The sequence below is a fragment of the Alnus glutinosa genome, chromosome 6 (genome assembly GCF_958979055.1).
Source record: "Alnus glutinosa chromosome 6, dhAlnGlut1.1, whole genome shotgun sequence".
Lineage (NCBI taxonomy): Eukaryota > Viridiplantae > Streptophyta > Magnoliopsida > Fagales > Betulaceae > Alnus > Alnus glutinosa.
This window is the reverse complement of record NC_084891.1, coordinates 6,337,610-6,409,698: the sequence shown is the minus strand read 5'-3', so window position 1 is coordinate 6,409,698 and position 72,089 is coordinate 6,337,610. Positions and strand designations below refer to the sequence as shown.

General features: G+C 35.5%; 2 protein-coding genes across 4 annotated transcripts; both read right to left on the bottom strand.

Annotated features, from left to right (window-relative positions):
- Positions 1 to 32,118: 32,118 nt before the first annotated feature.
- LOC133871107 (uncharacterized) lies at positions 32,119 to 40,817 on the bottom strand. Of its 3 annotated transcripts, none has more exons than XM_062308471.1 (11): positions 40,638 to 40,817; positions 40,383 to 40,449; positions 39,124 to 39,395; positions 38,055 to 38,715; positions 37,472 to 37,671; positions 37,136 to 37,380; positions 35,900 to 36,783; positions 35,519 to 35,738; positions 35,360 to 35,430; positions 34,373 to 34,570; positions 32,119 to 32,398 (listed from the first exon to the last, which is right to left on the bottom strand). In XM_062308471.1, exons 2-7 carry the CDS (start codon positions 40,401 to 40,403, stop codon positions 36,089 to 36,091), a joined length of 2,094 nt encoding a protein of 697 aa, XP_062164455.1. In that variant the 5' UTR covers positions 40,404 to 40,449; positions 40,638 to 40,817; the 3' UTR covers positions 32,119 to 32,398; positions 34,373 to 34,570; positions 35,360 to 35,430; positions 35,519 to 35,738; positions 35,900 to 36,088. The 3 variants fall into 3 exon arrangements, with proteins under 3 accessions (XP_062164455.1, XP_062164456.1, XP_062164457.1); XM_062308472.1 differs by having other exon boundaries at positions 34,373 to 34,566; XM_062308473.1 differs by lacking the exon at positions 34,373 to 34,570.
- Positions 40,818 to 53,514: 12,697 nt separating this feature from the next.
- Positions 53,515 to 55,422, bottom strand: LOC133871170 (molybdate transporter 1-like). The gene has a single exon (XM_062308553.1). The coding sequence runs from the start codon at positions 55,366 to 55,368 to the stop codon at positions 53,944 to 53,946; it is 1,425 nt and encodes a 474-aa protein (XP_062164537.1). The 5' UTR covers positions 55,369 to 55,422; the 3' UTR covers positions 53,515 to 53,943.
- Positions 55,423 to 72,089: the final 16,667 nt, after the last annotated feature.

Genomic DNA, 72,089 nt, shown 5'->3' with positions numbered 1-72,089 from the left:
GGAAAATTCGGATTACAAAGAAAATAAAAACCAAGAACAAAACCTAAGCTAAACTTGAAATTTAAAGAAGAAATATAAAGGAAATGAGCTCTTTAGATTTCGGCCCAGAGAGTTGCATCAAAGGAAACTAAAACGCAATAAAATTAACTAAGATACACCTGAGAAAATCAAAACCCCCAAAAGATGCATAATTAAATCTAAACACTAATCTCGTATATAAAGGCAAAGGGAAGACTGTTTGGTAACACATTAATGTTATGTATATATTCACTGCTAGCAAGTTATGTTGCTTCTTGGATATTGTGACATAACTCTAGGTACATAATGTTTTGTGGTGGTTAAGCATTGCTATGAGATATTGGACTTGTGAGGGATTAGAGATGCTTAATTTGATGCGATCAATTGGGTTGGGGCAAAATGAGACACACTAATAGGGATGTTCTATACTGGTCCTTACAAGATTTGGTATAGTGCTCCCAACCTTTCATGAGGGTGTGCTTGGTGGTCGCACTGTCTATTTGCTAGTATAAACACGATTGAAAACAAATAGAGAGATGCATGCATAGTTGTATTGTTGTGCCCACTATGTGCGAGTGGGAGATGTAGAAAATATTGGCACCTAAAGTGGATAGCCAAAACCGTTTTCCCTATAGGTGCATTATATTGTCTTAGGGAGTAATGCATTGTTTCCCACTTTCCCTACAGATGTGCTGTAATGAATCCTGATCTCTTATTTCGAGTATCCAATGCCCTTCTTTTGAGTTTTCAAGTTTAAAGCTGGTTACAAGTCCCCAACAAAATCCATCGACCAATAGTAATTAGTTACGTTGCTAGCCTTTATAGTTCCAAGAAGTTGAAAGGGGTATCATACATAAATAAGCGGGTAAAAACTATCTGCAACCAAATCTTAAAAGTTTATATAAATAATAATAAAAAATAAAAAATCTCTTCCACTTGTTTAACACGAGTTTTAAAGGAGTGGGTTGTCTGCATTAGCCTTTGCACCATAATGCCAGAAAAACAATATAATTAATTACGGGTTCACTAATTGATGATATAAGAAGAAAGAAGATAAAACTTGGATGATTTAAATAACTAATTGGTTGCAATTGAGAAAGCAAGCCCATTTGAATTAAAGCAGTAAACGAAAAAGAAAATGGGTTCAAGCAAGGTTCCTGCATTGCTTTTTATCACCATGATCGTTTTGCTGGCATCCTTGGAGCTTGGAGAAGCCTTTTCGAATGATACATAAATAGTAGTTGCACACCGAATATACCTGCAAATGAGTATGCAGCCTGCCTGAAGGACTGCAACAAGGCATGCACTTATTATTGTTTCTTCATATTCTGCTAAGTAAGGTCTCATGCATCAACGTGTATATATATATATATATATATATATATATATATATATATATATATATATATATATATATATATATATATATATATATATATATATATATATTCATGTGTTTTTAGCAATACAAGTATTCATCTAACTTTAATTTATAAAATACTAAAAATATATTATTTTAAGGTAAAGTGACAAAAAAGGCTAATGTGGCACTAACGGATCTCAACAATTTGGATGAAAAACTCACAGAATGATCCCTTTCAAATCCGTAAAAAAATTAAAGAGTGAAAGTTAATTTTTAAAAAGTGAGAAGAGTGATTTCAAATCACGCATTGACTCAGGGATTTATGAAACATTTACCCTAAAATTTATAAAAGCAAAAATAAGAAATTTGAATAAAAAAATGGTAAATGTATCATAAATCCCTAAGTCAGAGCGCGATTTAAAATCACTCCCTCACTTTTTAAAAATAAACTTTTGGTCCTTATTTTTTTACGGATTTGAAAAAGGGGTCCCAGCGTGAGTTTCTATCCAAATTTTTTACATCCGTTTTAGTGCCATATCAGCTTTTTTGACAGTACTTCATATTAAAATAATATATTTTAGTGTTTTATAAAGGGTCAATGGAGAGAGAGAGAGAGAGAGTAATCTACTCCTTTATCACGACTTTCGTCGCTTTCATCGCGATCCAGCATGGGAACAAAGCACTGATGTCATAAAGAACTTCATAGAACCATATTTAAAAATAGGGGTGTAAATCTGGGCCAGTTATAACCGGACCGGAACTGGATCCGGGCATTAACCGGGCTTGAAAAACCGGAAACATGGAAACCAGGTAGGTACCCGGTCCCGGGTTCTTGATTTCACAAGACCTGGTTATACCCGGGAACCCGGGACTGGGTCTTATACTTAATTAAATTAAAAAATAAATAAAAAATAAAAAATCCCTTTTGTTTCATCCTTGTGCCGTAAAACTAAAAATCCCTACCTTTTCCTTTTGTTTCTTTTCGACCTTACCCCTTGTAGTCCCTGTGCCGCTCTAGCATTCCTCTTTCTTCTTTGCTACCAGATCCTTCTTACCTTTCTCTTCCTTCTTTCTTTCATTTATCTTTCTTGCTTTCTTTTGTCCGACTGAGAAAGAGATCGAGAGTGACAGAGAGGAGATCAGGGAGGGAGATCGTGAACCCAAAAGTGAGACCTGATCATCCATAGGTCGCCAGTTACCGGAGCAGAAGACGCCGTGAAGCCGAAGAAGACCCATGACCCGTTGAACCTGAGAGGAACCAAAGTAGACCCGATTCTTCGGTGGGTCAAGCCAATCGGCGATGGATCGACTTCGGTGGAGCATGGGTTGTGACTTTTGGCGATTCATTCCGTGACCCGTTCAACACATTTTCTGGTGTATTTTCTGGGTAAATCCTCAAAATAGTAATCCTTGTAAAATAGTTGATTTGGTCTATTATTGTTGATTTATTTTGATAAAATCCCCTGTTTTTGGTTGGAGTGGCCGAATGGAGTTCATGTTGGGTGTTGTTGGAATTGTGGTGTGTTTTGGTTCTCATGGATATGTTAGCCGTGTCTCCCATGCCTTGGTTGAGATGGTTTTGAAGCTGAAATCATTTTCCTGTTTTGAAACGATCCTCTGTTCCGATTGTATTGTGTGTGTGGGTGTCGGTAGTGTAGTGTTGCCCGTGTTCCCCTATTTTGTGGAATTCATGGCAGTGTGAGGGTGGTTAAAATGGCCCAAAACATATTATTTCTTAAAAAAGTAGACACCCAGTTTAACCCCGGTTAATTAGGTACCCGGTTTCCCCGGTTACCCGGGTACTCGGAACCGGACCAGGTTCTGGAAACCCAGGAACCGGGCACCTCGGTTTAGGTAAAAAACCCGGAATCGAAACCGGAACCAGATTTACACCCCTATTTAAAAATCATTCTAGACATAGAAGTAAGTGCAAAAAATCTAAGAAACTCCAATAATTAATATGGGTAAGAAAGTCTTTAACAAACCTAATGGAGACCCAGTTGGCCATTCATTGTGTAGAAATTTACAAGGCAAATGTCTGGTGACATCGAGAGGAGCATGTTTTCCACATTTCTTGCTTTTGAATTTTTATGAATAATGGAATGGGAATCAGTGATTGATTTTTCGACCAACTCACCTTGAGAAATGGCAGATGTATAGAACCTTTCCTATACCAAGGCACATCATCCTCAACTACAGTTTTCCTCCATCACGGTAACCATGTTGGTAGAAACCTCCATGGTCTCGGCATAATTTTATTAGCATGAGCTGATCACTTAAACGGATATGAAGCCCTTTAAATGAATCATCCTAGACCTTATCACAATTCCATTTCGCCCTTCTATCAACTGTTTGATTTTTTTTTTTTTTTTTGGATGAAACAAAGCTTTTATAACCAAACACAAATAATTACATCACTCCAGAAACTGGATAAGAATCCCAGAACACCATACAACATTCAGCCAAAACTGGAAACAAGCTAGACCCAAACCATAACAAGTCTATAGCAACGACAATGCTGAAAGCTGAATGTCAAGAGGAGATCTCTTGGATTTTTGAGTCATCACCTTAGTCCTAATATCCCATTTGATCCGAGCAACCAAGGCTTCCTCCGTCAAGGGGTAATTGCCAAAACAAAGCTCATTTCTCAAACTCCAAATGTGGTAAACAACTGCAGCCAAACAAAGCTTGCAAATAGTGGTATGTAGCCCTTTACCCTTAAGATTACAAGACCACAACACAATATCATCCTAGCTAACACTAGGATTAGGAATTAAGCAATCCTCCATCAACTTTCTCCAAATTCGACGGCTGAAACCACAGTGGAAAAAAAGATGGTCGATCGATTCTTAGACATGTAAACAGAAACGATATAATGTGTGCCCCATAAAACCCCAACCACACATTCTCTCCTTGGTTGCAATGGCCTGCCTAAACACTAGCCACATAATAAACGCGTGACGAGGAATAGCCAGTGAGTGCCATACTGCCATCCACCAAGGGACCACAGGAAACTTAGGTCTAAGGAAATGCCAAGTTTCTCCACAAGAGTATACACCACTCTTGGACTTCCAAACAACAACATCCACTTCTCCAACTTTAATATCTGGAAGCCATGCTTGAATAGCAACTAGATCATCCGATCTGGTAGGGGGCCAATTCCAGGAGCCATTATGTAGAACATAAGAGACACGGTCATTCAGACCAATCCCAAAGTCGTAGACAGCCCAAAAACCATATATGTCAATCAGTCTTCCAGCCGGGTGCCATGCATCAAACCAAAGAGAGATGTGATGGTCCGTTCCCACTTTGAAGCTCAACAACTTCTTGGCAGCTTCCCTGAGATTAAGAAGTTTTTCCAACTCCAAGACCAGCTCTTAGGAATTGGAATCTGCCAAAAACTTCTGCCTATAAGCCAATTAGACTCAACCCATGCAACCCAAAAGGACCCGGCCTAAGCAAATAAACTCCAAATATGATGGAGCATTGCAGCACGGTTCCAAACTTCCAACCCTTTAAGCCCAAGCCCTCCTTCCTCCTTAGGACAACAAACTTTATCCCATGACACCTTAGCCTTAGCTTTGGAGTCATTACCACACCAAAGAAACCGGTTGAACTTTTGTTCAAGCAACCGGGTCACCTTTTTAGGTAGAATAAACACCTTAGACCAGTAAATCTGAAGGCTGAAAAGAATAGAGGAAACAAGTTACAACCTCCCAGCAAAAGAGAGATGCTTGACCAACCAAGAGTCAATCCTGCCAGCTACTTTAGCCACCAAAGCCTCACAATCCAGTCCAGAGAGTTTTTTTTTGTAATTAAAGGGACTCCAAGATACCTTACAGGCAAGGATCCTTCAGGCATTTGCAGAGTGTCCAGAAAGGCAGCTTTGTCATCCTTGTGAACCCCAGTATAAAAAAAAGAACTCTTAGCCGGATTAGCCTTGAGACCAGAAAGGGATTCGAACTCAGCTAAAACTTCCTTCACAGCCAAAATAGACCCCAAATCAACTTCAGCGAAGATAAGAAGATCATCCGCGAAGCAAAGATGTGTAAGCTTCAGCTTGCTATACATAGGGTGAAATCGAAACTTCTCCCTATCCATAGCTAACTCAGCCAAGAGCCTAGAAAGGACCTCCATAGCCAATACAAAAGGTGTGGTGAAATCGGATCACCCTGCCTTAGGCCTTTTCTCCCTTGGATAATCAATCGTTTGATTTCATTCCGTCTTTGTCTATTCATTGCATGTAGATGAGGTTTTAGGGTAACAGAAGTCCCAGTTTTGGGCGGGCAGATTTCATTCTTTGAATTATTATGGCTAGTTGAACTTTTTGGACCCTCGCTTAAGGTAGGCTCATATTTTAAAGCAGATCAGGAGGGTAGCTGATTCTTACTCTTTGCCTCAGGCTTCAAATATTCAATGGTTGAGTTGTTCTGTTGCTGCACAATTCATCCACAAATTCCTCTATTACCACTTCATTGGTTGGAATAACGAGGAGAGAGAGCCAGCCACCTCTGCATCTCTCTCTCTCTCCTACCATTGATCCTTTAAATTTTAATTTATAAAACACTAAAAATATATTATTTTAAGGTGCTGTGGCACAAACAGATGTAAAAAATTTAGACAGAAAACTCACGGAAAGACTCCTTTCAAACCCACGAAAAACTTAAGGAATAAAAGTTTATTTTTAAAAGTAAGGGAGTGATTTCAAATGGCGTGTTGACTCAATGATTTATGATACATTTACCCTAAAAAAAAATGCATAAGTTAAAACAGTAAATAAGGACAAAAAAGAAAACAGAATAACAGAACCAAATAAAATAAAGACAAACAAACGAAAAATGAAAATTACTAATATTATAGAAAATAGGTGTCTTTTATGTTTACTTTTCCCGTTGCAATGACACCTTGAAAGCCATTGTTGTCCTTCAATTAAGTACACAAAAAATGAAAAAAAAAAAAAAAAAAAAAACTCAATGAACAACAATGTAAGCTAAAAAATCGACATACCTCGTACCAAAAACTACAATAGGAAACTCTCTCTCATAATCATTTTTCTAAATTCAGTTTAAAATTTACAAAAGGTAAAAAGAAAAAAAAACTATTTAAATAAAAAATAATATATTAATTAGAAAAAAATAAAGACAAAAGGCGAAAACACAAGAACAAAACTACATAAAATAAAGACAAAAAAAATTAAAAATACTAATATAATAGAAAAGAACTACTTTATTTTTTTATTTTTTTATTTTTTATATACTTTTCCTGGTTCAATGCAACGTTGAGAATCAATGTCGTCCATCAATTAAGTAGATTAACGATTTGCATTACACACTGTGGTAGGCCAAAAAAGGTGAGAAGAAGAGTAGTTGATGAAAATGAGGTTGATGAAAGTGTTAAGGTCAATCGGAAAGCGTATGATGTAAGTTGTAAAAACTATGGTCAAGAAGGCAACAAGGCTAGGAGTTGCACCCAACTAGACAATCCAAATAAGAGGAAGTGGCCGAAGAGGGATAGAAAGCCAAAGCCAAACACTGAAGTTGACTTGTCATCAATACATTGAAATTGTTTTCTATGATGTCCATAATTTTGCAAATCAATATAGTTGTGTATGTTGATATGGTATGGTAGGGAGGAGCGTCACAATTAATGCAACCCACTTGCACAATTGACATTCCCCAACCATCAAGACAACCGAGCATACCAAGGAGACATACTAGGCAACAATCAAGGGTGAGTTCTTCAGTTTGGGTGTATTGGAAGTAATTGTCATCTTATTGTCAAATATATTATAGATCTTAAGAAAAATCTGATATCCATAGGCACATTGGATTCTTTAGGCTATGGTTTTTCAGCCAAAGATGGAAATATGGAAATAACTAAAAGTGATATGGTGATAATGAAGGGTAAGAAAATTGGCAATTTGTACAAGTTGCTTGGGAACACAACAAGTGTAGCTGTAATGTCCACTTCTGTAGAACCAGACAGTGATGGTATTGTTTTATGGCATATGTGACTTGGCCATTTAGGTGAGCTTAGTATGTTTGACGTTCACGAGTGGAATTTCTTGAAAGGTGTGAAGTCATCTAAATTGGATTTCTGCAAGTACTCTATATATGAGAAGCAACGAAGAGTCAGCTTTAAGGTGGCGTCTCATACAAGTAAAGGTGTTCTCGAAAAGGTATGGTTTTGTTGATATGGTTTCTTTTGCTCTGACAATTGGTAGTGGAGATCCATTGTCTGTTGAGGATGTGATGCAAGAGAAAATCGGCATTAGTTTTATTTTAATTATGCATGTGTGGTTTAGTTTTCCTTTTTAATAAGAATTGTCTTTTCCCTTTTCCATTAGGATTATGATTTCATTTTCCAATTAGGATTTGTTTTTTCTTTTCCTTGTTAAATTAGGAGGTACTAGCCTATATAAAGGCCTCTAATTTTTATTATTTGGCAATCTAGTTTTTAAGTATCAATTAAATTTTAAGTTTTTTAGAGTTATTTCTCTGTTTGTTTTTTTGGAGCAATTAGGGGTTTTCTCTTTCTTACTTGTTATTTTCTCTCTTCTTGAATTCTCTTTTCTATCTTCAATTCACAGTTTCTGCTGCTATCATACATTGTCAGAACAATCTTAGTTTTGCCTGGCATCAGGATGGTATGCCGAAGAGGAAAAGTCACTACAGATAAGTAAAGCTTGGGAATCGATAGAATTGCCCAAGGAAGAAAAAAAAAGAGAGGCTAAAATGTGGATCTACATGATGAAACAAACAACAAAGAAAGCTTTGTGGCCAATAGGATTGGTAGAGACGCTTGGACTTGAGTGACACTTGTGGATTGTGATTGCCTTTAGGGGCTGTGGTGGAGACATCCTGAAGGAAACTCGCATTGTTATACTTGATGGATTTCAAAGTTAAGGTAGAGATTGTTGACGTGAGTGTGACTTGAACATCAAGTCAGGGGCCCATATGTTTATTTATTGACTTGTGCATCTTTTGTAGCCGTGGGAAACTAGTTCTCCAAGTCCTTCTCTAAGTTGGATTGTGTGGGCCCCTTTAGGTTTACAATTTTTATTCGAATTGGTTTTGTATTTTGACCGACTTTAACACTTATAAAAGTTGTAGTTTTGGTCCTTTGAAGAAAAGCAAGGAAGAGCCGCACAACTTGTGGTTTTGTGGTAAGTAGGGATGTAATCGAGCCGAGTCGAGTCGATTTTGACATTTTCGAGACTGGCTCGTTTAAGAAGCCCTCTAATTGAGCCAAGCTTTAGAATCCTTGTCCGAGCTCAACTCGTTAGGTAATTACCTTGGCTCGAGCTCGCCAAGTAAACCTTATCGAGCCGAGCTGGGACTCGATAGGCTCGGTTCGGCTCGAGCTCGATATGTAGTTTAAATATTTAAAAGAGCCTAATTCGAGCCTGAGCTCGAGCCCGGGCCCGATTAGAAAGCAATTCGAGCCTTTAATGAGCAACTCAGCTCATTTAAGGCTCGTTTAGTATGTTTTGGAATATGATCTGTAAATATTAATAAATAAACTATTAAATACAAAATTTATTCTAAAAATACCAAATAACTTATTTCAAGCATTAGGCATTCACAATATTTACAAGCAACTTTGAAAAAATAAATCTTGAATTACAAGGGAAAAAAAAAAAACCAAAATACACAAAAATGAAGGGTTACAATTCTCAAATTACAACACAAATTACAGTTTAAATAATTTAATCTCAACTTTAAAGGGTTACAATTCTCACATATTGACACCACCAACTTAAACAAAATTCATGCAAAATCAAATAAAAATTACAGGACAAAATTCAACTCTAAAGGGTTGCACTTCCCACTAGCCACCCTGCATTCACTAAAAAAAGTTTGTTAGATATTTTTACTCCCTTGCATTGTTTACTCAAAGTTCTTCAACCTTAATAAACATGTTAAGGGAGCTTGATCACTTAAGATTTATTAGCATGCAAATGATCCTGATTAGTTCCTTGGAGACTAAAGATTCATAAGCAAGCCTTCAAATATAAGACAAACAAGAACATGTAAAACTAAAAGATTATATAAAAAAACTCAAGACCCAACTAAAAAGTGGTATCAGAAAAATGTGGCGCTTAAAGAAGCCAGCTTTGGATCTTGCCCAAAACAAAATTCTAGAGAATTATTATGCAGTGAAACTCGAAAGAAGAAGAGACAGTGCTAACATGCATCAATGATTATTGAGAGAGACAAAAACTAAACAACCATAGCTAAGCAGAAGAAAAAAAACATATCATGCAAAAAATAATTAATAAACCAATTAAGATTGAAATGTCAAATGGATTAAAAATTAGAACACAGTGAAAATACTTCAATTTCCTGGAAGATGCAGTCCAACGTGTATAGGCCAAACACAACCCCATTTAAAGTAGGCAGCTACAATGAAAGTTCCTTTTTGTAAGTTATTAAAACTTTTTATTTTAGGTATTTTCCTTTCTAGTGGAACTGAGGAAATTGCTTATCAAAATTTTCTCTCTTTCAGCTGGTCTTCTTTAACATTTTTTTATTTATTTATTTTCCAACCGCAGCACTCGAGCAATTCCTTCTTGAAATCACATTAATATGGGGGCACACTGCACACATATGTTCAAATAGAAAGGTTAAGGTCCCAAGTTAAATTTTTCTTCCATTGTTTATAGAAGCATTTCTTTGAATTCCTGTGTTACAGTTCTAAATATTTCACTAAATTTAACCCTTAGAACGTGCAAAGAAATTGATCAGAAATTTGATCAATCAAACATAATGTACCTCGTTTTCATGAAAAACGATATAAATGCATGCATGGTGATTGATAATGAAGAGATGAAAATGTTCATTGAGGGAGATTCTTATACTAATTGAAGTGGGATCCGATCTTGGCGTGGGTAGTGATGATTGGGTTGTAATGCATCTACTTGAAAATAGGTTTGAGAATCAAATGGTTATTGTTATGCAAATCAACTTCTTGCAATTTATATATAGACATTTCAACTATGATGAACATAACATCAACATTCAGTAGCTAAAAGAAATCTGAAGCTTTTTTTTTTTTTTTTGGGGGGGGGGGGGGGGGGGGGGGAGGGGTTTAGTAGATATGTATAACTTCTACAGTGAGAATCAGCACATCCACTTTTTTACAAACATCAAAATAGATTGCAAGGTTATACATAAAAGACAAACAAAAAACAGTAGTTGGCAATCTATTTTGATGTCACGAAAAAAAAAAAAACCTTGAATAATACAAAGATGTCAAAATACGAGAAGTTACATTAGTCTCCCATTTCATATTACAAGAAGAAATGAGAACCAAAAAGTCATCTAAGAAAAAAATTCAGTAATTAAACCACGTCAAACATGAAAAACCTTTTAAGGCGAGTAAGCTAGCATCTTAATTTTGTGCAACCTTGGTAAATTAGGGAACACTATATTGATCCCAAGCACTTGATATGTTTTTTTGGGTGATCAATATGTGTTGAGTTGAATGGAACAAAACTCAAATACAAAGGGAGGAGACCAGACTAGTCACGCAATCCCCTAAAAACTACAATCCAGAGAACAATGAAAGCACCACATACAAGCTAATTGAGCAACACTTTTGAGACTGTAAGGACCTGAATAAGACCAAATTTTCTAACTTTTTTGGCAGAGTGTTGCAAGCTAAATAGAAGTAGGTAAATTTTCAGAGGTACGTCCATCTTAATCAATCTTTTTATAAAACCAAGTTTCAAATGATAGAACCAATATAAGACTTAATATTCATGCAACACCTTCACAGTTTTGTAATGTAAAATAAATGGAACCTTCTCAGTTTTCACAGTGTCTGCATTGCTGGTCAAAGCTAGTGGCTGGGTTGCATCAACTTTTGACTTTTGTTCTCAAAGCTAGCCACCCTGCATTCACTAAAAAAAGTTTGTTAGATGTTTTTACTCCCTTGCATTGTTTACTCAAAGTTCTTCAACCTTGATAAACATGTCAAGAGAGCTTCATCACTTAAGATTTATTTAGAACATAGAATTTAATTACCATGACAAACATGAGTTACCATTACCATGTCAAGAGAGCTTCCATTCCCTCTGGACATAATCTCATTGCCATTCCAAGAACCGAACCAAAAATCTAAGTCATCCTAAGAGCTAAACCAAAATGGTTAGATATTTTTACTCCCTTGCATTTATTTATTCAAAGTTCCAAAAACCTTGATAAATATGTCAAGGGAGGTTTATAAATAAAATAACACATAAATTGTTTGAAAAGTATATGTAATGCCATCGCCCTATCATGCCCACAAAAGATCATAGAAGTATGAAACAACAGTTCAAAATACAACACCAAATTCAAAATGCAATACCAAATTCAAAATACATATATAGTCCCTACAACTTTGAACTTCTTGAATCATGGTGGCGTTGGTAAGTCTACTTCAACCACTTTCTACAAAAACAAACAGAAAAAAAGTTAATAACTTACTATAATGTCTTAAAACAAATAATTAACACGTAATAAAAATTTGCATTAAAGTCTCACTTACAGCTTCATCTTCATCTATTTCATAATTTTTTCTAAGTCCATGTAATGCCCTCACCCAATCATGCCCACATAAGATCATTTCTACTGTTTTGGTGGACAATCTCGCTCTGTGAGGATCAATTACTCTACCACCAGCGCTGAAGGATGATTCTGATGCTACTGTAGTGATTGGAACAGCTAAAATGTCACGTGCCATCTTAGACAAGATGCGATACTTCAAGGCATTAAATTTCCAGCCTGCCAAAGCCTCAAACTCAGCATCTATGTCTTCTCCATTGACATCATTTTCACATATGTAAACATCATCTTCAAGATATACATCCAAATTTGTTTTAGCGGGTCACACAACATCATTACATCTTACATGTTGCAAAAACCTTGATCGACCAATAGGAGCTTTGACTGCAGCAACTCTAGTAGAACCACTTGTAGAACGGGAATTTTCCTGAGCAATTTGTTGCAGTTGCATAACAGATGAATTATGAGATGTTACATATACCTCATATAACTTATGAAGAATGGAGTGGACATTATCAATGTTCATAGAAGCTTCAGGCTCTGGGTAAATTAGAGGGAAACAAAATTTTATCAACTTCATTTTGTATCTCGGATCCAGCACAGTTGCTAGTGCCATTAATAAATTGCAATTACCCCAATACTTCTCAAACTTGTTACTCATTTTATTCAGCATTGCCCTGATGTACTCATTATTATCCCTACACTTCAACAACAATACTTATTTAATCCTCCAAACCTCAGGTAGAAACAGATTTGAAGTTGGGTATTCACTGCCAGATACTATGTTGGTCACATCATTGAAAATTGACAAAATTTGGTTCACATTTTCAACCTTCTCCCATTCTTCAAGGCTTATTAACCACTAAAATGCTTGATCACTTTGATGGTATCTAGGAAATACTTCTTTGAATTGTACGGTTGTCGCCAACATCATGTAAGTGCTATTCCAACGTGTAGGGACATCTAAAATCAATTTCTTGCCAGGGAGTTGCAATCTTTTTGAAATATCACTAAATTTTCTCAACCGACCCTCAGAAGCCATTATGTACTTGATACCCTCTCTAACTGAATCAACTATGTCTCCAATTTTAGCAAGTCCTGCTTGCACCAACAAGTTAGTAATATGAGCACAATATCGCACATGAAATAATCGACCTTCAATAGGCAAGACTTCCCTTAACTCGAAATTATCTTTAAGAATTCTGATAGCACTATCATTTGCTTTAGCATTATCAACCGTTATTGTAAATACCTTGTCCTCAATGCCCCAATCACCAAAACACTTTCGCAGTTCTTCAGCAATAACAACACCACTATGTGGAGGTGGTACATTACAAAAATTCAACACTCTCTTTTGAAGGAACCAATCGGAGTCCACAAAGTGGCAAGTCACCACCATATATGACACTCTTTGTGCACTTGTCCACATATCCGTGGTGATGTTGACCTTGTCCCCCCCCTCCGAACAATGTTTTCAACTTCTTCTTCTCAATGTTATACATAGTAAAGCAATCTTTCCTAATAGTTGCACAACTAACCTTCTTCCAAAGAGGATTTAAGGACTTACAGAACTTGTTAAACATTTCATGCTCCATTATTTTAAAAGGATAATCATGGCAAAGAATCATGTGAGCAGCAAGTTCTCTAGATCTCTCAATCTTAAAAGTAAAATTTGACATAGATATATCTCTCATTGCATCAGGATCAAGGCCATTGCACTTTTGCCTACCAAGTGTAGAGGTAGAACTTGAGCTGGAAATGGCAAACAACTTTTTGTACCACTTACACTGCGATTTCTTGACACCACCAACTTCAACAATATCAAGTGTAGATCATGGTTGTTTCTAAACAAATAAATTAAACAAGGAACAACCATACTAACACTGTAACACAACATGGCAGAAAACAAAACTAAAACGAAACATGACAGATTTTTAAGTAGCATAGAACATGGTTGTTTCTAAATAAATAAATTAAACAAGGAATAACCATACTAAGTTACTAACATAACATGGCATAAAACAAAACTAAAACAAAGCATGGCAGATTTTTAACAAAACAAAACAAAAATAAAACATGGCAGATTTTTAGACTAAAACAAAACAAAACTTCTAACATGGTGGATTGTAACATGGCAGCTTTTTAAGTAGCAGATTTGTAACTTTTTTTGTTTTTTTTTTCTTGCTCTCTAGGTATTATACAAGAAAATCACTAGAACAAATTAAGAGAGGGATACCTTATTACCAATTGCACGCCCAAAGCCACATGGAACTGCTGCACCATCTACGTCACCGACATTAGCTTTAAGATTGTTTATAATCCTAAAATACACCACTTCAACTATCATAAATGAGAAAGTCACCAATGACAGGGCCTTAAATAAGATTAAAGAGAAAGAAGTATACACCTAAAAAAAGAAACAGAAAGACAAACTATATACATGCATTACATAGGAGCTTAACAACACATAGAAATTTAACCATATGTCCATTATTTTATATTGCATTTCAGGGCACAGATAAGAAGACCCATTATTTTATATAAAGCTCAAACTCAAGTGAAAATACACTCCAGAAAATCCGGATCAAAACTCTTGCTGAGGGACAAACCCCTTAAACAGGAACAAACAAAGAAAAGCTATACACAAATGGCTAAACTCAAAACAAAGCTATACACAAACAGCTAAACACAAAATAGAAAATACAAGTCTATAACAAATCCAACCTAAACTGTAAAACAGAGCAGCAATCAACAAAACACCAGAAACAAATGCTGCACTGCAAAAGAAAAGAGCAGCAGCTCAAGAGTATCAAAACAACAAATAGAACCCAACCTTAGTCAATCTTTTTTCTTTTTCTTTTTCTTTTTTTCTTTTTTTGATGAATAAGTGAACATTTTATTCCTAAACAAAATCGAAATACAAACAATGTTCTAGCAAGACCACCAAAAACAACAAAACCAGAGCAGATAAGATTTGTTTACACAAAAACAAATGAAAAGCACAACATGTTAAACCAGTACAGACCCATCTACCTCAGTCAATCGTTAGGAACTACAAACATTTTAAAACTCAAGTGAGATAAACACTTCAAAAAATAATCTGAAAAAGGGTCATAGATTCATGCCTTCACACTGCTACAGAGTCCAAATTGCAGATTTTGTAAAACACGGTAAACACCGAAACATCAAACATCAAACATATGAAATGCCCCCTAGCCCCATACTCTCAAGTATTTATGTTTTTTCTATGCAATAAGCATCAATATTGTTTTTTCTAAGCAATAACCAGAGGTCCAGAGCAGAATGCCAGACGCTGAAATGCATAAATATCAATATATCATATTATAAAAATGTAAACACATCAGGCAATCATGTAAAGGCAGGCAAAGCTCAATAATCGAGTGAGTCAGTGACGAGAAAAACTCAAACCGTTGGATCAAAATAATCAATAGGTGAAAGGCCAGACAAAACATTTAATGGCCGCTCCCTCTCCATCGAATCGTTGATGTTCTGTCTTCTCAAGCCTCTCTCCATGTTATCATCATTGTCATGCACTCACGCCTCACCATGAACGGATCAGATGATCGAAAAGAAGAAGAAGATCTTTATGCGCTGTTGGATTCTCCAGACACAAATCGCACATGGTAAGCTTCGCCAAAACTCAAAAGCTCTTCTCTAAAACAGCTACAAGAGGCACTCGAATGGTCTTGAAAGATTAGGAGAATGGGTGTCGTAGGGGGTACTGGGTAGTGGGTAGAGTTAGTCTGAGTTCCCCCGAATCCCCTCTTCTGCAGTTCATGTTCTGCTTCTAGCCTTCTAGTCTCTTCTTTTTGATTTATGGGTTTTTTTCACTTTTTAGGATCATTTTGTATTTTTGTTTATAATCGTTCGAAGAGATTGAGAGTTATTGTTTAGTCTATTTGATATCATCCGTTGGATGAAATGTGATTATGTGAGTGAGAGAATTGGTGAGTGATGGTAGTTGGGTGTGTTTAATGCTAGCATTAAATGCAAAGCATTTCAAATTTGAAATTTTCAATCGATTTGCCTTGACTCCTGGAATCTGGATGCTTCTTCTTTTTTTCTTTTTTGTTTTTTTGTCAATTTTTTAAACAACCAAATAACAATATTTTATTATAAAAAGATAAAACTAAAAAAATAAAAAATATATAAAAGAATAAAATCTAATAAAAATATAAATAAATAAAATAAAATTATTAGTTTTAAATTTTTTTTAAAAAAAATACAAAGGGTGGGCAGCCACCCCCCGGCCACCTGTGGTGGTGGCCGAATGATTTTAGGGGTGGCCCGAAGGCCAACCCCAGCCCCTGGGGGAGGCCACGGCCACCCCGGCAGGTGGACTGGGGTGGCCGCGCGCCACCCCCAAGTGCGCGGCCACCCCCAGGTGCTCGGCCACCCCCAAAGGGGTGGCTTCCCACCGGCAGCCAGCCCTTTGTATTTTTTTTATTTTATATTTTTTAAAATTAATATTTTTATTTTATTTATTTATATTTTTATTAGATTTTATATTTTTTATTGTAATAGACACCTATAACGTGTTGACTTCCTATTAGGTGTGACATGGCTGACTAACGAAATCAGTTAATTTTTCGATGAAAAATGTGTTCAGGGAGTGATTTGTAATTATTGTTTACCACGATGACCTCCCATGAACTTTTTGAATTACAAGGAGTGAAAAATAATTATGGACAACCCTAGAGACCAACAATGCAATTATCTTATTTTTTTAACCTAAAAAAAATATAATATTAATCAAAATATAAAGATATCATTATATCAAATTAAAACACAACCTATTATATGCAAAGTGCAGTGCCAATATATATTTATTATCTATATATAATACATAGTATGATTATGTAATTTAATATACTAATGTAACTATACTAATGTAATTTATTTATAACTATAATTTGTGTAAATATGAAAGTATTGTAATTAATACATAATGTAAATAAAATATAAGTTAGTATATAATTAAGTATTGACATTTGACCAACTAGTTAAAGTATTACTTTATTAACTAACTAGTAACTAGTTACCATAATAATATGGGTTAATAATATATGATATATACAAAATATTATGTAACCTAAATCCTAAATTCTAATTCCTTAACTATAAGTTAGTATATAATTAGGTATTGACATTTGACCAACTGGTTAAAGTGTTACTTTATTAACTAACTAGTAACTAGTTACTATAATAATATGGGTTATTAATATATGATATATTCAAAATATTATGTAACCTAAATCCTAAATTCTAATTCCTTAACTATGCATAGTTAGTTACTTCATTAGTTAATAACTAGTTAGTTACTTAATAAGATGCTAATACCTTCCTCAAAAAAAAAAGAAAAAAAAGAAAAAAAAAAGATGCTAATACCTTAACTATGTCTATACTTTATGAATCATATAATATTATATGAGATTATCTAGTTATTTAGTTACTTAGTATGATTATGTAATTTAATATACTAATGTAACTATACTAATGTAATTTATTTATTAACACACACATACATAATGTAACTATAATTTGTGTAAATATGAAAATATAGTAATTAATACATAATGTAAATATAAGTTAGTATATAAGACTCTAATAACTTAACTATACTTTATGAATCATATAATATTATATGAGATTATCTAGTTATTTAATAATACTCTATTTTCTTAACCATATCCTTATGTTGTGATTTATGAATCATATACGCTTAATTAATACATTATAACTAGTTGGTAAGTTAATACTAATATATATACAGACACAAAATTAAGTAACCTATATTTTTTCTTTATCAAAATTAACCTATAATTAACTATAAACATATTTTTAACTAACTTGTTACTAGTTAGTACGTTAATACTTAATGCTGATATATACATATAGATATTAATAGAAAATATTGAGTATTCTAACTATATCGACTAAGTCACTTATTTACTTAGTATATATTAATTAACTAGATAGTATGTTAGTTTGTTGACTAACTAGTTAGTCTGTTATACTAAAGTTAGCTCAATTACTAATATACATACTTAAATGTATACAACTCATTTAAATTAACATATTCAAATATATTAATATATATTTGTATGTATATATATATATATATATATACAAGGATGTATGAATCATGAATGAGTTAATGAGTTGAGTCGAACTTCATTACAACTCACAAGTATTTAATGATAATACTTAAATGAAATCATATGAGCTAAGTATTATTATATGATCACATAATTCATATGATTTTAAATCTTAGATCATGTGATCTAATGATTTATAAATGTATAATAATAATACTTAAATCATATGGTCATATTTATATGATAATGATTAAATGGGGTAATATAAATACAAACATTGAGTAACCTATATAATTTTATAAATATAATATATATATATATATATATATATATATATATATATAAAATCGAGCTAACGAGTCGGGTTGGGTCTAGTCGAGCTTTATACGAGCTACGCTTGCGAGCTCTAAACGAGTCGGGCGAGCGAATTGGTTCGAGTATTAAACGAGCTAGGCTCGCGAGCCCCTAAACGAGTCGGGCAAGCGGGTTGGGTCGAGCTTTAAACGAGCTAGGCTCGCGAGCCCCTATCGAGTTTTGTCGAGCGAGTCGGGTATGTATCACTTACTAATCGAGCAGGTTTGTACAGTGTCGAGCTCGAGTTCGGGTTGAGTTTAGCCAGGTGGGTATCGAGCGAGCTGTCGGACGGACTGGCTTATTTACATCCCTAGTGGTAGGGAAAAAAAGTGAGTCTTTCTTCTTGGTTTTTCATAAGGGCTCTATGTTGCTTCAAAGAGAAACAAGAGAGAGAGAAATACAGATACAAGCCGGCCACCATTTGTTTCCAGCAAAAGAAGAGTTAATATTTCTGTCTTTTGTATTTTTTTTAGGGAATAATTTCTAGGGATAATTGCACCGTTGGTCCTGGTGGTATGCCATAATTATTTTTCACTCCCTATGGTTTAAAAAGTTCATGGGAAGTCCTTGTGGTTAGCGATAATTACAAATTGATCCCTACAGTCAAATTCCGTTAAAAATTTTAACAGATTCCTGCAAATGCCACGTCAGCGCCACGTGTCGCCAATAAGATGGCGACACGTGTCCATCTAAATAAAAAAATATAAATAAAAAAATTATTTTTTTTAAAAAAAAACAAGAAAAAGAAGAAGAAAAAAAAAAGGCAGCAAAGGGGTGGCCCAGCCACCCCCAGCCAATGGGGGTGGCCGCGCGCCACCCCTAGAGGCCGCCGGGGGTGGCGCGCGGCCACCCCCAGTGGCCAGGGGTGGCCATTGAGCCACCCCTAGTATTTACTAGGGGTGGCCGTGCGCCACCCCCTTGCCCCATTTTTTCTTTCTTTTTTTTTTTTTTTTTTTTTTTTTTTTTTTTTTTTAAAAAAAAATAAGTTTATTTATTTATTTTTTAATAAATTTATATTATTTTATTAAGATGTGCATGTCAGCGCCACGTGTCGCCAATAAGATGGCGACATGTGGCGTTGATGTGGCATTTGACGGAATCTGTTAAAAATTTTAACAGAATTTGACTCCAGAGATCGATTTGTAATTATTGCATACCACAAGGACCTCTCATGCACTTTTTAAACCATAAGAAGTGAAAAATAATTATGGCATACCAAAGGGACCAATGGTGCAATTATCCCTAATTTCTATTATGATAGTACGATTTGGGTGTATTAGGGCTTGGGGTTCTGAGTGATTTTCTCTTTACTATTTTTATAATCCATCTTCATAGTGAATTTATTTGTGATTGCCTCGCCAACGGACGTACTTCATATTGAGGGAAACACTTAAATCTTGGTGCCTTTTTGAAAAATAGGATAAATTTCCTAAGAGTAATATTAACAATAATTAGGAATGACTAAGCCATCAATTACCTATACTATACAATAGCAATTGTTTATGACAAAACGAAATATTTTTCTGATTTGATTTTAAACCGTCAACTGGTGGGGATGCAGCTAAAGAAACTGGAATCTCATAAACATCATAATCATTGATATTTTACATTTACATGAAAGTTATACGAACATCTTCGTGTTCAATGATTCTTTTCTATTAGACATACACAATTTAATTACTTTGCACAATAAATGCTGCCCTACTCTGTAGTTTTCTACGTGCCAATAAAATTCAGCCAAGAGTGATTCCATTTTTTACTCAATCTATTTTTTCTATACTTCAATTCTTCATCACAAAACTCGAAGGCGCTTAGGGATAGGCCAGCAAATGAAAGATATAAAGTTCGTGACTCTCAAACCATAGTCACGAACTTCAGTTAATATGAAGTTCTTATCAAAAGCTTCAAATATGAAGTTCTTACAAGAATATCAAATATATGCAGTGCGAGAAATCTGTGTGGAAGAGAGAGATGAAGACCCTCATAGAGGAGGATCCGAACCTAGACAATGGAGGTGTGAGCATACGGCTGCGAGGTGCCAACAGTGTTGCCGTAGGGGCGGAGCTACGAAGTGCGGACGTTCCCCAAAAGTATTTTTTTAAAAAAAATAAAACAAATTTTTGCCACTAATTGTTTTTCAGGGTTTGTGTATAATGTTTACGATGTTTATGAATTTTTGAAACTTGTTGTTTATGTTGTTTAAATTTTATTTTATAGGTTAATTAAAAAAAATTGTTATACCGGATGGTCAGAATAACCAAATTTTTTAAAACCAGCAATTATCTTCGAACCAATTAACTTCCAGGAATTACACACCACGAACAAGTTTTCTGGCGTTTAATAGTTGCTTCTAAGCATTTAATTAACGCATGGAAGGGCCCTTTTTTTTCTTTTTCTTCTTTTTTTTTTTTTTTGTAGTGGGATTATGAAGACTTATACCTAGGAAACTGTTACAATCACGGCGAGTACGTAAAACTCTCATGGTAGTATTTTTCAAGTTGTTCATTGTGAAGAACGGCTTGAATTAATTCACAAATTTAAAAATATATAATTTCAAAGAAATTGTTGTGAATTCTCGCTTATTTCAAAGATCCAATGCCCTTATTTTGTCCAAAGCTGGTTACAAGTCCCCAACAAAATCCATCGACAAACAGTAATTAGTTGCGTTGCTGGCCTTTACAAGAAGTTGAAAGGGGTATGATATATAAGTGGGTGAAAACTATCTATAACCAAATCTTAATAGTTTATATAAACAAATAAAAAATCTCTTCTACTTGTTTAATTGACACGAGTTTTAAAGGAGTGGGTTGTCCGCATTAGCCTCTGCAACCACAAAACGCCAGAAAAACAATATAATTGATGATATAAAAAGAAGCTAAGGAAGATAAAACTACTTGGATGGTTTAAATAATTAACTTGGTTGCAATTGAGAAAGCAAGCCCATTTGAATTGAGGCAGCAAATGATCGAAAAAGAAAATGGGTTCAAGCAAGGTTGCTGCATTGCTTTTTATCACCGCGATGGTTTTGCTGGCATCCTTGGAGCTTGGAGAAGCCATAAAATGGAGTCGAAACGAGGCTTGCTACTTTGGTTGCCTATATAATTGCACACCGGGTACACCTGAAATTGAGTATGTCTGCCTGGACGTCTGCGACAATGAATGCACTTATATGGAATGCTTCTTTTGTGCTAAGTAACTCATAAGGATCTCAAATACATGCATTCTCCAAACCCACCTCACTGCGTAGAAGGATAATGGGATCAAACAATCTGCCCAATTGAATTTAGTTTATGCACTATAAACCTTACTATATATACATATATATATGCCGATAAGTAAATAAAACTCAATGTATTTTTCCTGTTTAGTATGAATCTTTCTTCTTCTTCCTTTTGTTTTTTTCATGTGTTGGCATGTATGTATATATATATATTGACCCCCCTAAACCAAAGTCTCGACTCCGCCACTACTTATCTGCATATATAGTAAGGTTTTTAATGCATAAATTCAATTCAATTGGGCAAATTGTTTGATCCCATAATCCTTTTACGCAGTGAGGTGGGTTTGGAGAATGCATTTGAGATCCTTATAAGTTACTTAGCACAGAAGAAGCATTCCGTATAAATGCATTCATTGTCGCAGACGTCCTTGCAGGCATACTCGATCATTTTCAGGTATACCCGGTGTGCAATTATATATATATATATATATATATATATATATTTCTTTTCCATGTGTTGGGCAATACAAGTATTCATCTAACTTGTTTAAGGTTTTTTTTTTTTTTTCCTCGTTGATCCGAAGTCAGCAATCTGTTAAGAGAAATGATATTTCTACACTTCCTGCACATCTTATTTTCAAATATACTAGTGAATTTTGGGGCTCACATTGGGAACCACAAATTTAATAGTACGTAGATTTAAAACTTAGTTGTATGAAAATGTATAAAATATATATAAGAGATGTATGTGTATCATTTCTCTTCCGTTAAACCTTCGTTCAGGAAAATAAATTCAAAAAGATGAACTTTAGTACCACTACATCGGCCATGTGACATAAATAGATTAGATTGAAAAATAGAAATAATAATAATAATAATAATAAAAAAGAGTAAACATTGCATGGAGTGCCTTTTTAGTGAGTTGGTTAGCTATTTTAGCTAAAAATTGTAAATGCATAAGTCCTTGGGAGTTCTCTAAGACTTGGCTCCATTTGTTACGATGAAAAATATTTATGTTTGTTAATTTATTTTGGGAGGTATTTTTTGAAATAAAAAAAGTATTCTAATGTGATAAAAAGGTAAAAATTGTTCTTGTGTTTCTAAGAATATTTTTACTTTGAGAATAGAAAACATAAAACAATAAATTTAAATTTAAACAAAAGAACTTCAAAACTCCAATTGATTATGAGTAATATTTCTAAATACTCATCACACATCTTACTCTCATACAATTCGGCAAATGCGGTAATAGCCAACAGCCATTGAATTTTTTTTATTTTTTTATTTTTTTATTTTTTAATAAATTAAGGTTGATCAAAGGGTTGATGGGAATTGCCACATCAACCTAGTGGTGTAGGAGTGTGATAAGATATGAATATGTAGCATTACAGATTGATTATATACTCAAAATGTAATTTACCAACCTACCACGTAGTAATTAATTATTGAGTTATATACCTTATTGGTCCATGTGGTTTGGACTTTTATCAAATGACTACATCAATTTTGAAAATTGTCATAAGTGGTACTTATAGTTGTCTCGTTAATTTTTTTAGACCCTCCGTCCATGTTTTGTTCAAAAAATTAACAGTCTATCACATCAATGCCTATCAGTGTCCGCGAAGTTCCCCCATTTAGCCACATCATCATTACTTAAAAATAAAAAAGAAGTTAAAAAAAATTAAAAAAATTAAAGGAATACCCTAAACGAATGAGATATCGGGCAACAACCTGCCACCCACTAGTGGGGGATCTCTCTCGTGGGTTGGATCTCGCTATGGGGAAATGGTGGAACCCACCCCACGATAGGCCACGAGGTGAGTTCTCACCCAATGACCACCCACTCTTAGGGAAGATCCCACCTCGCGGGTGGGTGGGCGCAAGAAGGAATCTCACCCCGCGATCCACTCATAGTTCATAGGTGGGACCCCACTCAATCCACTAGCGGGGTTGATCCCATGCCCGTAGGTGGGTTCCACCAATATCTTTCCCATGTGGAGTTCGCCCACCAATGGGTTGGTGGCTGCCACACACCATCTTCTTCATTCTGGGCTTTAATTTTTTTTTATTCTAATATTTTTCTTTTTAATTTTGTTTTTAATTATTATTATTGTTTTATCTCATTTTTTAGAAATGGTTATGTTAAAGACATATATAGCCCTAATCTAGATAGACGTTCAAACGATTGTTCTCAAGATAATGATAACTTTAAAGATAAGATTAGTTAGTCTAGTGATAAGATTAGTTGATAAAATTCAAATACTAGATAACTTATAGTTCAGATTTACTTCACAGTGTAACACTTAGATTAGAACTCTTAGTCTCTTCTCTTATTACATTGTAATCTCTTAGTTCTTTATAACTACTTCTCTATAAATACAAGAGCCTTAAACCAATATTTGGTGAGGCAGCACAAAGCATAAACACAAGTCTTTAGATTTTATATGGTATCAGAGCCACAACAGTGACTCACGTCTTTTTTTTTCTCCCAATTCGATCATGTCTACCTCAAACCTACCACCACAGCCACCACCCGACACTAACCCACCTCCTGCTATCATTTCCATCCACTATCAAACCCCTCTGTTGGTCACCTTCACCAATTTTAATCCTACCAAACTCACCAACACCAACTATCCGGTTTGGCTGCCTTTGATCGTTACGCACCTCAAGGGTGGCAACATATTTGGTTACGTTGATGGCTCCACACCCTGCCCCTTCTTCCATTGTGACTTCCACCAAAGATGGCATCACAACCACGTCTCCCAATCCGGCCTTCCTCCACTGGAGCATGCAAGATCAACTACTGCTCGAAGCTATCAACTCAGCTCTTTCCGAAAAGATGCTAACCCATGTCACTCAATGTGCTACCTCCCGAGATGCATGGATGACCTTGGAGACTCTCTTCACGTCTTAGACAAAGGTTCGCACCATGCAGGTGCACTATCAATTGGCGACTCTCAAAAAAGGCTCCTCCTCCGTCGCCGACTACTACCACACGTTTTAGACGCTGTGTGATGCCCTTGCTGTTGTTGGCCAACCTCTCAATGGCTTTGAGAAGATGTCCTTCCTCCTAGCAGGCCTAGGATCTGAATTTGATCCCTTTGTAACTTCTGTTACAACAAGAGCCGAACCCCTCTCTGTGGACAAAATCTACGGCCATCTCCTCTCCCATGAGATGCGCTTAGAGCAGCATCAAGCTTCTCTTGATCTCTCTGTTGCCGGTGCTAACTTTGCCACCCAAGGCAACTCTTCTCCACACTCCAACCGTGGCATGCCTGGTTCTCGCGGTCAGCACCCTTTTGGCCGTGGCTTCTCTTCTGGTAATTCCAGGCCATTTCGTGGTAGGGGCTGAGGACACCCATCTGGTCGTGGTTCCTCCTCCAACCGCCCATTATGCCAGGTATGCAACCGCTATGGACACGTTGCTCTGGACTGCTACAACAGGTTCAATGAGGCTTACACTCGGGAACAACCTTCTCAGGTTCAGGCCTATTTCTCTGCTCCATCCAGCAACACTGATCAAAATTGGTACCCCGACTCTAGAGCAACACACCACCTGACGTCTGATCTAGCCAACTTGAATATCAAGGCTGAAGACTACTTAGGCTTGGATCAAATCCGTATTGGCAATGGTAAGGGGCTCTCAATCAAACACATTGGTACAACTCGACTCTCTACTCTTATTTCCCATTTTGATCGCCTTGATATTCTACATGTCTCTCATATCACAAAAAATCTCATCTCTGTTCAGAAATTCACCAAGGACACTAGTACATTTTTTGAATTCCATCTATCCCATTTTTTCTTAAAGGACCGTCACACGAGGAAACTCCTCCTCCACGGGCCAAATAAGCATGGACTCTATCATTTTTTTCCTTCCGCAAATAAACATCCCCGTCATGCCATGGTGGGTGAGCGTGTTTATGCTTTTCAACGGCACTCACGGCTGGACCATCCCACCTTGAAGATTGTCTGTTGTGTGCTTTCCCGTTTTCAGCTTCCAGTTGCTTCTCCAAAAGACTCCACTGTTTGCACTACTTGCCTTGGGGCAAAGAGCGAACAACTACCCTTTTCTTCAACTACCGAATCTGCCAATTGTCCTCTTGACTTAATCTATACTAATGTATGGGGACCAGCCCCTGTTAGCTCTAGGTCCGGTGCAAAGTATTATGTTTCTTTTCTTGATGCTCATAGCAAATACACTTGGCTTTATCCAATGTCCTTAAAGAGTGATGTTCTTTCAGTTTTCTGCACCTTTAAGTCTTATGTTGAACGGTTCTTTAATACCAAAATTAAAGCAATTCAATCCGATTGGGGTGGTGAATGCTGCCCTATCAACAACCTCCTCAAGCAAATCGGCATTCAGCATCGTGTGTCTTGCCCACATACTCACCAACAAAACGATGCTATCGAATGGAAACATCGACACATTGTCGAAAACGGTCTAGCACTGCTCTCTCATGCTCATTTACCCTTAAAATTTTGGGATGATGCCTTTTCCACTTCATGCTATCTAATCAATCGCATGCCTACCACAGTTCTACAAAATCATTCTCCATTTGAAACACTTTTCAAATATTCTCCGGATTATACCTTCTTACGCTCTTTTGGTAGTCTTTGTTGGCCCAACTTACGTTCATATAATTCAAACAAGTTCAGCCACGATCTGTCCCTTGTCTATTTCTCAATTATAGTCCTATTCACAAAGGCTACAAATGCCTCCACTTGCCTACAAATCACCTCTACATCTCGAGAGATGTTATTTTCAATGAATCTATTTTTCCATATACTCCTCCCTTATCCTCTCTTGAGTCTAACTCTTGCAATACTCGGCAACAGCTCTCCCTGCCCATTCTCATACCACAGTCGGCAGCACAGCTCCCACAACCTGTCCTAGAGCCCTTATCTCCCCATTCCTCTCACTCTCTGCACTCTACACCACTGCAGCCCCTCTCTTCAGCTTCTTCCAGCTGACTTTTCAGCATCTTCAACTCCTCCTTTAGTTCTGGTAGCGGACTAACCAGCTACGTGGATTTTAAATTTATATATTGAACCACTTCGCAATAGTACGTATTGATTGTACTATAGTAAGGGTGATCGAACCACATAGATTATTGGATGTTTTGCATAATAGGATATCTAAAGAGTGTATTTAACTTAACTTAAAAATAAAAACAAAGTAAAAGTTGTAGAATTGAAGCTACAACTAGTAAAGTAAAGAAAAACGAAAATTGAAAACAAACTTAAAGGAAACTTAGGGTATTGATCTTATCCACTCCTCAACCGATAAAATGCTTAACGTCTATATGGATCTTCCTAATGTGCATGATATGAGCGCGTAATAGGCGTCAACCATTACGACGACCTCAACATGAAAATACTTTCGTTAGAACGTAATTATAGAGCACTTAGTTTCACATCAATCACTTACCACGTAAAGACTTAAACTATAATTGAAAAAACAATTACACTACCAAAGGTGTGGGGGATTGATGCTCCCTAGCTTACTACTCTATAACACATCCTAATAAGCATACACAATACATGAAAACCCTAATTAGGCCACAATGATAAGATATCTAGTTTTGCACTGGTCTATTTCATGTAAAGATTAAACTACAATGGAAAGACATTTTACACTACCAAAGGTATGAAATGATCGGTGCTCCCTAGCATACCTTATAAGTTGACTCTAATAAGAAAACACACATCATGTCAAAAAGCATCATTGCACAAGACATCATTCTCTTTCAAAAATGTTGGTTTTATTCATGAATCTAAGCAAACTCATAGACAAGCATAACTCTTTTTCATGAATAATTAGATTGAAATATTGAAGACAAAACCTTTTAGCATGGGTTTTGAGATCCTTTAGCCCTTCACAATCATCAAACACATCTAGAAAATCCTAAACTAAGAACTTCAAGAACACTTCATGGTTTTTGGAGAGGATTTTGATCAAACCCTAAGAACTAATCTAGCTAGACATAATTGAATTTAATCTAAGCATGAAAATTGATGAAAACAGTTAAGGAAATGAAGAACAACAACTATATTTAACTTCTAAAATTCGGATACAAGAAAAGGAAGAAAAAGAAAAGCAAACTAAGCTAGAAAATTGAAGAACAAGGAAGAAAATACAAAGGGAACAAGCTCTCTAGATTTCGGTCCCGAGAGTAGCATTAAAGAAATTAAAAAGCAAGAAAATTAAGTTGATACACCTGACCAAATCTGAAATCCCCAAAAGATGCATGTCTAAACCTAAATCCCTAATCTCATATATATAGAGAATTGGATTTACAAAAGACCATCAAGAGTTAATTCTAGCCGCACAAACAGAGCTGGTCGGCGTCTATTTCTGTCCACAAAATCTAACTTATGATTTGAATTACATAAAGAATTCAAAAGATCTTGAAATATCTGATCTTCTGGAAGACGGAGAATTCGATCGATCGATTATAAAGTTGATCGATCGCATTTCGCTCGATCGCAGTCGAGGCTATCCTGGTTCGATCGATCGCATTTCGCTTGATCGATTTTTCTTCGACTGATCAACTTCGATCGATCGATTATAAAGTGGATCGATCGAATTGCCTTGGTCAATTCTTCAACTAACAGGAACAATCTCGAACTCTAAAAATGACTAAAATACCCTTGATGTATTTTCAGGTCTAATTCAAGTGTTTTGAATTAGATTTCAACTAAGACCTGAAAATAAGACAACACACAAAACTACAACAAAATATTATATATACAACACAAATTAGGTCTAACAAATGCAAATTAAGGGGTCTTGAATAGAATAATTCAAGACTTATCAAGTTCCACCTGCATCCTCACATCCCATGGTTACTCGTGCTAGAAATAACATATCTAAGCCTAGAGAGTTTACAGATGGTCGAGTTCGATACCCCCTCCCGAGAGCCTTGCTTGCCGAGTCCTCAACTATTGAGATAGAGCCTACTTGTCACTCTACAATCGTGAAAGATAACAATTGGAAAGCTGCCATGAACACAGAGTTTGATGCCTTACTACAGAACTGAACTTGGACACTTGTTCCATTTGACTCGGCTACAAACATCATCGGCTACAAATGGGTCTTTTGGCTGAAGAGGAAAGCTAATGGATCAATTGATCGATACAAGGCACGCCTAGTTGCTAAGGGTTTTCATCAACAACCTGGAATAAATTATGGTGAAACTTATAGTCCAGTGATCAAACCTACTATAGTACGTATTGTTCTCTCTCTTGCTCTTTCAAATGGATGGCCTATCCATCAAATTGACAAATAGAATGCATTTCTGCACGGCGACATTTTAGAGGTGGTCTATATGTCTCAGCCCCCTGGCTTTGCTCACCCTCAGTTTCCCAATCATCTGTGTAAACTACAAAAGGCCCTCTATGACCTGAAACAAGCACCAAGGGCTTGGTTTTCTAGACTTAGTGGCAAGCTACTAACACTTGGGTTCAAGGTCTCACAATTGGACACCTCTCTATTTCTCTACCAATCGACCACATGCACTATCCTAGTGTTAATCTATGTAGATGACATCTTGATCACTTCTTCCAGCTCCTTTGTCGTACGTGACCTCTTGTCCACATTGAAACAAGAGTTTGCTGTTAAAGACCTCGGCCTCCTCAATTATTTTCTGGGCATTGAAGTTCTTCCTAGCTCTGGTGGCTTCTTACTATCTCAGCATAGATATATACATGATAGTTTCAGCTGGACAAAGATGGCAGAAGCAAAACCAATCAATTGTCCTATGGCATCCTCTACACACTTGTCAGCACATGAAGGTGACTTCTTTTCTGATCCCACTCTCTTCCACAGCACAGTAGGTGCACTGCAGTATTTATGCATCACCAAACCGGACATTTCCTTTTGTGTCAACAAGCTGGCTCAATTCATGCACAATCCTACTGATCTTCACTGGCAGGCTATGAAAAGACTACTACGATATCTCAAGCAAACCGTGCACTTTGGACTTCAATTTTATCGCACAGACTCTGCTTCCATCCAAGCCTACTCCGACGCTGACTGGGCCGGAGACCGAGATGATTGTCGCTCAACAAGCGGCTATTGTATTTTCCTTAGCAAAAATCTCATCTCATCTCATGGAGTTGTAGAAAACAACACACAGTGGCATGGTCAAGCACAGAGGCCGAATACAAATCCCTTGCCAACACTGCAGCTGAACTCTCCTGGATCCTATCTCTCTGCTCCGAGCTTGGACTAAATCTCACACAACCACCAACACTATGGTGTGACAATATTGGAGCTACATACTTAACCTCTGATCCGGTTTTCCATGCTCGCACCAAGCATGTCGAAATAGACTTCCACTTTTTCCGGGATATGGTCGCTAAAAAGATCCTACAGATTCGGTTCATCTCCAGCAAAGACCAACTTGCAGACATCTTCACTAAACCACTATCATCCGCCCGGTTTGCCCTTCTTTGGTTCAATCTCAACGTTCTTCCCATACCATTGAGATTGCAGGGGTATGTTAAAAGACATATCTAGCCCTAATCACTAGTTAGTCTAGTTATAAGACTAGTTGTTCAAATTCAAATACTAGATAACTTATTGTTCAGATTTACTTCACAATGTAACACTTAGATTAGAACTCTTAGTCTCTTCTCTTATCACATTGTAATCTCCAAGTTCTTTGTAACTACTTCTCTGCTTCTCCAACAAAATTGACGGACCATGAACGCAAGGACTAAAAAATTTGATGGGACAATCAAATATACCATCTCTAATAGGAAAACGCTAAAATTACAACTTCCACCCACAATGGGCCCCACCCCAATGTGCCTTGGGGTTATGCAAGAGTTGAGGTGGGGTTATGAATGAATCAAGGCCCTTTCTAATATGTTTTAAAACCAACATAGCCATTTGATAAACGTCCAAACCACATGTACTAACATGGCATTTAACCTTTAATTATACGTTTTGTCCCATGATTGTCTCATGTCCTTACCAATATACCTTATGGTAACAAGTAAATTCGTTATTATAAGCATTCCCCAAAATTGCTTTTGGAGTTGGAGGAAGCTTTTGAAGTTGCATGTTACTGCTAAAGCTTTCCTTAAATTTGAAGTAGGTGATGGGAAAAATATTCACTTGTGGATGCATAATTGGCACGCATTTGGAACACTTTTTGTGAAATATGGTTATAGAATTATCTATGATTCTCAAAGCCGACTGGATGCGAAGATTGATTCTGTTCTTAAAAATGGAGTTTGGTGTTGGAAACCTGTATGATCTGATGCTCTAATGGACATACAGAGTAGACTTCCTAAGGTCCATGTAGGTGCTTTTGATAAACCTATATGGACTATTGCTCGTAATGGCAATTATGTTAGTGCTGATACTTGGAATTTCTTGAGCAAGAAGAAGACCGAAGTTGATTGGCAGACTTTAGTTTGGTTCCCTTATGGTATATTCCGAAGAAGGCTTTTATTCTTTGGCTGGCTTTGGAAAATCGGCTAACTACAGGAGACCGTCTAGTGGCATAGGGATTCAAAGGAGATACTCAATGTGTTTTTTGCAGAAATGGTATTGAAAGTTGGGACCATAGTTTCTTTTTGTGTAGTTTTAGCTCTCAGATTTGGAGGTTTTGTATGCTACGGTGCAATGTTTTGACTCCCTTCCTTGATTGGCAACCTATGATTAATGAGGGTTGTAGAAAATGAAAATCGAAGTCCATGATTGGTGTTCTTTGAATATTGGTTCTAAGTTCCATGGTTTATGGTATTTGGAGAGCTAGAAATGAAACAAAGTATCATGGCCAACCAAAAATAAAGGAGCAGATCCTGAAGATGATTTTCTGGGAAGCTCGGTCCAGGATTTCAGGCAAAGGAAAGTTCAAGAAGAATAGGAAAAATGTTAGCATTTGTCAAAATTGGAATTTAGATGTTAATGTACAGGTTTAACACCAGTCTGTCTTTGTTTGTTCTGGCTTAGTGTTTTGTAGCAGGGTTTTGTTGCGTTGGTTGTGATGTGTTTCAATTGGTGTTGTGGGCGTTTTTTTGTATTTTTGATTCTTCAGTTGTTAATAATATTGGTCTACTTATTCATAAACCAAAAAAATAAAAAAAAATAAAAAAAATGTTATTATAGTTGATATCAAGGTTGAAATTGCTATGATAGCTATCTACCCTCTCAAATGTCTAAATTTTATTTTTGGAGAAAAATACACTTTACTCCTTCAAACTTACACCTTTTTTTTTTTTTTATTATTATTATTATTATTTTTATTTTATTTTAAGAAAAAAAAAAAAAAAAAAAAGGGACAGAACATATGCATGTCGTGCACATGCACGTGTCTTTTCTTTGACATTATGCCCAACATGCCCCTTTGTTGAGGAACATCTAAGGGCATGTTTGAGTGTTCAAATATTGTTTTCTAGAATTCAAATTCTACTCAGATTTTATTCTAGCTTTTTCTAATTTTGTCTCAGGTTTTCTAAACCATCCAAACAAAATTTCAAAAAACAAATTTTCTCCGTATTCGAAATTTTGAATATTTTTCAAAAAAATAGCAAACGCAAACAAGCCCTAAACAATTGTTGCAGCGACGTCTTCAAACCCTAACCCTGTCTATCATCTTCAAAGATTTGTTGCGGCGACGTCTGCACATTAACACCAACATAACAGTTGCAGAACACTTCAACATCAACATAGATAGTTGTTGCGAAATCTGCACTTCCACACCAACAATGTGAGATCGATCTTTAACTGTCCCTCAATCTTTCAACCAAACACCTGTAGTCGAGAAAGTTAGTTAAAATTTGTTAGTCGTCCCTCAAAAGTTTGTTAAGGTACTTTATGACAGTAATTGTTTGGGTTGATTACACTTAATCCCTTTCGGAGTCTTCGACTATCACACACTTACACATTGCCCCCACAAATTCAACTCCTATCAACTACCAATCCTAGCAAAAAAAAAAAACTCTTTTCTTCAAGGCCAAAGTCATTAGAAAAAAGCACACGTGACATGCAAATGCTTTTTCTTCTTCTTCTAAAAATTCTTACCCATATATATATAAGAAAAAAAATTTGTCCCCTAAAATCTAAAATCCTAGTTCCGTTTTTAGGCGTAGACTTCAGTTCACCATTCATATAGAGGGAAGAGTTGAGGTTTCAACAGAAGAAATATGAGCAAGAGAGAGGGTGAGAGAGTGAGAGGGAGAGATGAGCGATTCAGGGGCATGAGAGTTGTGACTGAGGTATTTTTTTTATTCAATACTTTACGGTTTTAATTTTTTTAACGGTAAATTTTTTTTTTTTTTAAAAAAAAGTTTTAATTTATTGGGTTGACCCGTTTATTAATCGTGTATAATTGGCTCAATCCAATTTGACCCAAATTCTATTTTACTAAACTATAATTCGCTAATTTCGTGTTGAGTTCATGTCTAGTTTGCAGGTTAGTGTCAAAACTTGATATCTCAACCCCATGTAACTCAACCACCCCTAGGGATAGCTTTTTTATTTATTTATTTTTTAAAAAATAGTCTTATTTCTATTATCTATTAATTTATTTTGATTTTTAAAAAACTTTGAGGGTATTTCCGTAAAGTTAGTTCCTAACTCGAGGTATTTTCATCATTTAACGTCTAGTCTAAAAATGAACGTGAACGACACGTGATCAAGAATCCGTCCATTTTAACGATCTAACGGAAGGGCTTTCTTACCAACAAATTGTAGTTCAAGATAGTTGAGTGTAACATGTTGCAATTCGTGTGGGGCAATGTGTAAATAAGTTATAGTTGAGGGAGATTGAACCTATAATTTTTTTCTTGTGAATATTTATAACTAGTGGTTTTAGAGAAATGATCCCTACACTCATTTCTCACAACAGCTATACAACAAGCTGACGTGGCTGGTAATATTTTATTATTTTTTTATAAAAAGAAAAGAAAAGAAAACAAAAAAAATAATAAAATATTATCAACCACGTCAGCTTATTGTGGGGCTGTTGTGAGAAATGAGTGTAGGAATCATTTCTCGTGGTTTTATACCTAATTTTCAACTTATCGGTCAGTAACTTTTTTTTTATTTATTCTTTTTCAGTGATTATTTTCAACTTAAGTGTTTCTTTTTTCCTTTTTTTTTTTTTTTTTTTTTTTGGTCGTATTTCAGTAAAGATTTTTTAGCTAAAAATATATGAAAGGAAGAATTCTTCTCGGGATTGAATATAGTAATATTAATTGATTTCTCTCTCAGGGGTGGGGATAGAAGGAAAGTTTACTGTTTCTGTGTAAGCGGGGATTGGCTGGAAGACATGCAGCGGATCTGGGCCGTTCAGAAAACATAAAGAAGAGAGAAAGAGAGAAGGATGCCAAGCTAACTCCTGAATCCTGAGGGAAAAGGAATAAGCCGAGTGCATTTCTGTTTGGGTAACAAGGAAAACATGCTAGCCCATTAGTCCATTTAATGACTAATATAACCTGTTTGAAATTGTGTTAAAAAATAAAGCTTTATTTATTGAAGAATTCAGAAAGCACATCTTAGAATAAACAAAATCTCATTTTTAAGCTTTTCTCAAAAGAGCGTTTATTTTTATTTTTTTCAATCAGAGCCATTTTTGCTTAGCACAAAACACCATAGCTTTGTGTGTAAACTTTAGTTTGGAGGACAATGCGTGCTAATAAAGAAAAGGAGATTTCTTTTCCTAATTCTTGGACAATTCTCTGTGGGGTTTCTCGAAATGAAAGGAAGAGGTTGAACTATTATTACCTAGAAACATCTTCCCAAAGGGGACCTTGGGGCTTTGACGATGGCATCCCGGTAGGCAGCATCCATCTCCGACCTAATCCTGAGAAGAACTAGAGTCTCTTGACAAGGCCACCAATTCCGGCCGCCACCAAAAGCTCTTCCATCTCTCGCAGCAGCAGCAAATGCATCCGGTGATTTGATAAATATGTGGATAACTTGCTGGGGGACAGAGCAGAAGATGCCCAAACATGGTCAACCAACAACAGATTTAGTAGCTTTTTTTAAAAAAGGTTTTTACTGACATGTCAATGACCTGATGCATGTAGTCATGTGTATGATGTAAGCTAACGGACTAAATTGTCTATGAACACATGTTTACTTTTTACCGGACATGGCGTGACTTGACCACGTATCACTCATTACCGTTAAAAAGTTGATGAAAGGAGGACGAAAGGAGTCATTTGATAACAATGCAAATCTCAAGGAATGTTTTGATCATTTTTAAACCTTAAAGAGTGAATTGATAAAAGGTGAAATCTCTCTAGCATTTTTTCCTACTTTTTACCCTTTCATGCCAAAATACAATAACTAAAAAGTCAAACAAAAGCAAGAATTGTAGAAGCTAGTACATGCATTAAGATAGTAAAAGATGTTCATTTCTCCAGAATAATAATAAAAAATAAATAAACAGGAGAGAGAGAGAGAGAGAGAGAGAGAGAGAGAGAGAGAGAGAGAGAGTGCTAAATGAATCGTGATTTTCACAAAATAAAGTAATCATATATATGGTGGTGCCGCATTTGTTACTTCTACAATGTAATGTAGTAACCTATAGGGTGACATGAAAATAAAGAAGCATAGAATAAGAAATAGTATAAATTTAAAAGAAATAAAATCGTGTTATACATATGTGGTGTCATTCCAGTTTTAACTTAAACCGGTGTCCTTTTTCCAGAGAAAATTATCAAAGCCATGTAAATACAGGTACTGTTATGGGAAATATTTGCTTACTTTTCTGCAGGGTAATAAGATATTTCCGAATCACACCTGATTCCCAACATACGCTGCCTGCTGCCTGCAACCTGCAAAGAATCTAACATACTTATGGTGGAAATCGAAGGACAAATTGTCCACAAGTGACGGAATGGATGTGTTGAGAAAAAACTCAACTGAAGAAATGATTTCCAATGGCCAAATGCCAGGGGGTTCAAGGTTGGAGCAAGGTTTGTCTACTGCATGAGCGGGTAGAAGTATGTTATTTGCACCTTCCTTGAAAATGCTTCCAAACTCCACCTACATTATTTGCACCTTTGTTATCACCTTCCATGAAATCTTGCTCCGTATCCAAAATTAAAAGATGACCAGCCACGGAATCTGCCCTTCATCTTTGCTGCAGTCAGAAAGTTGATAAGCTTCAGCCGACAAGGAAATTATAAACGAAAAAAAGAAAAAGATAGGATAATAGGCTTGAGAGTATATGAAACATGGTCAGGTAGATATAATGAGGAAACTGTTGAAACTGATTGCAAGCTTTTGGGCAGAAGAATGTACCTACAAAAGCAAAGAGTGACATTTTAACGAATGCCAATTTTGCATGGGCTGATTTTGATTCTGACTCGTTTCCAAGTTGCCTGTGGGCCAATCAAAGAGCATAACTTCACAGCACCATTGAAAACTTAGCACATATAAGCAGAAAAGATTCAGCTCAAACAGAGATGCTCAATCTCTTAAATTCTCTGTTCAATGAAGACCCGGAAAAAGCAGAAGATTATCTGCTACTTGAGAATTAATCTCAGGAGGTAATGGCTGGAGCAACCCACTATTTGACAAGTCTTCCAAACCCTTGATGTCCTGTTGCAAACGGGTTGCCTGGAAAATGGCATGCTCTAGAACTAGAGGATCATCTGGGGGGTTCTGCAGAAGAGTAAGCAAGGTCTGCCGATAAACTTGAGCAGCCAATAATGGCCTTGCAACCTGTCGATTTTTACAGAAAATTGCCACCTTGATAACATGCTTACAAAGATTTCCCACCATTGACCAGGGGCAATCACAGAAGGAAAATTCTGAACCAGGGTTCCAAACTGTATATGCCACGCTTCTATCTGTTTGAGAAATGACTTTTGCAAACTCAAGATTTTGCTCATCCAGTATCACATCAACCTCGGCGATGTGTAAGGCCTGATACCAAGCATTGGCTAAAAAAGACTTGTCCCTCAAATTTTCAAAGTACCCAGTCTCCACACTGTATTGTTCTAACCAATATAAGGAGTGAAATTCCGTTGTCAGCAAGTGGATCAACCAGTCAACTCTTTCCCAGGAACTAGCATGTTGCTCATTGAAAACCTTGGATTTTAATCTTAAGTGATAGGACTCAATTGCAGCATGGAGCTCTGGACTGGCCACGGGAAGAGACCTTACACCAGCAACCCACAACTCTGTCAAACACATTCAGATTATGATCAGATTTTGTATGCAACAGCTCACAATGTCTGGGGGGTCCATGATCATAAATTATCATTAGAATTTTAAGACAAACCATTAGAACATTTACCACATTCATTGGATTTTTTATATTTGATTTTTGAAAATTAAAAGTATTTCATTGAAAATTCATCTTCCTAAGGTGAACTCAAAAGTTTATGTATGCCATCTGCCATGACACTGGCAGGATTGAAATGAGAAAAATTAATAACAGTACAAGAAAAATATGAAGAAAAAAGATACTGGCCTTATGACTGAAGAAGTTCTTTCAACATAATAAAACTTCATGCATAAATTGGCAAATACCTATGCTTGGTAACCATCGGATCTTGAAATAATCCATAAAGTCACATTGATCAACAAATACTTGCATAAACTCTTCAATTGCATCCACAGCATTTGGCCCACTTCTCGTGCAATATAAAATCCAGCCTAAGTGCTTAAACATCTCTCGCTGCATATCAAAGTTACGGCATTTCTTTAAAAGACTTCTTATCCAAGCACGGCGAATATGCCAGACACATAATAGGACCCGGCACTGGAAAGCCTCTCTGCAAGTAAGCATGACCGCATGACTCACATTCCTTTTTTCTAAAATCAGAACTATACAAATAAAGCTGGAAGGCCACACTAATAATTTACCGTATCATGGAAACCTTAAAAGAAGGATCATCCACTAAGAAGGTATTGAGTCTCCAACCGGGGTCCTTGGTATGGATTCTTTCAGCAAGTAATCCAATCCATTTATGGATATCTTGACCAACAAAAGAAGAGGTAATGACCCAAGCAATCGGAATTGCATTGTGGGATGAGTCAAACACAAGCAGAGTACACAGGGGATACTGTTGAGAGAGACCAAAAGAAAGAGAAAAATTTAAGTATACAGTAGCATCTAATCATATTCAATAACTATAAGCATGAAGAAGCTCCGCTAGCTGTTTATACATCAAAATATAATAAACTTCTTTCTTCCCAAACTGCTGATTGAGAAAACTTTCTCTGCCACAGATAATCCAAACCATCCAATTCGGACTAATTTTATACTGTTAAAGCAAAAAATAACTAGAATAATATTAGTTCTGAAACAATGATGAAAAGGGAGGTTTTCACATAACTTATTGACTAATTATTATCAAGAATTCAAATAGAACCCAAGTCCGTAACGTGTACTCATGATGCATTATTATGGGAGTAACATGGAAACAACAAACAGAGAGTACGGTACCTTAAGTTTCTTCAAGCCAAATGTTGAATGAGAAGCTATCAAACCATTATTTCCATACAAGAGCATCTGTTGCAGCTGCCAATCCGTCTGTATCCCCAAGATAAAAGGTTCTGAACCAGACTCATCCTGAAAGTAGAAAACATGTTTTTGATGGCGTTGGACCCACATCTTTATACTGCATTCATCATTTTCATGTAACTCGTGTGAAGAATTACGAATAAGCCTTTCCATGTTACGAACATCATTTCGAGTGAGAAAATCATCACGATTATGGGGTCCACCATGCCCCTGCACCACCTCCATGTGATGCTGAATTACACTATCCAAAGATACTCCGACATAAAGCATAGACATCACTTTCTGGCGTAACTCTTCTGAGATTCTTGGAGCATACATTGCTCTTGTCCCGAAAGCATCCTGATCAAGTATCCCATGACATGGCGCTCCAGTTTTATCTACATGCTTTCTTTGATTATAGATGATGAGGGCTAGGAGGGGCCGGGTGTATAATCGTTTTACAGTGAAATGGCAAAGGCAGCCTCTCATCATGTGACGCCTCCCAGGCCTGCTCCCTTTCCCTGACGCAGGCTTGATGCTTGAAACATCTCCTGTTCCAGACTCAATTTCTCGATAGTCTTCAGGGCCATAAGAACACCAGTACCTGAAGAATCATGATTACACAAACAAAACGTTAGTTCATGCAACTTAAAAAATTGTTCAAATGCACATCATTTTAGCACAAAAACACATGCACGAGCGCGAGCGCGCGCGCACACACATATATTAATTCTCTATAAAATATGAAAGTGTTATCTCCAGGAATGTTCTTTTGTTGACAACGTAATTTTCTAAGACAGATGAGCTTTACTGGAAAATGGAAACCAATTGGAACACTAATTAACCATTACAAAAATAGAGCGTGTCTGGAAAATTTGATTCCTGAAAGTTACACCAAAACACAAAACCAAGCAGGGTAGTTTAATGTTTTTATCTTTTTTAAGGAAAAATAAAAAGTCAGAAAGCGCCACTAAAACCACCACTGATAGGATCGCAAATTACAAAACCATACAATGTGTACTCAAGATAGCCATCAACCCTCGGTTTACTGATGCTCCCCTCAAGTCTCTTCCTACTTGACTCAATACGGAAACTAGCAGGGCATTCTGCATTAGAAGATTCTCCTTTTACAAAATCGTCCACTCTAGCAAAAGGAATGAGAGCAATATCATCACCACCTTGACGACCACCTTCTACTTTTACCCACTTTAAATGAGCAGCAGAAAACTCTGCACAAGGAGGATCTTGCACTGGAAGGCTAAGAATATCTTCCATTCTTGGCATCTACAATTCAAATGAAAATTAAAGCAAGTGATAATCAAACGCTTGACAGATTATGGAAACACGCTCAGAAAATGAGAGGGCATCAAGCAGACAAGTAGACCTTACCAGAGCTTCAAAACAAGAAAATGCATTAAATAAATAAACAAAAAAGATGCAGTAGATGTTTTCAATGATTGTATAATACAGATTTTAATCCCCATCTTCACAGTTTTCTTCGGATGAACAATAATGAAAACTATGAGAAAGCAATCAATGAGGTGCTCAAAAGTTAAAAGCTGATGCCATATATCAGTTAAAATCTTGAAGTCAAAAAGTAAAATGTGCTCCCACTATCTTCTTTTCAACACATAACAGATGTAGCAGTAGTGAAATGATACCTACAACTAAACCAATGATCCACATTTTTACCAAGTATACAAAAAGACAGATGTTAATGACAAAATACTAATCAACACAAGAGAATGGACCCTTTCTCTAGCTAATAAAGCAACCTATTTGCTTAAAAAAGTGCATAAACATCAGAATACTAACACCAAAAATCTATCGCAGCTTATTACTTAATCACAATGCAAAAGCAAGTTTTGTCTGAAATTTTCACCTTGGGCAGTCGAGCCCTTTCATTTAGTCTAGAATTGTGTCGAACCACCATAAAAACCTTTGATTTTTTTTTTTTAAAAAAAATTATTTTAATGGAAACAAACAAAAAGCAAAACCATAAAATGGGATCTCCTCATCGTTCAACAACATTATATTCGATATTGGAACGTTCCTCGTATAACCCATTTTTCCGTTTATTTTTTTATTCAGCAACCTCTCAAATTTGGGGCTTAAGAATTTGGTGACTAATTCCTAGGCTGTCAAGCTTTTACATCCCAAACACATGCACATGTGAATTCAGAAAATTTAAAGAATAACACGTAACAGAATCAGAAAATAAGACGAAAGCATATTAAGAAGATAGAATTTCACCCACAATACTACTAGTACCTTTGTTTCGTGGCCTTTCATGCTTCTTCAACTGCTATAAACAAAACAAATTCTAGCCCTTGTATTCCTGAATCACACAAAATAACCCATTAAGAAATTGAAATCCCAACCCAAATTTCCAATACACAACCCAACTACCAGGAAATCAGAAACTCCCTGGGGACCACACAATAGAATCAAATGTCCATTTTAGAAAACTAGAACAAGTAAATCGAGAAGACCCAATAGAATAGAGGAACAAAGAAATCAGATTACCTTTTGAGTTTGTGGCTTCAGTGAACTGCCATGACAGCAATGATTCAGAAGAGGGTTTGGATATTGCAGTGGAGCTCTCTCCGTGATAAAAGCCTCATTGGGTTTTGGGCAAAGTAGTGAAATCACCGACCTCAGAACGTCGAATTGACCATAAAATCTGCACTGAGTTGGGAGTCCTTTGGGCGATTTGGGCCAGTTTAATAGTGTTTCAGGCTTTGAACATATTTACGTTGGGCCATTGAAAAGTACATTAAATTTTCTTTTGTGCCAATTTTGATGGTCCAATAATAATTTAATGATTTAAATACTATATATACTCCTAAGTGCATACTCTTTGACGTGGTAGTAAAAAATGCCAATGAGAAATATAAGAGCTCCTTCTAATGTTCTTCTGGGGTCCTTCTATACTGACATGACACCCTATTTCTAATAAAGAAAAACTACAATTTGATTTCTCTCTCATGTTTTTATTAAAAAATACAGGATGTCATATCAGCATAGAAGGACCCCACAAGGACACTAGAAGGAGCTCTAGCATTCCTCAATGCCAATAGATTTTGAATAGATCATCATTAGATTTTGGATTCAATAATATTTTACACTGTCTCGTCAAGGAGTATCTACTTGGAAGTATATGCAAGGGCAGAACTAGATTCAATAAAAATGAAGACCAAAACTAAAAGAACGAATTTTTTTTGGGGGGATAAAAATTTCTTTTGAGGGATCCATTTTATAAAAATACCTAAAATTTAGAAGAAATTTTCAAAATTTATGATATTTTTTAATTATTTGTGGGGCTTCGAACCTCCCAATTCTGGGGTAGTTTCGACTCCTAGTGTGTGTATCATTTCTTTATAGATAAGTTCCTTACAAGCTGATAGCCTGATGCAGTAGTTCATGTGACGTTTATCACGTCAGCCACTAAATAATTAAATTTATTTGTCAAAATTCGTTGCTTAATTTTTTTTCACCCATAGTGTGTTACATCTATATAGATTACCACATAAGTTTATACAGAAATTATAGTAAAATTTGTTGTACTCAAACATTTTCCTTAAGATAATTTGTGAAAGAACTTTCTTTTTCTCATTTTGTTGACATATATATAACGGTGGATGCTGTGGACTAGCAAATAAGTTTAACATGTTTTTTACGGCTATTTGTCTCTTATGTGGTCCATGTTATGTTATTGTAAAAGTAATGTTAGAAATCTTATTTTTAATTTCACAAATATTCTATAATGCTAACGTGATAATCTCAACCAATTTATAAATTATTTATTATTAAAAAAAAAAAAAAAAAAAAAAAAACTTTGTGGTTTCTAACGTTACTCTATTACTAAATGTTATTTGGGACATGGATGGCTTTTGAAGTGTTTGTCTTTTCAAAATTATTACCAAACAATTTTTTTTTTCACTTTTTTCTTACAAAAAATTCAAATATCATTACATCTTTATATCATATCAATCACTTCTTATTACTATTCAAACAAAAATCCAAAATAAAACTCTTCACCAAAAGACCCCATGTTTTGCAACTGCATATCATTGTTTTGAATGTAATATATATATACTTGGGTAAGTTTGAAATTGAAGTCAAAAGCGTTTAAAAAAATTAAACCCTCCCATTCCTATAGTTGCATTCGTAAGTGAGACTTAAAGTGATAAAAAAAATTAAAAAAAATAAAAAATCAAACTTAAAGGGATGAAGTCGGTGCCTTTTAAGTCCATTAACAAGTTAGGCTTTCATAGTTTTAAACGGTGTCACCTTAAGCTTCTTTTCCTGATCGATTTAAAGGAGCTGGCTTGGGAGCGCTCAACAAGAGTAATGCTACACATCATCCACTTGTTCTCTTTTTGTCCTCCCAAAATTGATGTGGCTTTTAAAATTACCATTGGATCAAAATCTAAGAGTGATATATCAAAAATTCAATGGTGATTTTAAGAGCCACATCAATTTTGGGAGGACAAAAGGAGAACAAGGGGATGATGTGTAGCATTACTCGTAAAACAAAATACAAAGCTTAAAACGGTGCATTTTTGTCAAAAATAAAACACTAGCTAGTATCAGTCGTCTTCAACCTGGTCTGACCTAATTACCAAAACACTTGAAACAATGATAAAACGTTAGTGTCAGTCATGAATCCTGGTCTTGTTAAAAAATATTTGCCCCCAGACGAATGGCTGAAGGTTGACAACCAAGGCATTTGGAAAAATTCTTCCAAGGGTAGGGGGATTTTTTGGGAGGTGAGGTGTATACGAAATGAGAATCAACACTTATTGGTTGTAATATTGCCTACGTTTAACATTGGCTATTACTGCATTATATAGAGAGTTTCTGTTATACAGTTGCTGATATGAAATCTATTCTATCACACTATACAAGGAAGGTTTGAATTTCAAACTATTCTATCTAATATATTCTCCTTGATATTATCTAATATCCCATGAAATCTTCTTCAATCAGTATATACGGTTGGTTGGCTAGTAGCAGGTGTTTGAGTTGAATCAGGTTGCTAACTTGGCTGACTTGAGTTAACAATAGATATTCCAATACTCCCCTTCAATGTTGACGTACTAACAAGAATGTTAAGATTGGAACGAAGCCAATGGAAGCGAGTTGACACAAGTGGCTTGGTGAAGACATCAACAAATTGGTCATTGCTGGAGAGGAATTTAATTGTCAAGTCCTTGGTAGCAACTTTGTCGCGTACAAAGTAATAATCGATATCGATATGCTTTGTGCGAGCATGATAAATGGGATTTGAAGAGAGATACATGGCGTTGATATTTTTGCAATAAAGAATAGGTGCAACAGATAGATAAAAACCAAGTTCACAAAATAAAGATTGCAACCAACAAACTTCTGCAGTAGCATTAGCCAAATCCTTGTACTCGGATTTAGTGCTGGATCTTGAGATTGTGGGCTGCTTCTTGGAGCTCCATGACAGGAAATTTCGGCCAAAAAAGATACAATAACCCAAGGTAGATTTGCGATCATCAGGATATCCGGCCCAATCAGCATCCGAATAGGCAACCAAAGTAGGTGAAGAACATCGAACTAATAAGTAAACCATGAGAGATGGTATGTTTTAAGTAGTGTATATACGTAGGATACACTTTACTACTGTCCAGTGAACATCTCAAGGTTCTTGCATAAATTGAGCTACTTTGTTAACCGAGAAAGCAATGTCCGGACATGTGAGTGCAAAATACTGTAAAGACCCAACTGTGCTTCTATATTCCGTGGCATCTGTAAGACTAGTGATGTCTAGTTTGCTGAGTGGAGATACAGACGACATGGGAGAAGTAATAGGCTTGGCAAGTTGCATATTTGTGCGACACAAGACGTTCGAGATGTATCTTTGCTGAGATAACTACAAACCTGTTGCAACATGTTGCACTTCAACGCCAAAGAAAAAGCTTAAGGGGCCTAAGTCTTTGACAGGGAACTCACTTGAGTGGTTTTGAATGAGACCTTCCACTGCATTCAAAGAAGAACCTGTGAGGATAATGTCATTGACGTACACTAAAGCAAAGAGTTGGATGCTAGCAGATTTCAACATGAACAAGGAGGAGTCCGATTTGGAGCTTGTGAAGCCAAGTTGTAAGAGAAAATTGCTTAATTGAGAGTACCAAGCACGTGGCGCTTGCTTAAGGTCGTAGATGGCTTTTTGTAGTTTGCACACTGCATGAGGATTCTTATAACGATCTACACTTCCATCCGATTTGCGTTTGATCTGAAATACCCATTTTGAGCCAACAAGATTCATGAAAGATGTTAAAGGGACCAAGGTCCAACTGCCATTGTTGAGGAGTGCATTAAATTTTTCTGTCATAGCCTTGCGCCAAGCTGGAGATTTGATAGCAGAGGTGACACAAATGGGTTCTGTTTCTGCAAAAGCAATGGTGGTTGTCAAAGCTTGGGGTAGAGGGTACCTTGTAGTGCCATCAGTATAGAGCTTTGGTTTGTGATTTTGGTTTTGAGCTCTTGTCACCATGGGATGTAGGCTAGTAGGTGCATCCAAGGTAGATAGACAAGTAGTAGCAACAGGAATGTTAGCTGCATAATACCTGGACTCATCTCGGTTTGATTGAGCAGTAGGGGTAGGAATGTTGGCAGTAAGATGCTGTGGCTCATCTCTGTTGTACTGAGTAGCAGGGGCAAGAAAAATTGATGCAGGATGCCTTGGATCATTGGGGCTGGACTAAGCTGAATTGGGAACCGATGACGCTGTATGGTTTAGATTTGGATGCTGAATGGTAGTTTCATGACTGCTACCTAAGGAAGCAGAGTGTAGCTAAGGAAATTTTGCCGTCACAGAACCTGTGCACGGAGCTGTAGCTGCTGGAATTTGTAAATTTTCAGGAAGTGCTAGAGGAGTAGGTGCAGGGGTAGATGCAGAGGTGACCATTGCTTTGAAAGGGAATACCTATTCATTAAAAATCACATGTCGAGCAATGTACACTCGCCCAGTTGCAACATGCAAACACTTATAACCAATGTGGGGTTTGCTATAGCCAATAAAGACACAAGATTGTGAGCGAAAATTCATTTTGTATAAGTTGTAAGGTCATAAGTGGGGCCAACATTCACATCCAAAAGATTTTAAAAATAAGTATTATGGAGACTTGCCAAAAAGTAGTTGAAAAGGGTTCTTATTGGGACTAAAGGAATTGGGTAAGCGGTTGATAACGAAACATGAGGTTTCAAACGCTGCATCCCATAATTTTAATGGAAGATGAGAGTGTGAGAGTAAGGCCAAACCAGTGTCTACAACATGGCGGTGACGATGTTCAACACTACCATTTTGATAGTGAGTGTGGGGACAAGTTTGCTGATAAGACACCCCTTTGGAAACCAGTAATTTTTGAACCAGAACGAACTCACCACCTCTGTCGGTTTGAACATATTTGATGGTACAATTAAAGAAATTTTCAACTAAGCATTGGAAACGAGTGAACATAGACAACACATTGGATTTGCAAGTTAAATGATACACCCATGAGTACTTAGAGAAATCATCCACAATATGAAAAAAAAATATCTTTTATTTAATGAAGATAGAAGCGGGGCAGGACCCCATACATCCATAAACAGTAATTGAAAATGGCTAGTTGAAATAGAGGCTGAAATTGGAAAATGCAGCCGATGGGATTTGCCTTGCTGACAAGCAGGGCAAACATGAACTGGTTTATTGGAAAGCACGGGAAGCTGAAACTTGGAAAGAACTCGCCTAAAAATTTGGAGCGAGGGATGACCAAACCAATGATGCCATTGATCAAAAGTAACCTTCTCACCGACAAAAGCATGAAGGGAAGATTAAAGCTTCAGTGATGTAGGCCATGTAAAAAGTCTGCATCTACTCGGGCCTTGAAGAAGTAAGGTTCCTGTGCGAAGGTCCTTCACACGAAAATAAGAGGGGTGAAGCTTAATGAAGACATTGTTATCTTTGGTAAATTGATTGATAAAAATAAGGTTTTTATCAATTTGAGGAACATGTAACAGTGTTTTGAGAGAAAAATTCTTATGAGTAGAGGGAAGAGAGGCTAAACTAGTATGATGAATTGCCAGACCTTGACCATTTCCAACCTTTATTTGCTCAGACCCAATGTACTCTTCAGCTTGCAAGTTCAGGTTGCTGAAGTCATTGGTTAAGTGATTTGTTGCTCCGGTGTCATGATACCAGAAAGGATCAGGGGAGTGCTGAGGAGCATTGACATATGCAGTTGGTGCAGTGTGTTCAGCATGGTATGAATGGTCAAAGCGATGATGACATTGGTTTGCTGTATGACCTGGTTTGAGACACACCTGACAGATGCTACGGGTATTGGAATTTGAGGAGGAGCTAAATGATCCATGGCCTCAGCCTCTTCCACGTCCGCGACTAGAATTTCCATTGAAAGACCGTTGGTTTTTGATTGGTGTTGATGAATTCTTGTGTGCCAGATTTAATGAAGCCACAAATAAGTCGACAGCAATTGTTTGTTGCAAAATGCGTTGCTCATGTGTAAGCAAGTCGTCGTAGAGCTCTTCCAAGGAGAGAAGATCAACTCTTGTTGTGATAGATGTCACACGAGGATTATAATCGGAATCCAGTCCAGCGAGAAGATGGCCAACTAGTTCAGAGGTTTTGAGAGGCTCTTCAATCGCTGCAAGAGTGTATGCCAAGGTTTGAGCAAGCTGGAAATACTCGGCTATTGACATAGCACCGTTCTTCAAGGTGGATAACTCATAGCGAGAGTGCATAATCCTGGCTTTGGATTGGGAAGAGAACATTTTCTCCAATGCAAGCCAGAGGTCCCTGGAGGTTTGCTTACCTACTATGGTAGCCAAGATAGGTATGGACAGGGATGAAATCAAGGCGAAAAGAATTTGCTTATCTTGATGATACTAGTGTGGTAGGCAGGGTTGATGGTTTGCGCTGTAGTGGTGGTGTCAGCAATGATATATTGTGGTGGGCAGGGGAGGGAGCCATCAACATAACAGAGGAGCGATTGGCCTTCAAGGTAGTTGGTCATCAAGTACTGCCATAGGATATAGTTATCACGATCTAGCTTGAGGTTGACATTGTTGTTGAAATTGGAAAGTAGGGTGAAGAGTGATGCTGCAGAGGAGGAAGCAAAAGCTTGAGAAGCCATGAGGAAAAAAAAATGACGTTAGTCTTGGTGAGGCTCTGATACCATATATGAAATGAGAATCAACACTTATTGGTTGTAATATCGCCTACGTTTAACATAAGCCATTATTGCATTATATAGAGAGTTTCTGTTATATAGTTGTTGATATGAAATCTATTCTATCACACTATACAATGAAAGTTTGAATTCCAAACTATTATATCTAATCTATTCTCCTTGATATTCTCTGATATCCCATGAAATCTTCTTCAATCAGTATCTGCGGTTGGTTGGCTAGTTGCAGGTGTTTGACTTGAATTAGGTTGCTAACTTGAGTTAACAATAGATATTCCAATAAAGGGGCATTTGACCCCTCTCAACCCCCTCCCTCCGCCTCTGAAGGTACACATCATGACATGATGAGTGAACCAATCAATAAACGACAAGTGAAAATTGAGATACTTTAAATTTGCATTTAAGTTATCACTGTCTTCTCTCATTTTCTTTTACAAAAATAAACACATAAAAAGATATAGAAGACACAAAATTATGCAATGCAAAACTAAAGACTCATGTGATACGATGAGATAGAATGCAATAGAAACAAAGACAGAGGAAATGGGTTACCTACTCTTAACGGTCAAAGCGAACGCTTTCATTTCAAATTAAAGAACCAACAAAACAAAATGATATGCATGCAAACAAAATAAAAATGCATTTCTTAGGATACATAAAAAATACATGAAGCTCACTCCAAGGCATACACAAACCACATACCCTAGGTAGTTAGTTCTTTTATCACTCCCCCTCAAAGGGTGAATGATCTCTACTTTCTTGGACCTATTCTTTCTCCTTCTAGGAACAGTCCTTCCACCATCTGACTTGTCCAATCTAAGAACAATGCTTCTCATCATAGAGACAAGATTCTCCATGTCAGTCCTAGGTAGAGTGGTTTATTTCTTAGGTGCCCTAAACCTAAACATAAGACAATAACGTCGAATGTGACCCAATCTACCATAGTGGCAGCAAGTATGAACAAACCTCTATGAAGGTTGCCTCCTAGGAGGGTTGGCACCCTCAACTATCAACCTCAAAGAAACACAAACACACTTCCCTTCAATAACCACCTTAGGACTAAAATCATGAACAAGCACAGGTGGTTTCAACTTGAAACAATTTGGTTGAATATGACCAACTTTACGATAATAATGGCAAGTATGAACAAACTTCTAAGAAACTTGTCACCTATGTGGAGGGATGTTGGACCAAGTGGCTTATATTCTCTTGGACATAAAGAGTAATACGAGAGTGCCAGTATAGTGGCCAGTTGGCGGAGCATCGTGACGATGGTTACCAATTTTTAGCACTAAAATTATGTTTGATGTACATGTGAGAAATCTTTTAATGTCCAAAGAATGCTTAATGCTCCGTTTGTTTCGGCGTAAAATGATTTCTGGAAAATGATTTCGGTATTTTCTAGTGTTTGGTAGAAGTGAAAATAATAATCAACCGAAAAATAATTTTCGTTTGACAAAAAATGCTTAAAAAATTTCGGAAAATGATTTACGCTTTTCATTTTCCCCAGACTCATTTGACCCTTCTTTTCTTCCTCCCGTAAACCCAAGAGTTTCGTCTTCTCCTCAAATTCAGACGCGTGACACCTTCTCTCATCTTCTCCATCACGCTCAACCGCACAACTTCTCTCTCCTCTCTCTCTCTCTCTCTCTCTCTCTGTGTGCTAGCATCTCAAGTAATCTCACATCTCTCTCTCTCTTTGTTGGATCGTCTGAAATTTGCGTTTGGTTTCATTTTTCGTTTTGGGTTTTTAACATTCACTTCTATTTGGTTTTTGAGAAAACTCAAGGGAAGAACTCGATTCTGCATTTTCTCTCGCTTTCTTTTCCTTGTCTGAATTTCTATGATTAACATGTGATATTTTTTGGTTGATCTGGCTCTGATATGTGGGGACTGTTGACATGGGGGGGTGAGGATATTTGCTATTGGGTGATCTGATTTCCTTGTATCTTTTCCCGATGTGATACTATTGTGCTCTGTGTGATATTTGTTGTGTTTACCCTCATTGGTTTTGTACTTCTCCTGCTTGCATTTCCTCGTTGTCATGGGTCATGATTGACAGAGGTTGGGGACCCGTGTGTTTGGTTGTTATATGCACTCAAAGGTTTGTCAAAATGTCTCTTTACAAGTTGCAATTTTTGTAGGGCTATTATGTTTGAAGTGCTACATATTTTTTTGGGTTTTGACTAAATTTTCCCTTTCACACTAATTAGTCTTTAGCGACACCATTATCAATGACAACCCAAAATTGATTGTGGCTGATAATAAGCGCGTCTGCAACTTTTTCACTCTCCACTTGTCATTGTCAGATGAAAATTTCCTTGGGTAGCACTAATATATGATATATCTACTACAAGACTAAGGCTTAATTAAACAGATTTTACTTCATTCCAAACAGGGACAACTCAAGTCAAGCCAAGTTCTTCACACTAGTTTCTTAACGTATCTAACTAGCTGTGGAGATGATTTATGTCGCCTTTAAAATAATTCATATAATTTTCTTTTTCATATCCCTTTTTTAATTTGAAATGATTCCCAAAGGAATAATTAAGGTCGTACACGACAACTTTCATCTCAATCTAAGTTGAATTTTGATGTTGTTATTAGAGAAACTTTCTCTATTGGTGTAGCTATAAGTTCAAACTCAAAGGGCTCTATTGAATTTGCTAGCACTATGGCTTATCCCCATTTGGTGTTTGGTCACTTATCCTTCTTTCCTTTTCGTTAACTTTTGCTTTCTTACTTATTGCTTCTCTCACTTAGGATTGGCTCCATTTTTATGTTGTTTATAGATGGATGAAAAAAATTCTTCCAACAATTATGGCCGCAGTTGCATCTATCCTTGCTCTTAAGGCTGTAATCTTAGAAGATATTAGATCTAGGAGATTATTATGTAGAGAACCTCATGTTAATCGAGAGTATGAAAGAGGGATTTATATGGATAGTATTCTTTATGGAGGCAAGGAAGATTGTATTGATCAAATAAGAATAAGTCCTATAACTTTCTTTGAATTTTGTAAAATTCTTGCTGATAACAACCTCATACGTGAAACCATTAACATATCTATTAAGGAACAAGTGTGGATGTTATACACATTATTGGGCATAACATGAGGTTTTGAGTGGTTGGTGGAAAGTTCTATAGATTGATTGAGTTTGTTCATCGATATTTTTGGGTTGTCCTTAGAGGAGTCTTGAGGCTATATAAACAAGGAGAAGGACACTACAAACAAGCAATTTAGGTGGTCAAAACCAATGCACACTTTATTACTTGAAATTCTTATTGATGAGACTACTAAAGGAAGTAAGCCTTCAAACACATTCAAACCTGCGTCATTTGCACTTGTTGCTAGGTCAATTAATGAAAAATTTGGAGTAGAATGTGCATCTGATCAAGTTGAGAATCACCTTCGAACCATCATAAACATGTGGACAAACATCAACACCCTACGTGGGAAGAGTGGCTTTGGAAGGGATGACAATTTGAGGATGATTACTTGTGCAAAGAAAGTGTATGAAGAGGAAGTGGTGATATGAAAACTTATTTTCTTTATTATAGTAGTTATATTAATCTGGAAGTTTCTAAAAGTCTATTTTTTTATTATTATAATATGTTTTTTTATATACTAAATTATGTTCTCTCTTCTTCACAGGCGCATCCTAAGCATGATCAATTTTTAAATAAAAAAATTGAAAAGTACGATGAGATGGCCATAGTTGTTGGTAAGGATATGGCGACTGGGAGTTTCTCAAAGTCTTTTGCTGATATAAATGATTCAGAAAATGTGTATTAGAATTTTGATGAAGCGTCTTCAAAAGGAAAAGATGTTGCTTCTTCCGATTCTGCTTCAGCCAAAAGGTCACACAAGAAAAGAAGCCGTGCTGACAATGAAGGTACTTATAGTTTGATATCTGAACAGTTGAAAGATTTTGTATTAGCACTTAAATCTCTCAATAAGAGAGTCAATGCAGATAATCTTTATGAGGAAATAATGAAGGTGGAAAGATATGACGAGTTTTGCTTGCATCTACATTTGACCACTTGATGGGAGATGAGAATGTCACAAGAGGATTTTTGGCAAATAATTTTTAAGTTTAAAAAGTTTTGGATGGACAATTTCTTCAACAATCATGATTGAACTTTGATGGTCGTAGTACGTTAGCCAAAACTTTGCAATATTTGTGGTTGAACTTGAATGGTAATATTTATGATTGAACTTTTGTCACTAATTTAAATTTATTGTTGGATGTTATTTATGGCTCTCCCAATTTGAAAATTTATGATTATTGTTAGTCAATGTATATATCTTAGTTAAACATAATTATTTATTTATTTATATTATTTTACATTAATATTTTTATGTTTTGAATAAAAATTAATTTTTATAAGTTAATATGATTGAATGAAAATATAAAAAATATTTGTGATTTTTTCGTACGCTCCAAACACCGAAAAATGTTTTCAGCAAAAAACATTTTTTTGAAAAATGACTTATCTAAAAATATTTTATGACGAAAATTATTTTACATTAAAACAAACGGATCATAAATGTAATTTAAGTGAATGAAGTGATTAATTTTATTAAATAAATTATAACCCATTCTTATTTGTCTCAACATTTCAAGCTGGGTGCAATATTGGCTGGTTGTATTCTCACCCGCAGTTTCTGTGATGCATGTCTGAACAATTTTCAGAAAAGTTACGACATTTGGACTGAGAATTAAAAAACTGCCATTTGGGATCATAACTCCAAGCTTTCCTTTAATTCGGCCTGTACTGTATTGTCCTTTTTTTCCTGCTGCATGCTAAATGAGTTGCCATCAAATAAATAAATAAAAAATATCAAAACCACTTGATTTTTTATTTATTTCTTATTTCTTATTTATACTTAAAATCAGAGCAAAAATTCAACGTTTATCAATCTGAATATATAGGTATACTTTCTTGTACTTCATATAAGATGATATAATTTAGAAAAGAGATATAAAATAAGAAAAAGAAATATAAAGAATTAAGGTGATTCGATTTATAACCTATATTTACATGTCAAAATTTTTTATTTATTACATTTTTTATTTATTCATTTGATTGTATACAAGACTATATTTATAGAGAAAAAGTCCGAACGTTATAATTCTATTCTACTTCTATATTAACAACAATAAATTTAATTTATCATCTTGTAACTTTTATATCTTTAGTTCTTGTAACTCTTGTCTCTTGAGTACTTGCAACCTTGAGTGTTTGTAACTTTTGTCTCAATACTTCCCTCACTAAAAAAATAAAAAATTACTTCCTTACAAGTTATAAGAAGATAATAATTTATAATTATCATGATGTGATCATCTTTTTTATTTTATTTTTTTTAAATACTGTGACATTATATATATGTATACTATTCGATATAATAAAATAGAATTATAATTATAAAATGAATCATCTCTATCTAAAGTGACATGAAAAAATCTTGTTCAATAAAATAAAGGGTCTCTCAAAAAACAAAAAATAAAAAAGATAGAGAAAGAGAAAGAAATGGCCTTAATCGATGATACATTGATATGTAATTCAGGCACACTCACTACAGCATGAAATATAACCGTATTTTTGCTGGAAAAAAAAAAAAAAAAAACTATTGTACGTTTAGAATGTGCAACAATTGAATTTATCTTTCCAATTTATTAAAACTAATGCTTAAAAAAAGAGAAAAACAATCAACTTGAGTAGCAAATCTATCAGAATATATATATATATGGAATATAAAAACAGTGGTTGACATTGAAAGATTCATAGAATTATCATGCAAGGAAGCCGAATATATATGCAAAGAAGAGAATCTCGTTTTCAACTCAAATATTATGAGCGTAAAAGTAAGCACAGCTTTCTAAGTGGAAGATTAGCCCTTCGAATATTACAAAACCAATAAAATCAAGCAAATGGCTAATTCAGAATCCAAGAATATATATGATATGGCGCATTGGGTTCTCATATCGTGCTATATCAAACCAGTAAATTAAATGAAAACAAAAGATTAAAATAAATGACAGTGCTATAAAGTGGTATATAAGTTGTTCATTTCACAAGCAACACATGATTAAGGAGAAAGTGGTTACTTCAAAACAAAATAAATAAATTAGATGGGAAGGAGAAAGTGAAGAGCATATATATGAGAAAAGGCAAACAATTACAAAAGTGTTGTCTACTTTTATTCTTCATAGCTTCATAGCAAGCAAATATTTACATGATATATACATTGTAGGCAATCTACAATGTAGGCACTAGGCAGGGAGGAAACAAGGAATTAATTCACGATTGTGAGTAGATCCCTACTTGATTCCAATTGCCACCACAATCTCACTAGTAGCAGTTCAAAGGTAAAACCTAAGGCAAACTTAAGAAATATCACTATTTAATAGATTGTTATATATGATCGCCCATACAATCGATATTAGTCATAGTGGTTCATTGCCACATCATCGAATTATATGACAGTCATATAACAATATATTAAAATAGCGTTACACTAATACAAATCACAACCATATCTTTGCATGTGATAACACTAGAAAAGGTGATCATAGGCTAAACTGAAGGCTTTTAAGAGCTTTGGCTTTTACGGGTTTTCATGCATCCATAACGTTAAAAGGGGTTGACCCTTTCGATAATCTCTTAACCTTAGAAGCAAATGAGCGACAATCCCACACACAAACCCAAGCGCAGCACTTGATCCCACTAGGGAGACCGCTGTGCAAAGAAGCATCACAAAGGATTCCTCCTTCGTATTCATGTCCCTTGAAGCCATGGCAAGCTCAATTCCAGCGAACAAGAGCAGAACCCCAAGAACCCCAACAGGAAATTGGGTCAAAATCTTCACCAAAGAGCTCCCTATAACTAAACCCAAGATTAATTTGGCTGTGCCAAGAAGGGCCACGCACCCACCACTCCTGCCACCAAACTTGTACTGCCCGGCTAGCCCGCCTGCGCCATGGCAGCTCGGCATGGCTCCAAACCAACAGCCAATCACGTTCATTAACCCGACCGTCACCGAAAGCGATGTCACTGAGAATTCCCTTCCGGGGAAAAGATCTGACGACAACTTGCAGACAGCGATCACGGAATTCAATATTGACAAAGGGAGTTGAGGAATTGTACCTTTGATGAACCCTTCCTTCCATGCATGCTTTGAGATTGAAACTACTTCGATAGCAGACGGCCCAAATTTGATGTCGTGCACCAGTTTAGGCTTTCTTATAAAAGCCAATACCACACCCAACACAAATACAATAAAGGCTGAAGGAAAAGCGAAGATAAATTTTCTGAAATTTCTTCGTTTTCTTGCCGGCCTTTCTTCATCATCACCCAAATGACCATTGGTTTCTTCATCTCTTTCCCCGCTGTGTTCCTCACCTGCTCCAGTAATAATAACAATAAAACAGAAACAAACAATAGCCAAGACCAACCCATCCAGCCCAAGCCACTGCCTGTTCCCCTTAGCTTTTGATTTCGAAAAATCCTGCACTGTTCTAACGTATTTAACAGCGGTCAGTGCAAATGACAAGCCTTGTGCTAGCTGAATTCCCCTAACAACAGATAAAGGAATCAGCTTATACGCCAGCTTCATCAACCCTGTGACACCCAGAACAATTAATATTCCCCCGGTCAAAATCCCGGCGGCCATAATTTCTGGGACGCCGAAACCTGTCCCCGCTAAGGCCGCGGCAGCGATAGACTTCATGGGCTGAACCGGCATGGGGACACCATAGATGGCACCAGTGATAATGTTGTAGACCCCGGTGAATATTAATGTTGTGCCGAGGTTAAGGCCATCTACTAGTGTCAGGGCCAACACTATCGGTATGTATGTGCCTAAGTCTCCCATCGCTCCGTTCAATTCTGCCCATTTCGATCGGAAAACCAGGTTGGTTTTCACCTTGTCAACAACGTTGGCCGCAAAACCGTACACGGGCGAGCTGTGAGCGGCTTCAGGTGGGCTTTGGAAGGCATGGGGTGGTGGGATTGGGGGGTCTTGGGACGCCATGGAGGTGCAGTAGTCACTGAGATTGTGAATGCAATATGGAAGTATTTGTGAATAGAATGGTGACTTATTTATACTAAATTCTGAGGTGGGGTGAGGTAAGAGGGTGTCTTTTAGATTGATTCAACCCCGTTAAGTAAAATAATAAGACGTGCCGTTATTGGTGGCCCGAGGCCGATGGTATCTATGATCGATCCTGTTTGTTTGACTTTTGGGGGAATTCCGACTTCTTCACTTGAGGGTGACATTTCCTTTCTTGTTTCTGAAATTATTCTGGGCTTGTTTCTAACCTTCCTTATTAGCGAGGATACAAATTACTCCGTATGAGTTATCCGGTATTCTCTCCGGCAGTCATGTGACGAGAAATGTTAAAGATCGTTATAGTAATTTTTTTATATTTATATAAAAATATTAAAAAATTCATCTATATCATCTAAAAAAATGTAAATATAATTTTTTTTTATTATATTTGTATTCTTTTAAATAAACACAATAAATAAATAAAACCCTAGCATTCCTCTACTGTGATGCATGGCTTTTTTCAGATATGCTACGACATTTGGCATGACGATTAAAAAACTGCCATTTGGGATCATAACTCCAAGCTGTCCTTTAATTTGGTCTGAACCGTATTGTCCTTTTCACGAAGTCAACAGTTTCATTCATGATTGCCCTGCCGCTAAATGAGTTGTCATCAAATAAATAGACAAAAAATATCAGAACCACTTGATATATTTTTTATTTTTTTCTTATTTATACTTAAAATCTGAGGAAAAAATTCGACGTTTACGGTTTATCTGTCTGAATATTCTCGTACTTCCTTGCACAATAAAAATAAAATAAAAAATACTTCTTTACAAGTTACAAGAAAATAACAATTTATAATTATCATAATATTATCGTGTTATTTAAACTTTTACATAGCGTGATATATATATATATATATATATGAAATATGGAAACAGTGGTTGACATTGAAAAATTCAATGAATTATCGTGCAAGGAAGCCGATCGAATATGCAAAGAAGGGCCGGAATCTCGTTTTCAACTCAAATCTAAGCACAAGCTGTCTTAGAGACCCTGTTTAAAAAGAAAAAAGAAAAAAAGAAAAGCTCTCTTAGAGACAAGAAAAGAAACACAAGAATGAGATCGACAACCCAAGTGTGCACGAAAGAATTATGCAAAGTCAACTTTTCTTAGAAAGTTGACTTTACTAACCTGGATTTTAATATTTTATTGTGCGTTTGTTCTATTTCTGCCAACAGTTGCCAACAGCAGCCAAGCTTAATAAAATATTGTAGAATCTTTTATGTTTTTTCTCTATTTTTTCTTTTAGACCTTAATTTTTATTTTCATCAATTTAAGTTTCGAATGCATAAAAATTTCAAATCTAAGACTTCTTTAGAATTTATTAAGGTCGGTTAGCTCTTTGCCATTAGGAAATGGATATATAATAAAAATCAATAATATTATAATCTAAATATATTTTAACATCTTCTCTCAAACTTAAGGTGGTAAATTTTTGAAGCTTGAGTTTGAAAATAAAAAACGGAGGCCGGTGGTAAAAACTGACGGATGCTGCCTTTAGGCTACAATCTAGTGTGGTGAACACAGGTGAAGCAGCGGGCTCGAATCCGGTGTGGTGCAAAGAAGCTGGACTGGTGAGCCTTGGCGCGTGGAAGACACGCACAGTCAGTAGAGAGGAGCAGAAGAAGATTTAGATCCGGGGTTTTCTGCCTCAGACGGCTAGCGGAGGTGGCACGTGATTGCTGGCGGAGGTGTGTGGAGAGGAGCAGAAGAAGATTCAGATAGCGCGTGATCGCGCATGGAGGATCAGATGGCTATGAATTTGGCAAATCTGGAATTTTTGGCGGCTGATTTGTCCAATGGCATGACTAACGATGTGTTTTGAGAACTATGGTGGCGTGTGGCTAAATGGGGAGAATTTTTGGACGGGGCATGGCGGGGCGCGTGACATGGACTATGTTGGTTGTTTCGACGGCGATGGAAACGTCTAATTCAGATCTATCAATTGGCACTGGTAGCAAGATGATTAGACGACTTTAGAGGGGTGGTGTTTCAAAGGCAGAAACTCTTGACGGCACATGGAGGCGTGACTGGACTGTTTAGGCCGACGAAAGTTGGCCCGATTGCTCTGATATCATGTTGAAATTTGTGTATAAATTTAAAATAGAATTGTAATACCCAGGTCTTATATTGGGAAGAGATGAATAGCTTACATAGAGTTAGTAATTTATAAAGATACTCATGAGTTCTAAATATTGCATTGCCTACTTAGTATGTGAAATTGAGCTTTATAAGAGATTGTAGGGAAGCTTCAAAATTAACTAGTCATTTTGAGGTGATATCGCAGATTAATGTGGTTAACGCTTTTTCTGGATTGTAATAAATGGTAACAGAGCCACCTAATAACGCTAGACCATGTAGCACTGGAGCGCTGCATGACATAGCCCTGACGAGGACGTCAAGAGTTTAAGAGGAGAGCTTGTAACACCCTAGTCCCATATGGGAAGAGATAAATAGCTCACATATATTGAGTGGTTTATAAAGATGCTCATGGGTGGTAAATATTGCATTGCCTAGTTACTAGGTGAAACTGGACTTTATAAGGGATTGTAGGGAAGTTTCAAAATTGACTAGTCCTTTTGGGGTGATAGCACAGATGTGGCTAGCGTTTTTCTCTGGGTCGTTACAAGAATAAAAGCGGAATAGTAACGCAAGCAAGAGGGAGAAAAGAGACAGAGAATTTACATGGTTCGGTCTATGACCTACGTCCACAAGGTAAAATACAAAGGGCTACATTGTGCTCAATAACTTGATTGTTTACAATACATAGGTCCCTATTTACAGTTGAATAAGTCGACCTATACAAGTAAACCTAAATCAACTTATACTAGAAACAAAAATCAACCTAGACTAGGAAATATAAATCAATAATATTATAAATATATTTAGAATATATTCTAACATTATAAAAATTTCAAATCTAGGACTTCTTTAGAATTTATAAAGGTTAGTTAGCCATTTGCCATGGGCTCGTACAAGCACAAAATTCGTCTATTTTTTTTTCTCAAATAAATAACTAACATGACAACAATTATGTCATTTTTATTAAAAAATTAAAAAGTGGGTGGTCATAACTCACCACCCCAAAAGGGGGGGGGGGGGGGGGGGGGGTCATCCAACTCTTTTTTTTTTCTTTTTTTTCTTTTTTTAAAAAAAAAAGGGAAAAAAACTACTTATATATTTTTAATAAGAATTGGTATCATTGTACTTTTCATTTTTTTTTTAAATATATATATATATTAACATTTTAGATTTAAAATCTTTGTAAACTAGGGCCTTTAAATTGCCAAAATAGAAAATAGAATCTAAAAGGCAAGATAAAGAAAATCATAGGAGGGTTTTGGAAAATATTTTTCCTTTTTTTATTATATATTTTTTTTATTTGACAAAGTAAATAGATAAATATTTTTCTTTTTTTGAAAAAAAAAAAAAACTTACTTAACAAGTATATAAAAACATATCCCAAACAAAATAAAAAAATAAAAAAAATAAAACTAATCAAAAAATCAAGGAAACCTATATGTGAGTTGTAAAGCCCCTGAAATTAATTAACTCGGAGTGTCACCATAATTTGCCCAAGCTTATTAATTTACTAAGGAAATAAGTCAAAAAGTTACATGGACTCCCTGATTAGTGCACAATGCAGCGGAAGAAAATATCTCTTATTCTCAACAACAAGCAAGATAGCCACACATAAGTCACATCACATAATCGTCAGAGCAAAATATTAAAGCATCATAACATAAATTAGCAAGTAAAAGATAACATCAAGTATCTCTGTCACATATGAATACCCAAATCTAAAACTAAAATACAAAAGATAACTATGTCGGGAAAACATCAAATACAAAAGATAGTTATGTCCTCAAGGGTCATCCGCACAACAACAGAACACCTTGTACCGTATATATGAGATTCCTATGAAAGACTTGCCCATCTCTTCGGTATTGTCGTTCCACACAGTATCCACTAACCCAAGGTCCGTCTCAAAGATTAACCTAGCAAGGTCATCCAATGTGATAATCTTTCAGTTTGGGTCCCTAGGCTCCATCGTCTAAAGTACAATTGACTACAAAACAATGATGTTTTACAAGTGAAAAAAATAAAGTACAAGTCCATAACTTAATGATCTAACACACGAGAAAACATTTCATTTATACAGTGAACTCAATACTTTGTAAAGGTTAGATAAACTATGCACAACCTCATGCAATAGGGTTCTTGTCATAATAACAAGGCAGAAAATCATATTAATGCAATATAATATACGATATATCTCATTTGTACAAGTTATAGACATCTTCCATATGGTTTATCTGTACCTTTAACCCTTTTATGGTTAGGTTTACACGTCTCATGGGACATATGGTATAACATCGGTACCCTGGTGAGGTACACTAACAGCCACCACTTTGATCTCGGGTGATTCACACAACTAGTGGCGCCGTATGGCGTGACCACCATCTGCACATGGTTGCTTTGGTCACTTCCAACCCTTGGATCCAAGGAAAATAACGTTAAACTAAACATGGACCACAAGGTCTAACCCATATACTAATATTCACATACTCCAAATTCTTCGAACATATTTCTAATGGTAACCATGTCAATCAGTTATTTTCCAAATATTCTATTTTACGAAGTAGAGTTTCCAAATATTCTATGTTAGTATAAGATATGCACATTTTATAATAAAGTAGACATGCAAAAAGATTGATCAATAGTTTTCATGTGAGTTTTACTAACCTCGGTCGCAAAGGTTTCCTTGGTATACGTCCTCGACTTCACAAACCCTACAGTATGCCAAATATTCTACTATTAGTCGCACATCTAGACTAAACCACAACCAAAAATATAAAACTTTAGACTTCTAAATATTTTAGCAATCAACCCTTTGGAATGGTTCATGGACCGTTGGAATTGTTAATGGACAGAAACCCATGAACTTCGAAATGTGATATTTTTAACCCATCTAACTTGTTTTAAGGCCTAAAAAGGCGTCATTACACTATTCTAAGCACAATTGAGTCCTCAAAACAGAACCTAAACACCCAAGTTCAAACCTTACTACCAAAAATCCATGAAATAAAGCAAGCTTTAGGGTGTAGGATTTATCTTCTTGAAAATGAGAACCCAAAACCCTCCAAACGTACTATCTCTCTCTCTCTCTCTCTCTCTCTCTCTCTTAAGGTCTAGTGGCTAAATGGTGACAAAAATGGGGTCTACGGATCAACCTACACCCTTATATAACCCGTCCCCCTCGAGCCAAAGCTGAAATGGCAAAATTTCATTCGCATGCAAATTGTCAGCTTTCGAACGTTTTGTGCTGAGGTGTACCATTTGACGTTTCATGAAACGTTCGAATGTTGTTGTCCATCCATACCAATCGTTCGATCTTTTCGTGTAGGAATTATTTGAAGGGTCCAAAAATCTCATTTTCTCCATCTTTTGGGATTTAGGACTAACCCTAAACATACTTAAGAAAAAATTAAGGCACCCTTAGCCTAAATTTTAATGTGGGGGTGTTACAGGACTATAGAAAAATATACCAAACAAAATACAACAAACACCAATTAAAAATTAGGAAAACTAGCAGTTCCAACATCAAATCAACAAACCATGAGAGCAACTACCCAAAGTCCCGAACTTTTTCATTCATTTTAGAGAAATTAGTTACCACCCTCTTGGTTTTTTAAAACTTTCTAGATTAGGACTAGCGTTTTTTTTTTTTATTTTTTATTATTTTTCGCCAAACAAGGAACTAAGTTTTGGCCATTCCAATGCCGTGTGTAGTGACAGCCATGTAAAAGTTAATTGTTACATTTTATAGGAATGGCTAATTCGGTATCCAAATCTTAATTTTATTTTTTTGGGGATTTTGGGTATCTCTTTCTTAGGTCTGTAAATGATGAAGTGGTTGAAGAAACTTCTGAAAGAACTAACTCATGGATTTCGATGAATGTTCCTCCTCATTTTGATGGGAACAATTATGCTTTTTGGAAGGTTAGGATGAGAGCCTTCTTGATGTCCATATATGAGGATGTGTTGGAGATAGTGGAGACAGCCGGGTTAGGGACGTCCTAAAACAGAACTAACTAGAGAAGAGAAGGCGGCTAGTAAAGCCAACAACAAAGCGTTTAATGCGATTTTTTGTTGATCTAGATCAAGAGTAATGCTACTCTCCACACGTTTTTATTAGTCATACTGACTAATGTTGCGTGTTTTAAATGAATTTACATATTAGTTACTTAAAAAAAATGTCGCATCAAAGTAGCACTGCTCTTAAACCAACCCCGATTCCCCTTCAAGAAAATGAAAGAAAATTGATAGACAAGCGTGGGTTAGTAACTTGCATAAAGTTACATTTTATATATCAGGAAAGCAATAAGTCAAAAAGATCTGCAACATCAAATTCAACATGACAACAATGAGCATGTAATAATATCAGTAAGAAAGTTTGAAAATGAAAATATAAACCAGACTCCAAACAACACCTAGAATGGGGGTTGAATAGGCGTATGACAAAATAATGCGGAATTAAAAATTTAATCAACAAACAAATAATCACCAAACTATGAAAAACAATAAAGCAAATGACACAGATATTTGGTGACGAAGTGGAAACTCTTTGAACTCAAAGAGAAAAACTACTATGGGGTAGTCAACCCAAGAAATCAATCAAATAACGAAGAATCCGTGAATTACTAGATGTTAATACTTACAAATGCTTTGCATTTGTCACATTCTTGAATTATAACAAATGATCCACTTGTCTGTTTCTCTCCTAGAACCTCTGGAAAGTTCTTCTTGATCTCGTTAATTGGAACTCTGGTTGGCTTCAATTGTTTAAGGTTGATGGTTAAACATTAACCAAAACTCTAAGAGAAATTTAACATTAATAGTCCAAGTCTAAAACCTTCTCCTACCACATTGAATTCTAAAGTAGAATCCCAAATAAATTTGTGTGTGAAAGTCCCTTTAAATAAACCTCTGTAGAAAACCCAGTTCGAGTTGGAATAGGATTTTAGAAAAATTCGCCCAAATTTTCTGTCCAATATTATTGCGAGGTGATGTTGGCATAGTAAACGTCTGAATTAGGAAAAATCTATTTTAGAGATATTTTTTGACTTTAGTGTTAGCTTTCCACAACCTTTGATTTCTCTGTAATCAGATGTTTGAGCCGAAAGTTATGGTTAAAATACGGAGATATGCTCAATCTGGAAATGACAAATCCGATTTTAACTCTACTTAATGAAATTTTCATTTGCTTATTTCCTTGATTGATTAGGCTTAACCACATCTTCTAGGTTTTCCAATTTGAGTTGCATTCAGTCTTAGATAAAGTTCTTCACCGACTTAACTAGAAGACTAAATCTTATAACCAAATAAGTTTTGACACCGAATTTACCAACACAAAAAATCTAATAAGCTCTGCCTTTGGCAATTTTGTGACAAAACCCAATTAAAACAAAAAGCTCAAGTTAAAAAATTAAAACCCAAAACCCAATATATACTTATATGAAATTCTACGTCTAACCTATTCTCTTAAACTTGAACAAACCATTAAAAGCATAGAGATTTGAAGTAGTAAAACTCAGATTAACATAAAGATGAATAATTGAATATATATCCAATGAACACATTAGCACAACTATGTTAAACAATCACAGCATCAAAAAATATTACTCCTATTATGAAAGAGATCAAAGTAAACTCAAACCTTCTGCCCCCTTTTTGTCACGAAATGACAAAGGGTTTCAAAAGAATGATCAAATACAGTGTCCATCAATAAAAAAACAAACCAAAACAATTACCCATGCACGAGATGAATATTAGTGGGCAAAACATAGAAACAATGGATCTCTCACTATACGCTAATCTCAAGCATGATCATGAGGAAATCACAGAATGTAGCATGAATGAAAAGCAACACCATGAACAGTAGAACACATGATACGCAGAATTGAATATTTTGAAGAAAAAAAAATGAGATTTTCCCACTCAATGTATGATCCAATATCTAGATAGAACACAAGAAAATTTTATCAATAGTCCATGTGTTAAATGAGGAATTCCCAACATAATCAATGCTCAAAGTGTGCAAAGTAGGCATGGGAATCAAAAGATGAATGGATCAAAATTTTCTTTAATAAAAACAAAGCAATATGTTTCACTCAACCCATGATTGTGTGTTGTGTGTGATAACATTCTATTGAGCAAGCTTAAGAACTTACTTGGTAAGGAGAAAAAGCTTAGCAAGCAAAAGTTCATAAATCCTAATAAGGAAGGTTGACATGCACATCAAGTTATAAGTCAAACCTTATCATACTAGGGTTTAGTCACCCTCGTCCAATACACTCCCCTTGAGACATAGCACAAACTTAAACATAGTCTTTTAGAGACTGTCTCTTTCCGCAATGATTTGGATACTGACTGTTTTTATAGGGACATGTTAAGCAATAATTTGACACTGAACTTCAGTTCATATATTTCTTTTTGAGGAAGTGTCTTTAAACATTGGTGCTCAAATCAGATGGGAAGAATGCAGGAATTTTTAGGTCTTACATTCAAATAGCGAGTTGGTCAATTGGATCGAAAACCTAGTCGACTTCTATCACATGGTTGCCTAACAAACATCACCCTTGTAGTTAAACTTAGCTCAAATAAAAGCTTTAAAGTACACAAAAGATTAGTATATGAGAAGTGTACCACAAAAGCTCATACTTAGGCAAAGAATTTAGTCCATTAAAAGAATAATTAACTCATGCAAAATAAGCTCATTCATATAGATAATTTTGAGTTGAGTTCAAGGAATATAAATGAAAAATTAATGAACTTTCAAGATGCAAAAGCCAAAGCTAGGAAGAAGGCAACATATATATATATATATATATATATATATATATATATATATATATATATATATATATATGTGTGTGTGTGTGTGTGTGTGTGTGTGTGTGTGTGTGTGTGTGTGTGTGTGTGTGTGTGTGTGTGTGTGTTAATTTAACGAAAACTGGAAATAAAACTCAAATTAATGCAATGCATATGCAAAACAGAAATTAAGTAAATAACAACAATAACAAAAAAAAAAAAAAAAAAAAAATGCAATGCAAAGAATTCTACATGCTCTAGGATATGAATATACATGAACAATGATCCTAGACATGCCATATGACCACCTAACTCTAGGTGAGTCCACTACCACACCCCCTCAAATGGTGAATGATATCAATCTAACTAACCCAAGCTTTCTTACCACTAGGTGCAATTTTGTGACTCATGTCCAACTCATCTAACCTAGTTAAAACCACCTTCATCATATTGCACTGCCCATCATACCTTTTCATAGAATAGGAACTATCATACTTATGCTCATAGGATTTCAGTTTGAAACAGCTAGATCAGATATGACCAATTTTGCCATAATGATGGCAAGTAGGGACAAACCTTTTAGAAGGTTGTTTCTTATGCGGAAGGACATATTTAGACACAGAAGACTACAACATCTTTTTCTTTCTTAGGATCATCATTCTTATTCCAAGGTCTTTAGATTTCAATTGACAACAATTTGGTCTAATGTAACAATCCAACAATGGTGATATGTAGGAACAAACTTAGCTTGAGTTTGTTTCCCTAAATGAGCCTTGGATTTAGGCTTCACACGGTGATTCATGCAAGAATTTTTTTCTGTATCCAAACAAACTATATTGGCCTTGACTTCTTCAACAATCACATGCTTAACAAATAAAGACCTTTCAGAATTAGAAGCATGCGAAGTAGAGGCACCCAAGTTATCAACAGTCATACTAGGCTTGTTAGAAACATGTTTTTTATTACAAAACAAGTTTTTCAGATTATCATTAGAGTCTATTTGAGAGTTCCTTAGAGTTTTTCAATTCATTCTTAAATGATTTATTAGTTTCAACAAGCACAGTATTTTCAGGTTTCAAAGAGTCAACTAAGGCATATGCGATTCAGACATTTTTTAGTAACCAAAGACTCTTTTTTATGCTTAACATTTTTAAGCATTTTAAGGGAAATTATATAGAATTTCATCAATTTCATACATTCCTTATAGAGCTCATCATAGGCCATCTGAAGGTCATACTCATCATTAGAATCATCATTAGATGACTAAGAAGTATTCACAACAAAAGGAGTCCAGGATCTCACTTAGGAATTTAATCCAAACAAAGTGAACCCGCTTTGATACCAATTGAAAATATAAATCAGACTCCAAACAACACCTAAATGGGGGGTGAATATGTGTATGACAATATAATGCGGAATTAAAAATTTAATCAACCACAAACAAACAACCACCAAAATTTGAAAAGCAATAAAGCAATTGACATAGATATTTGTTGACAAAGTGAAAACTCTTTAAACTAAAAAAAAAAACTACTACGGGCTAGGGTACCCAACCCAGGAAATCAATCAAATAACGAAGAATTCACGAATTATAAGATGTTAATACTCACAAAACCTTTACAGTTGTCACACTCTTGAATTGTAACAAGTGATCCACTTGTATGCTTCTCTCCCAGAACCTCTGGAGAGTTCTTCTGCTTGATCTCTTTAATCGAAACTCCGGTTGGCTTCAATTGTTCAAGGTTGATGGTTAAACAATAACCAAAACTCTAAGAGAGGTTTAACATTAATAGTCTAAGTCTAAAACCCTCTCTTAACACACTGAATTCTAGAGTAGAATCCCTAATAAATTTGTGCCTAAAAGTCCCTTTAAATAGACATCTGAAGAAAACCCAGTTCAAGTTTGAATAGGATTTTAGAAAAATTCATCTAGATTTTCAGTCCAATATTGTGGGGGTGATTTTAGAATAGTAAACATTGAATTAGGGAAAACTTATTTTAGAGATATTTGTTGCCTTTGGTGTTAACTTTCCATAGCTGCTGATTTCACTGCAATCAGATGCTTGAGCTGAAAGTTATGGTTAAAATACAGAGACATACTCAATCTAGAATTGACAAATCTGATTTTAACTCCACTTAATGAAATTCCAATTTACTATTTTCCTTGATTGATTAGGCTTAACTACATTTTTTAGGTCTTTCAATCTGAGTTAATTGGTTCATTCTTGGATAAAGTTCTTCACCGACTTAACTAGAAAACTAAAACTTTTAACCAAATAAGTTTTGACACTGAATTTACCAACACTAAAAATCTAACAAAATTTAAATACTATCCATTTTTATTTTTTGTAAGAAAAAACCAACCATGAAGAAGAGCCATTAGGGCTCGATCTCCCCACTATCAGCAACCAAAAGAGACAAGAAAAGAAACACAAGAATGAGATCGACAACCCAAGTGTGCACGAAAGAATTATACAAAGTCAACTTTTCTTAGAAAGTTGACTTTACTAATCTGGATTTTATTGTGTGTTTGTTCTATTTCTGCCAACAGCTGCCAAGTTGAATATTCTTTTTGCGAAAATATTCTAGAATCTTTTATGTTTTTTTCTCTATTTCATCACTTTAAGATTCGAATTTATAAAAATTTCAAGTCCAAGACTTTTTTATAATTTATAAAGGTCGATTAGCCATTTGTCATGGGACTCGTACAAGCACAGAATTTGTCTATTTTTTTTCTCAAATAAATAACAAATATATATAAAAAAAAAAACTACAATTATATATGATAATTTTATTAAAAAATTAAAAGAAAAAAGGGGTGGTGGCCATGCTACTCTTTTTTTTTTTTTTTTTGAAAAATATAAAAACCCCCTTAACAGTCAGCCAATTTTAAAATAGCTCAATAAATTTGTAAGTGCGCTAAAATGATCAATTGAAGTACCAAGGTGTATGAAAAAGGAATTTTTTTTTTTCGGTAATACCATTATTCTCTCAAAAATTAATAAAAACTTATTTATTTAAAAAAAAAAATCTAAAAATTTATAGAGAAAAAAAAAATTTCAAAATTAAAATTTTTTAATTAAAAAAGAAAGAAAAAGAAAACAAGCCTTTTCTTCTTCCATTTTTTTTTTTTTTTTAAATTAAAAGATTTTATTTTTTAAAGTTTTTAATTTCTTTAACTTTGTAGTTTTATATATTTATATTTTTTTATTAGCAGTGACACGTGTCATCATTTAATTGGTACTGACGTGGTACACTAACGGAATATGTTAACTGTTTTGACGGAATTTAACTAGAGGGAGTGATTTGTATTTTTGACATACCATAGACATCTATGAATTAATTTTGATACTACATAGAGTTAATTGTAAATCAAGTAAACTACATGAACTAATTTTACATTTTTTTTTTCCTTTTTCTTTTACAAAGAGTGATACATGTAATCATTTATTGTTGTTGACATGGACATTAGCGAAATTTATACAAATAAAGTGGAAAATGACACTAGAAAATCAAGAAAGAGGCGAGACAAAATGTGGAAATCAGATGAGAGAAAAGTGAAAAAAAAATTGGAAAATGGAGAAGTAAAATAAATTTTGTGAAGTTTATGAATTTTTTATTATTACTTTTTAGGAGAAAATACACTTAGGAAAACAATTTGTGGGGGACGAAAAACCGTCCCTCATCCCCCACTTTTTAATTTTTAAATAAAAAAGAAAAAGAAAAAAAGTGTCATCTGATGTGACATTAAAGGACACATTATTGATTTTTTTTTTAAAAAAAAAATTTAAAAAGAAGGTGATGGGGGACGGTTTTCCCGTCCCCCATGTATCAACTCTCATACACTTAACTTCCTCGTCTCAACCTCAACCCTTCCAACAGCTAATCCTTTTGGAATAAAGCTACAAAAAGGATATGAGTTCTCCCAAAATTAATGTGACTTTTGAATTCACTATTAAATGTGTAACTCATTGAGGACATGAATATTTCTTTTAGTATAACTAAATGAGGACACTGTTGCAAGTTAAACTATCCGTTAGCATTAATTTGACGTTAAACTGGACAGTCTGGACAGAATATGGCATGCACACATGATGCGCACATGATTTTTTTATTTTTATTTTTTTTTTCCTTGAACTCCTCAAATAACTCTACAAAAATATAAATAAATAAAAAATAGAAAGAAAAATCTAGAAAAGTCACAAATGGGTAAACCACTCTTTTGACTAGCAGGAGTGGCTGAACCAACCTCATAACTATAAGGGTGCTTCAAACACCCATCTAACTATTTTGGGGTGGCCCTACAACCCTTAAAAGCTGTGGAAGTGGCGAATTAAGGGGATAGTTTGACCACTCCCTTGAATAGTTCATCTGTTTTTGGGAGTGGTTCAGCCACCCTATGCCCTAACCATTTCAGAAGTGGTTGAACCACCCCATAATGGCCGGGGGTGGTTCAGTACCCTTCTATTTTTTTTTTTTTTTTTTTTTTTTTTTTTATTTTTTGTTTTTATTTTTTGTTTTTTTGTAATGTTGATTAACTTTTAGGGGTAATTTAAATAGTTCAAGTTTTTTTTTTTTTTTTTAAAAAAAGAAAAAAAAAGAAAAAAAGAAAAGTCCTATGCGCGGTGTAACATATTCGTCCATTTTAATGCGATCATGTTAATGGAAGGTATAAGTACCGGTAAAGAAGTGATAATTGGAAGGGGTTAAGTATCATTTTAAACTTTAATAATCTAAGGGTTTATTTGGGTTTGTGATTTTAAAAAGTACAATTTTAAAAATAACGATTTAAAATTTGCAATTTGAAATTTTAATTTTCAAAAACACAATTAATTGTTTTGCAAAATCGTAGTTTGGCCTTTAAAATTTTGCATTAAAAAAAAAAATACCAATTGTTTGCTATTTGAAAAGGCAGATTTATGTGGGTTTGTGGGTTTTATCTTGTGGACGGAAAACGACTTATAGGAGTAATTTGTAATTTTCGCATACTACAATGACCTTACAATTATTTTTTATATCATAAGAAGTGATTTGTAATTTATGTCAACCACATGGATCAATAGTGCAATTTTTCTTAAAAATAATAAAAGAGAAATGATCCTTACACTCATTTCTTACAACAGCCCCATAACAAGCTGACGTGGCTGGTAATATTTTATTATTTTTTTGTTTTGTTTTCATTTCTTTTTGTAAAAAAATAATAAAATATTACCAGCCACGTCAGCTTGTTGTGGGGCTGTTGTGAGAAATTAGTGTATGGATAATTTCTCATAATAAAAAGGTTTTCAAAAGACAACGGCTCGTAGAAGATCAAAAATAATAAAATATAATATGATGATGATGGTCTTTTGGCCTTGCTGCTTGAGATTATCTCATCGTTTGGCCTCAATATATATGATGATCATCCTCATCCCCAACCACCCACCATTGTCTACCATCACGATCGTCTTCTTTACCAACATGATCGCTGATCGTATCATGACAACAGTTGACACCAATGTCCCCTCAATATTGGTGCAAATCGATCTTTCCAATTAAGCTTCCATTGCCTCCAGTAACCCACCATCAATCAACACAATGAAGCAATTCCAGCAATACAAACAAATGTATATCAAATTAAAAATACTCTAATGATAATAACTCAAACCACCATAAGCAATAAATCAATCACATATCAACAACAAAAGATTTTGTTGATGAAGTGAAAACTCTTTGAGCACCTTAGAGGTAAAACCATTATGGGATAACCAGACCCAAAAAATCTCTATAACAAGAAAATCCAGATTACATACACAAGGAATAAACAACGAGTGACAGATTGTTGAAATGGGGATACAAAGGTGAAATAAACTGTGTTTTGCATAAGTTGTATAGAGAGTAGAGAGCATCTGTTTTTCAATGTGGAAGGAAGGAATGAGAAGATGTAATCTGCTTGATCCATCAATGGATTAGGAAGATGTTGTAAATCATGGCTTGCATATTGGTGTTTAGTGCCACAGGCCCACAGTTTATAACATTTGGAGAAATCAAAATGGGTTCAAACATGGAAGCCACCCAAAAACAGAGGAGCAGCTTTTGCAAAAAATCTTTTTGGAAGTGAGAACAAGAATCTTGGGGAAATGAAAGTTTAAGAAGAACTCAGAGAATGTAGAAATATGTAGGAATTGGAGCATAAAAGATGAGGTTTTGATATAATGCGAAGGCTGATATCAATGAGTATTTATTAACGAGCTTCTGCAGAATGCTGAAGAGGCAGACAGATTAACGTAAAAGAGGAAGAAGGTTAATTAGTTGATGCTTTGTATAGTTTGTTGGATTCTTGTAAGTTTGTATGTTGCTTTCATTGATTGGTGCTTTGTGGGAATGATATAGCTAGTATCGTTATTCTGTATTGGTTTGGTTGGCTTTACAGAACAGGTTAACTATCAATAATCGGCTTCTGGTATGGGGTTTTAGAGGTGATACTCAGTGTGGTTTCTGTAGACATGGTGTTGAATGTCGGGATCATCTCTTTTTCAAGTGTAGTTTTAGTTCTCGTATTTGGTATTCATGTATGCAAATGTGTCCTGGTTTGGCCTGTTCTCATGTTTGACAGAACGTGCTGTCAGAGAGTTGCAACAACTGGAAAAAGAAAACCTTGTTGGGAGTTCTATGTAGGCTCATTTTTGGTTCTGTATAATATTTGGCGAGCTAGAAATGAAGTTCGGTTTCTTGGTCATCCTTAATCTGAGCAGATTCTCAAATTGATTTTTTGGAAAGTTAGAACTCGAATCTCTGGTAAAGGAAAGTTCTAGAAGACAAGGGAGAATATCAGAATTTTCCTGCTCTGGAATTTAGCTAATTCTGTTTTGGACTAAGCCCAGCTCGGGTTTTGTTGGTTTGTTGTTCGGTTTTTAGCAGACTCTATTTTTCTGCTGCTGTTTTGTCTTGTTTTCTGTAGTTCTGCTGTTGGTTGTCTTGGTTGTAATGTTGGTATTTTGTTTGGGTGGTATTTCTTGTTGATAACTGCTTACTTATTCATCGAAAAAAAAAAAAATTATCAAACAGGGAATAAAGATATAAACAATCTATGACTATGAGCATAAAAAAGAAAAAAAAAAGAAAAAGAAAAAAGAAGATGAAAATCTAAGAACTTAAATTTTATTTAGTTATTAATATATTTGTCCTTTCAAATTAATTAATGTTTTTCAAGTTCTATTATGGAGTGAAATTAGGGTTCCACCAATGACATGAGCTTAATTATGTACTAATTCAACGTTTTAATAATAGCCTGCTTGCTGCATGCTCTGATCGAACCTTCAAAAGAACATGAATGACAGACAAGGAAAAAAGGATAGCTGATAAGATCGATTGTCAAAAAGAACATGACAAATATGGACCATTTTCATTGGCTCTTACAAGCATAACTCGACAGGCTACGACGTAGATAGGAAGAAAAAGAAGCATAGTCTGTCTCTCCGATTTGTAAACTGAAAAATGACGTGAATGTGATGGTTTGTCTTTTATATATGATCCAGTGACGGAGGGAGGGGGACGGTTAAGTTATAAAGGCCATGTTCCCCTGATCAACTCTTAAGAACAAAAAAGTTTTAATGTAAAAAATAAAAATAAATTATAAGGTTGTTTTTGTTTATCAGTTCCTAGTAAGAAATTTTTTGTTCCCTAGGCCCATTTTCTTTTATGATCTCTTTAACTGATTTCATCTCATTTAGAACGATAGTTTCATTGTCAAAACTCTTTCTTTTAATATTTTACGGGTAACA

Excerpts from the sequence above, each read along its gene's own strand:
- LOC133871107 (XM_062308471.1), bottom strand. The coding sequence starts at position 40,403 with ATGAAAGGCCACGAAACAAAG. Across the intron at positions 38,716-39,123 it reads GGCTATCTTGAGTACACATT|GTACTGGTGTTCTTATGGCC; the intron begins GTATGGTTTTGT and ends ATGATTCTTCAG. Across the intron at positions 36,784-37,135 it reads CCGATGGTTACCAAGCATAG|AGTTGTGGGTTGCTGGTGTA; the intron begins GTATTTGCCAAT and ends TGTGTTTGACAG.
- LOC133871170 (XM_062308553.1), bottom strand. The coding sequence starts at position 55,368 with ATGGCGTCCCAAGACCCCCCAATCCCACCACCCCATGCCTTCCAAAGC.